Raw genomic sequence first — 71,007 nt, forward strand, 5'->3', positions numbered from 1 at the left:
TGCTAGGTCTGGAAGAGATCCGGGGCTAGGCTAATGTCAAGACTAGCGGGACTCCGGGCTAGCTAGCCTTTAGTTTATAGCCACTGAGCTTCTACTGGTGTTATAGCCCCCAGCACCCTTTAGCAGGGGTGTTGCTATGTCGAGAAGAGATCCGGGGCTAGGCTAATGTCAGAACTAGCGGGACTCAGGGCTAGCTAGCCTTTAGGGTATAGCCACTGAACTTCTATTCGGGGCTATAGCCCCCCAGCACCCTTTAGCAGGGGTGTTGCTAGGTCTGGAAGAGATCCGGGGCTAGGCTAACGTCAGAACAAGCAGGATCAGGGCTAGCTAGCCTTTACATTATAGCCACTGAGCTTCTATCCAGGGCTATAGCCCCCCAGCACCCTTTAGCAGGGGTGTTGCTAGGTCTCAAAAGGATCCGGGGCTAGGCTAATGTCAGGACTAGCGGGACTCAGGGCTAGCTAGCCTTTAGGTTATAGCCACAGAGCTTCTATCCGGGGATATAGCCCCACAACACCCTTTAGCAGGGGCAAGCTAGGTCTCGAAAGGATCCGGGGATGGGCTAATGTCAGGACTAGCGGGACTCAGGGCTAGCTAGCCTTTAGGTTATAGCCATTGAGCTTTTATCTGGGGCTATAGCCCCCCTGCACCCTTTAGCAGGGGTGTTGCTAGGTCTCGAAAGGATCCGGGGCTAGGCTAATGTCAGGACTAGTGGGACTCAGGGCTAGCTAGCCTTTGATTATAGCCACTGAGCTTCTATCCGGGGCTATAGTCACACAACACCCTTTAGCAGGGGTGTTGCAAGGTCTCGAAAGGATCTGTGGCTAGGCTAATGTCAAGACTGGCGGGAGTCATGGCTAGCTAGCCTTTAGGTTATAGCCACTGAGCTTCTATCCGGGGCTATAGCCCCCCTGCACCCTTTAGCAGGGGTGTTGCTAGGTCTCAAAAGGATCCGGGATTAGGCTAATGACAGGACAAGCGGGACTCAGGGCTAGCTAGCCTTTAGGTTTTAGCCACTGAGCATCTATCCGGGGCTATAGCCCCCCCAGCACCCTTTAGCTGGGGTGTTGCTAGGTCTGGAAGAGATCCAGGGCTAGGCTAATGTCAGGACTAGCAGGACTCAGGGCTAGCTAGCCTTTAGGTTATAGCCACTGAGCTTCTAACCGGGGCTATAGCCCTCCCAGCACCCTTTAGCAGGGGTGTTGCTAGGTCTGGAATAGATCCAGGGCTAGGCTAATGTCGGGACTAGCGGGACTCAGAGCTAGCTAGCCTTTAGGTTATAGCCACTGAGCTTCTATCTGGGGCTATAGCCCCCCCAGCACCCTTTACCAGGGGTGTTGCTAGGTCTGGAAGAGATCCGGGGCTAGGCTAATGTCGGGACTAGCGGGACTCAGGGCTATTTATCCTTTAGGTTATAGCTACTGAGCTTCTATCCGGGGCTATAGACCCCCAGCACCCTTTAGTAGAGGCGTTGCTAGGTCTGGAAGAGATCCGGGGCTAGGCTAATGTCAGGACTAGCGGGACACAGGGCTAGCTAGCCTTTAGGTTATAGCCACTGAGCTTCTATCCAGGGCTATAGCCCAACCCCAGCACCCTTTAGCAGGGGTGTTGCTAGGTCTGGAAGAGATCTGGGGCTAGGCTAATGTCAGGACTAGCAGGACTCAGGGCTAGCTAGCCTTTAGGTTATAGCCACTGTGCTTCTATCCGGGGCTATAGCCCCCCAGCACCCTTTAGCAGGGGCGTTGCTAGGCCTGGAAGAGATCCGGGGCTAGGCTAATGTCAAGACTAGCGGGACTCCGGGCTAACTAGCCTTTAGTTTATAGCCACTGAGCTTCTATCCGGTGTTATAGCCCCCCAGCACCCTTTAGCAGGGGTGTTGCTATGTCGAGAAGAGATGCGGGGCTAGGCTAATGTCAGAACTAGCGGGACTCAGGGCTAGCTAGTCTTTAGGGTATAGCCACTGAACTTCTTTTCGGGGCTATAGCCCCCCAGCACCCTTTAGCAGGGGTGTTGCTAGGTCTGGAAGAGATCCGGGGCTAGGCTAACGTCAGAACTAGCAGGATCAGGGCTAGCTAGCCTTTACATTATAGCCACTGAGCTTCTCTCCGGGGCTATGGCCCACCCCAGCACCCTTTAGCAGGGGCGTTGCTAGGTCTCAAAAGGATCCGGGGCTAGGCTAATGTCAGGACTAGCGGGACTCAGGACTAGCTAGCCTTTAGGTTATAGCCACTGAGCTTCTATCCAGGGCTATAGCCCCCCAGCACCCTTTAGCAGGGGTGCTGCTAGGTCTCAAAAGGATCCGGGGCTAGGCTAATGTCAGGACTAGCGGGAGTCAGGGCTAGCTAGCCTTTAGGTTATAGCCACAGAGCTTCTATCCGGGGATATAGCCCCACAACACCCTTTAGCAGGGGCAAGCTAGGTCTCGAAAGGATCCGGGGATGGGCTAATGTCAGGACTAGCGGGACTCAGGGCTAGCTAGCCTTTAGGTTATAGCCAATGAGCTTCTATCCGGGGCTATAGCCCCCCAGCACCCTTTAGCAGGGATGTTGCTAGCTGTCGAAAGGATCCAGGGCTAGGCTAATGTCGGGACTAGCGGGACTCAGAGCTAGCTAGCCTTTAGGTTATAGCCACTGAGCTTCTATCCGGGGCTATAGCCCCCCCAGCACCCTTTACCAGGGGTGTTGCTAGGTCTGGAAGAGATCCAGGGCTAGGCTAATGTCGGGACTAGCGGGACTCAGGGCTATTTATCCTTTAGGTTATAGCTACTGAGCTTCTATCTGGGGCTATAGCCCCCCAGCACCCTTTAGTAGGGGCGTTGCTAGGTCTGGAAAAGATCCGTGGCTAGGCTAATGTCAGGACTAGCGGGACACAGGGCTAGCTAGCCTTTAGGTTATAGCCACTGAGCTTCTATCCAGGGCTATAGCCCAACCCCAGCACCCTTTAGCAGGGGTGTTGCTAGGTGGAAGAGATCTGGGGCTAGGCTAATGTCAGGACTAGCAGGACTCAGGGCTAGCTAGCCTTTAGGTTATAGCCACTGTGCTTCTATCCGGGGCTATAGCTCCCCAGCACCCTTCAGCAACGGCGTTGCTAGGTCTGGAAGAGATCCGGGGCTAGGCTAATGTCAAGACTAGCGGGACTCCGGGCTAGCTAGCCTTTAGTTTATAGCCACTGAGCTTCTACCGGTGTTATAGCCCCCAGCACCCTTTAGCAGGGGTGTTGCTATGTCGAGAAGAGATCCGGGGCTAGGCTAATGTCAGAACTAGCGGGACTCAGGGCTAGCTAGCCTTTAGGGTATAGCCACTGAACTTCTATTCGGGGCTATAGCCCCCCAGCACCCTTCAGCAGGGGTGTTGCTAGGTCTGGAAGAGATCCGGGGCTAGGCTAACGTCAGAACAAGCAGGATCAGGGCTAGCTAGCCTTTACATTATAGCCACTGAGCTTCTCTCCGGGGCTATGGCCCACCCCAGCACCCTTTAGCAGGGGTGTTGCTAGGTCTCAAAAGGATCCGGGGCTAGGCTAATGTCAGGACTAGCGGGACTCAGGACTAGCTAGCCTTTAGGTTATAGCCACTGAGCTTCTATCCAGGGCTATAGCCCCCCAGCACCCTTTAGCAGGGATGTTGCTAGGTCTCAAAAGGATCCGGGGCTAGGCTAATGTCAGGACTAGCGGGACTCAGGGCTAGCTAGCCTTTAGGTTATAGCCACAGAGCTTCTATCCGGGGATATAGCCCCACAACACCCTTTAGCAGGGGCAAGCTAGGTCTCGAAAGGATCCGGGGATGGGCTAATGTCAGGACTAGCGGGACTCAGGGCTAGCTAGCCTTTAGGTTATAGCCAATGAGCTTCTATCCGGGGTTATAGCCCCCCAGCACCCTTTAGCAGGGATGTTGCTAGCTGTCGAAAGGATCTGGGGCTGGGCTAATGTCGGGACTAGCAGGACTCATGGTTAGCTAGCCTTTAGGTTAGAGCCTCTGAGCTTCTATCCGGGGCTATAGCCCCGCAGCACCCTTTAGCAGGGTTGTTGCTAGGTCTCAAAAGGATCCGGGCTAGGCTAATGTCAGGACTAGCGGGACTCAGGGCTAGCTAGACTTTAGGTTACAGCCACTGAGCTTTTATCCGGGGCTATAGCCCCCAGCACCCATTAGCAGCGGTGTTGCTAGGTCTCGAAAGGATCCAGGGCTAGGCTAATGTCAGGACTAGTAGGACTCAGGAATAGCTAGCCTTTAGGTTATAGCCACGGAGCATCTATCCGGGGCTATAGCCCCCTAGCACCCTTTAGCAGGGGTGTTGCTAGGTCTCGAAAGGATCCGGGGCTAGGCTAATGTCAGGACTAGCAGGACTCAGGGCTAGCTAGACTTTAGGTTACAGCCACTGAGCTTTTATCCAGGGCTATAGCCCCCCAGCACCCTTTAACACGGGTGTTGCTAGGTCTCGAAAGGATCCGGGGCTAGGCTAATGTCAGGACTAGTGGGATTCAGGGCTAGCTAGCCTTTGATTATAGCCACCGAGCATCTATCCGGGGCTATAGCCCCCTAGCACCCTTTAGCAGTGGTGTTGCTAGGTCTCGAAAGGATCTGTGGCTAGGCTAATGTCAAGACTGGCGGGAGTCATGGCTAGCTAGCCTTTAGGTAATAGCCACTGAGCTTCTATCTTGGGCTATAGCCCCCCAGAACCCTTTAGCGGTGGTGTTGCTAGGTCTGGAAAGGATCCGGGGCTAGGCTAATGTCAGGACTAGCGGGACTCAGGGATAGCTAGCCTTTAGGTTATAGCCACTGAGCTTCTATCCTAGGCTATGGCCCCCCCAGCACCCTTTAGCAGGGGTGTTGCTAGGTATGGAAACGATCCGGGGCTAGGCTAATGTCAGGATTAGCAGGACTCAGAGCTAGCTAGCCTTTAGGTTATAGCCACTGAGCTTCTATCCAGGGCTATTGCCCCCCAGCACCCTTTAGCAGGGGTGTTGCTGGGTCTCAAAAGGATCCGGGGCTAGGCCAATGTCGGGACTAGCGGGACTCAGGGCTAGCTAGCCTTTAGGTTATAGCCAATGAGCTTCTATCCGGGACTATAGCCCCCCTGCGTCCTTTAGCAGGGGTGTTGCTAGGTCTCGAAAGGATCCGGGATTAGGCTAATGTCAGGACAAGCGGGACTCAGGGCTAGCTAGCCTTTAGGTTATAGCCAATGAGCTTCTATCCTGGGCTATAGCCCCCCATCACCGTTTAGCAGGGGCAAGCTAGGTCTCGAAAGGATCCGGGGATGGGCTAATGTCAGGACTAGCAGGAGTCACGGCTAGCTAGCCTTTAGGTTATAGCCACTGAGCTTCTATCCGGGGCTATAGCCCCCCAGCAACCTTTAGCAGGGGTGTTGCTAGGTCTCAAAAGGATCCGGGGCTAGGCTAATGTCAGGACTAGCGGGACTCAGGCCTAGCTAGCCTTTAGGTGATAGCCAATGAGCTTCTATCCGGGGCTATAGCCCCCCAGCACCCTTTAGCAGGTGTGTTGCTCGGTCTCGAAAGGATCTGGGGCTAGGCTGACGTCAGGACTAGCAGGACTCAGGGCTAGCTAGTCTTTAGGTTATAGCCACTGAGGTTCTATCCGGGACTATATCCCCCCAGCACCCCTTGGTGTCGAAAGGATCCGGGGCTGGGCTAATGTCGGGACTAGCACGACTCATGGCTAGCTAGCCTTTAGGTTAGAGCCTCTGAGCTTCTATCCAGGCTATAGCCCCGCAGCACCCTTTAGCAGGGGTGTTGCTAGGTCTCGAAAAGATCTGGGGCTAGGCTAATGTCAGGACTAGCGGGACTCAGGGCTAGCTAGCCTTTAGGTTATAGCCACTGTGCTTTTATCCGGGGCTATAGCCCCCAGCACCCTTTAGCAGGGGTGTTGCTAGGTCTGGAAGAGATCCGGGGCTAGGCTAATGTCAGAACTAGCGGTACTCAGGGCTATTTATCCTTTAGGTTATAGCTACTGAGCTTCTATCCGGGGCTATAGACCCCCAGCACCCTTTAGTAGAGGCGTTGCTAGGTCTGGAAGAGATCCGGGGCTAGGCTAATGTCAGGACTAGCGGGACACAGGGCTAGCTAGCCTTTAGGATATAGCCACTGAGCTTCTATCCAGGGCTATAGCCCAACCCCAGCACCCTTTAGCAGGGGTGTTGCTAGGTCTGGAAGAGATCTGGGGCTAGGCTAATGTCAGGACTAGCAGGACTCAGGGCTAGCTAGCCTTTAGGTTATAGCCACTGTGCTTCTATCCGGGGCTATAGCCCCCCAGCACCCTTTAGCAGGGGCGTTGCTAGGCCTGGAAGAGATCCGGGGCTAGGCTAATGTCAAGACTAGCGGGACTCCGGGCTAACTAGCCTTTAGTTTATAGCCACTGAGCTTCTATCCGGTGTTATAGCCCCCCAGCACCCTTTAGCAGGGGTGTTGCTATGTCGAGAAGAGATCCGGGGCTAGGCTAATGTCAGAACTAGCGGGACTCAGGGCTAGCTAGTCTTTAGGGTATAGCCACTGAACTTCTTTTCGGGGCTATAGCCCCCCAGCACCCTTTAGCAGGGGTGTTGCTAGGTCTGGAAGAGATCCGGGGCTAGGCTAACGTCAGAACTAGCAGGATCAGGGCTAGCTAGCCTTTACATTATAGCCACTGAGCTTCTCTCCGGGGCTATGGCCCACCCCAGCACCCTTTAGCAGGGGCGTTGCTAGGTCTCAAAAGGATCCGGGGCTAGGCTAATGTCAGGACTAGCGGGACTCAGGACTAGCTAGCCTTTAGGTTATAGCCACTGAGCTTCTATCCAGGGCTATAGCCCCCCAGCACCCTTTAGCAGGGGTGCTGCTAGGTCTCAAAAGGATCCGGGGCTAGGCTAATGTCAGGACTAGCGGGAGTCAGGGCTAGCTAGCCTTTAGGTTATAGCCACAGAGCTTCTATCCGGGGATATAGCCCCACAACACCCTTTAGCAGGGGCAAGCTAGGTCTCGAAAGGATCCGGGGATGGGCTAATGTCAGGACTAGCGGGACTCAGGGCTAGCTAGCCTTTAGGTTATAGCCAATGAGCTTCTATCCGGGGCTATAGCCCCCCAGCACCCTTTAGCAGGGATGTTGCTAGCTGTCGAAAGGATCCAGGGCTAGGCTAATGTCGGGACTAGCGGGACTCAGAGCTAGCTAGCCTTTAGGTTATAGCCACTGAGCTTCTATCCGGGGCTATAGCACCCCCAGCACCCTTTACCAGGGGTGTTGCTAGGTCTGGAAGAGATCCAGGGCTAGGCTAATGTCGGGACTAGCGGGACTCAGGGCTATTTATCCTTTAGGTTATAGCTACTGAGCTTCTATCTGGGGCTATAGCCCCCCAGCACCCTTTAGTAGGGGCGTTGCTAGGTCTGGAAAAGATCCGTGGCTAGGCTAATGTCAGGACTAGCGGGACACAGGGCTAGCTAGCCTTTAGGTTATAGCCACTGAGCTTCTATCCAGGGCTATAGCCCAACCCCAGCACCCTTTAGCAGGGGTGTTGCTAGGTGGAAGAGATCTGGGGCTAGGCTAATGTCAGGACTAGCAGGACTCAGGGCTAGCTAGCCTTTAGGTTATAGCCACTGTGCTTCTATCCGGGGCTATAGCTCCCCAGCACCCTTCAGCAGGGGCGTTGCTAGGTCTGGAAGAGATCCGGGGCTAGGCTAATGTCAAGACTAGCGGGACTCCGGGCTAGCTAGCCTTTAGTTTATAGCCACTGAGCTTCTACCGGTGTTATAGCCCCCAGCACCCTTTAGCAGGGGTGTTGCTATGTCGAGAAGAGATCCGGGGCTAGGCTAATGTCAGAACTAGCGGGACTCAGGGCTAGCTAGCCTTTAGGGTATAGCCACTGAACTTCTATTCGGGGCTATAGCCCCCCAGCACCCTTCAGCAGGGGTGTTGCTAGGTCTGGAAGAGATCCGGGGCTAGGCTAACGTCAGAACAAGCAGGATCAGGGCTAGCTAGCCTTTACATTATAGCCACTGAGCTTCTCTCCGGGGCTGTGGCCCACCCCAGCACCCTTTAGCAGGGGTGTTGCTAGGTCTCAAAAGGATCCGGGGCTAGGCTAATGTCAGGACTAGCGGGACTCAGGACTAGCTAGCCTTTAGGTTATAGCCACTGAGCTTCTATCCAGGGCTATAGCCCCCCAGCACCCTTTAGCAGGGATGTTGCTAGGTCTCAAAAGGATCCGGGGCTAGGCTAATGTCAGGACTAGCGGGACTCAGGGCTAGCTAGCCTTTAGGTTATAGCCACAGAGCTTCTATCCGGGGATATAGCCCCACAACACCCTTTAGCAGGGGCAAGCTAGGTCTCGAAAGGATCCGGGGATGGGCTAATGTCAGGACTAGCGGGACTCAGGGCTAGCTAGCCTTTAGGTTATAGCCAATGAGCTTCTATCCGGGGTTATAGCCCCCCAGCACCCTTTAGCAGGGATGTTGCTAGCTGTCGAAAGGATCTGGGGCTGGGCTAATGTCGGGACTAGCAGGACTCATGGTTAGCTAGCCTTTAGGTTAGAGCCTCTGAGCTTCTATCCGGGGCTATAGCCCCGCAGCACCCTTTAGCAGGGTTGTTGCTAGGTCTCAAAAGGATCCGGGCTAGGCTAATGTCAGGACTAGCGGGACTCAGGGCTAGCTAGACTTTAGGTTACAGCCACTGAGCTTTTATCCGGGGCTATAGCCCCCCAGCACCCATTAGCAGCGGTGTTGCTAGGTCTCGAAAGGATCCAGGGCTAGGCTAATGTCAGGACTAGTGGGACTCAGGAATAGCTAGCCTTTAGGTTATAGCCACGGAGCATCTATCCGGGGCTATAGCCCCCTAGCACCCTTTAGCAGGGGTGTTGCTAGGTCTCGAAAGGATCCGGGGCTAGGCTAATGTCAGGACTAGCAGGACTCAGGGCTAGCTAGACTTTAGGTTACAGCCACTGAGCTTTTATCCAGGGCTATAGCCCCCCAGCACCCTTTAACACGGGTGTTGCTAGGTCTCGAAAGGATCCGGGGCTAGGCTAATGTCAGGACTAGTGGGATTCAGGGCTAGCTAGCCTTTGATTATAGCCACCGAGCATCTATCCGGGGCTATAGCCCCCTAGCACCCTTTAGCAGGGGTGTTGCTAGGTCTCGAAAGGATCTGTGGCTAGGCTAATGTCAAGACTGGCGGGAGTCATGGCTAGCTAGCCTTTAGGTAATAGCCACTGAGCTTCTATCTTGGGCTATAGCCCCCCAGAACCCTTTAGCGGTGGTGTTGCTAGGTCTGGAAAGGATCCGGGGCTAGGCTAATGTCAGGACTAGCGGGACTCAGGGATAGCTAGCCTTTAGGTTATAGCCACTGAGCTTCTATCCTAGGCTATGGCCCCCCCAGCACCCTTTAGCAGGGGTGTTGCTAGGTATGGAAACGATCCGGGGCTAGGCTAATGTCAGGATTAGCAGGACTCAGAGCTAGCTAGCCTTTAGGTTATAGCCACTGAGCTTCTCTCCAGGGCTATTGCCCCCCAGCAACCTTTAGCAGGGGTGTTGCTGGGTCTCAGAAGGATCCGGGGCTAGGCCAATGTCGGGACTAGCGGGACTCAGGGCTAGCTAGCCTTTAGGTTATAGCCAATGAGCTTCTATCCGGGACTATAGCCCCCCTGCGTCCTTTAGCAGGGGTGTTGCTAGGTCTCAAAAGGATCCGGGATTAGGCTAATGTCAGGACAAGCGGGACTCAGGGCTAGCTAGCCTTTAGGTTATAGCCAATGAGCTTCTATCCTGGGCTATAGCCCCCCATCACCGTTTAGCAGGGGCAAGCTAGGTCTCGAAAGGATCCGGGGATGGGCTAATGTCAGGACTAGCAGGAGTCACGGCTAGCTAGCCTTTAGGTTATAGCCACTGAGCTTCTATCCGGGGCTATAGCCCCCCAGCAACCTTTAGCAGGGGTGTTGCTAGGTCTCAAAAGGATCCGGGGCTAGGCTAATGTCAGGACTAGCGGGACTCAGGCCTAGCTAGCCTTTAGGTGATAGCCAATGAGCTTCTATCCGGGGCTATAGCCCCCCAGCACCCTTTAGCAGGTGTGTTGCTCGGTCTCGAAAGGATCTGGGGCTAGGCTGACGTCAGGACTAGCAGGACTCAGGGCTAGCTAGTCTTTAGGTTATAGCCACTGAGGTTCTATCCGGGACTATATCCCCCCAGCACCCCTTGGTGTCGAAAGGATCCGGGGCTGGGCTAATGTCGGGACTAGCACGACTCATGGCTAGCTAGCCTTTAGGTTAGAGCCTCTGAGCTTCTATCCAGGCTATAGCCCCGCAGCACCCTTTAGCAGGGGTGTTGCTAGGTCTCGAAAAGATCTGGGGCTAGGCTAATGTCAGGACTAGCGGGACTCAGGGCTAGCTAGCCTTTAGGTTATAGCCACTGTGCTTTTATCCGGGGCTATAGCCCCCAGCACCCTTTAGCAGGGGTGTTGCTAGGTCTGGAAGAGATCCGGGGCTAGGCTAATGTCAGAACTAGCGGTACTCAGGGCTGGCTAGCCTTTATATTATAGCCACTGAGCTTCTATCCAGGCTATAGCCCCGCAGCACCCTTTAGCAGGGGCGTTGCTAGGTTTCAAAAGGATCTGGGGCTAGGCTAATGTCAGGACTAGCAGGACTCAGGACTAGCTAGCCTTTAGGTTATAGCCACTGAGCTTCTATCCGGGGATATAGCCGCACAGCACCCTTTAGCAGGGGCAAGCTAGGTCTCGAAAGGATCCGGGGATGGGCTAATGTCAGGACTAGCAGGAGTCACGGCTAGCTACCCTTTAGGGTATAGCCAATGAGCTTCTATCCGGGGCTATAGCCCCCCAGCACCCTTTAGCAGGTGTGTTGCTAGGTCTCGAAAGGATCTGGGGCTAGGCTGATGTCAGGACTAGCAGGACTCAGGGCTAGCTAGTCTTTAGGTTATAGCCACTGAGCTTCTATCCGGGGCTATAGCCCCCCAGCACCCTTTAGCAGGGATGTTGCTAGCTGTCGAAAGGATCTGGGGCTTGGCTAATGTCGGGACTAGCAGGACTCAGGGCTAGCTAGCCTTTAGGTTAGAGCCTCTGAGCTTCTATCCGGGGCTATAGCCCCGCAGCACCCTTTAGCAGGGTTGTTGCTAGGTCTCAAAAGGATCCGGGCTAGGCTAATGTCAGGACTAGTGGGACTCAGGGCTAGCTAGACTTTAGGTTACAGCCACTGAGCTTTTATCCGGGGCTATAGCCCCTCAGCACCCTTTAGCAGGGGTGTTGCTAGGTCTCGAAAGGATCCAGGGCTAGGCTAATGGCAGGACAAGTGGGACTCGGGAATAGCTAGACTTTAGTTTATAGCCACGGAGCATCTATCCGGGGCTAGAGCCCCCTAGCACCGTTTAGCAGGGGTGTTGCTAGGTCTCGAAAAGATCCGGGGCTAGGCTAATGTCAGGACTAGCAGGACTCAGGGCTAGCTGGACTTTAGGTTACAGCCACTGAGCTTTTATCCGGGGCTATAGCCCCCCTGCACCCTTTAGCAGGGGTGTTGCTAGGTCTCGAAAGGATCCGGGGCTAGGCTAATGTCAGGACTAGTGGGACTCAGGGCTAGCTAGCCTTTGATTATAGCCACTGAGCTTCTATCCGGGGCTATAGTCACACAACACCCTTTAGCAGGGGTGTTGCTAGGTCTCGAAAGGATCTGTGGCTAGGCTAATGTCAAGACTGGCGGGAGTCATGGCTAGCTAGCCTTTAGGTTATAGCCACTGAGCTTCTATCCTGGGCTATAGCCCCCCAGCACCCTTTAGCAGGGGTGTTGCTAGGTATGGAAACGATCCGGGGCTAGGCTAATGTCAGGATTAGCAGGACTCAGGGCCTGCTAGACTTTAGGTCATAGCCACTGAGCTTCTATCCAGGGCTATTGCCCTCCCAGCACCCTTTAACAGGGGTGTTGCTGGGTCTCGAAAGGATCCGGGGCTAGGCCAATGTCGGGACTAGCGGGACTCAGGGCTAGCTAGCCTTTAGGTTATAGCCACTGAGCTTCTATCCGGGGCTATAGCCCCCCTGCACCCTTTAGCAAGGGTGTTGCTAGGTCTCGAAAGGATCCGGGATTAGGCTAATGTCAGGACAAGCGGGACTCAGGGTTAGCTAGCCTTTAGGTTATAGCCACTGAGCTTCTATCCTGGGCTATAGCCCCCCCAGCACCCTTTAGCAGGGGTGTTGCTAGGTCTGGAAGAGATCCAGGGCTAGACTAATGTCTGGACTAGCAGGACTCAGGGCTAGCTAGCCTTTAGGTTATAGCCACTGAGCTTCTATCCGGTGCTATAGCCCTCCCAGCACCCTTTAGCAGGGGTGTTGCTAGGTCTGGAATAGATCCAGGGCTAGGCTAATGTCGGGACTAGCGGGACTCAGAGCTAGCTAGCCTTTAGGTTATAGCCACTGAGCTTCTATCTGGGGCTATAGCCCCCCAGCACCCTTTAGCAGGGGTGTTGCTAGGTCTCGAAAGGATCCGGGGCTAGGCTAATGTCAGGACTAGCAGGACTCAGGGCTAGCTAGACTTTAGGTTACAGCCACTGATCTTTTATCCGGGGCTATAGCCCCCCAGCACCCTTTAGCAGGGGTGTTGCTAGGTCTCGAAAGGATCCGGGGCTAGGCTAATGTCAGGACTAGTGGGACTCAGGGCTAGCTAGCCTTTGATTATAGCCACTGAGCTTCTATCCGGGGCTATAGTCACACAACACCCTTTAGCAGGGGTGTTGCTAGGTCTCGAAAGGATCTGTGGCTAGGCTAATGTCAAGACTGGCGGGAGTCATGGCTAGCTAGCCTTTAGGTTATAGCCACTGAGCTTCTATCTGGGGCTATAGCCCCCCAGAACACTTTAGCAGTGGTGTTGCTAGGTATGGAAACGATCCGGGGCTAGGCTAATGTCAGGATTAGCAGGACTCAGGGCTAGCTAGCCTTTAGGTTATAGCCACTGAGCTTCTATCCAGGGCTATTGCCCCCCAGCACCCTTTAGCAGGGGTGTTGCTGGGTCTCGAAAGGATCCGGGGCTAGGCCAATGTCGGGACTAGCGGGACTCAGGGCTAGCTAGCCTTTAGGTTATAGCCACTGAGCTTCTATCCTGGGCTATAGCCCCCCCAGCACCCTTTAGCAGGGGTGTTGCTAGGTCTGGAAGAGATCCAGGGCCAGGCTAATGTCGGGACTAGCAGGACTCAGGGCTAGCTAGCCTTTAGGTTATAGCCACTGAGCTTCTATCTGGGGCTATAGCCCTCCCAGCACCCTTTAGCAGGGGTGTTGCTAGGTCTGGAATAGATCCAGGGCTAGGCTAATGTCGGGACTAGCGGGACTCAGAGCTAGCTAGCCTTTAGGTTATAGCCACTGAGCTTCTATCCGGGGCTATAGCCCCCCCAGCACCCTTTACCAGGGGTGTTGCTAGGTCTGGAAGAGATCCGGGGCTAGGCTAATGTCAGGACTAGCGGGACTCAGGGCTATTTATCCTTTAGGTTATAGCTACTGAGCTTCTATCCGGGGATATAGCCCCCAAGCACCCTTTAGCAGGGGTGTTGCTAGGTCTCGAAAGGATCCGGGGATGGGCTAATGTCAGGACTAGCAGGAGTCATGGCTAGCTAGCCTTTAGGTTATAGCCACTGAGCTTCTATCCGGGGCTATAGCCCCCCAGCAACCTTTAGCAGGGGGTGTTGCTAGGTCTCAAAAGGATCCGGGGCTAGGCTAATGTCAGGACTAGCGGGACTCAGGGCTAGCTAGCCTTTAGGTGATAGCCACTGAGCTTCTATCCGGGGCTATAGTCACACAACACCCTTTAGCAGGGGTGTTGCTAGGTCTCGAAAGGATCTGTGGCTAGGCTAATGTCAAGACTGGCGGGAGTCATGGCTAGCTAGCCTTTAGGTTATAGCCACTGAGCTTCTATCTGGGGCTATAGCCCCCCAGAACACTTTAGCAGTGGTGTTGCTAGGTATGGAAACGATCCGGGGCTAGGCTAATGTCAGGATTAGCAGGACTCAGGGCTAGCTAGCCTTTAGGTTATAGCCACTGAGCTTCTATCCAGGGCTATTGCCCCCCAGCACCCTTTAGCAGGGGTGTTGCTGGGTCTCGAAAGGATCCGGGGCTAGGCCAATGTCGGGACTAGCGGGACTCAGGGCTAGCTAGCCTTTAGGTTATAGCCACTGAGCTTCTATCCTGGGCTATAGCCCCCCCAGCACCCTTTAGCAGGGGTGTTGCTAGGTCTGGAAGAGATCCAGGGCCAGGCTAATGTCGGGACTAGCAGGACTCAGGGCTAGCTAGCCTTTAGGTTATAGCCACTGAGCTTCTATCTGGGGCTATAGCCCTCCCAGCACCCTTTAGCAGGGGTGTTGCTAGGTCTGGAATAGATCCAGGGCTAGGCTAATGTCGGGACTAGCGGGACTCAGAGCTAGCTAGCCTTTAGGTTATAGCCACTGAGCTTCTATCCGGGGCTATAGCCCCCCCAGCACCCTTTACCAGGGGTGTTGCTAGGTCTGGAAGAGATCCGGGGCTAGGCTAATGTCAGGACTAGCGGGACTCAGGGCTATTTATCCTTTAGGTTATAGCTACTGAGCTTCTATCCGGGGATATAGCCCCCAAGCACCCTTTAGCAGGGGTGTTGCTAGGTCTCGAAAGGATCCGGGGATGGGCTAATGTCAGGACTAGCAGGAGTCATGGCTAGCTAGCCTTTAGGTTATAGCCACTGAGCTTCTATCCGGGGCTATAGCCCCCCAGCAACCTTTAGCAGGGGGTGTTGCTAGGTCTCAAAAGGATCCGGGGCTAGGCTAATGTCAGGACTAGCGGGACTCAGGGCTAGCTAGCCTTTAGGTGATAGCCAATGAGCTTCTATCCGGGGCTATAGTCCCCCAGCACCCTTTAGCAGGTGTGTTGCTCGGTCTCGAAAGGATCTGGGGCTAGGCTGACGTCAGGACTAGCAGGACTCAGGGCTAGCTAGTGTTTAGGTTATAGCCACTGAGGTTCTATCCGGGGCTATATCCCCCCAGCACCCCTTGGTGTCGAAAGGATCCGGGGCTGGGCTAATGTCGGGACCAGCAGGACTTATGGCTAGCTAGCCTTTAGGTTAGAGCCTCTGAGCTTCTATCCGGGGCTATAGCCCCGCAGCACCCTTTAGCAGGGGTGTTGCTAGGTCTCAAAAAGATCTGGGGCTAGGCTAATGTCAGGACTAGCGGGACTCAGGGCTAGCTAGCCTTTAGGTTATAGCCACTGTGCTTCTATTCGGGGGTTTAGCCCCCCAGCACCCTTTAGCAGGGGTGTTGCTAGGTCTGGAAGAGATCCGGGGCTAGGCTAACGTCAGAACTAGCGGGACACCGGGCTAGCTAGCCTTTACATTATAACCACTGAGCTTCTATCCGGGGCTATAGCCCACCCCAGCACCCTTTAGCAGGGGCGTTCCTAGGTCTCAAAAGGATCTGGGGCTAGGCTAATGTCAGGACTAGCAGGACTAAGGACTAGTTAGCCTTTAGGTTATAGCCACTGAGCTTCTATCCGGGGATATAGCCCCACAGCACCCTTTAGCAGGGGCAAGCTAGGTCTCGAAAGGATCCGGGGATGGGCTAATGTCACGACTAGCAGGAGTCACGGCTAGCTACCCTTTAGGTTATAGCCAATGAGCTTCTATCCGGGGCTATAGCCCCCCAGCACCCTTTAGCAGGTGTGTTGCTAGGTCTCGAAAGGATCTGGGGCTAGGCTGATGTCAGGACTAGCAGGACTCATGGCTAGCTAGCCTTTAGGTTAGAGCCTCTGAGCTTCTATCCAGGGCTATAGCCCCGCAGCACCCTTTTAGCAGGGTTGTTGCTAGGTCTCAAAAGGATCCGGGCTAGGCTAATGTCAGGACTAGCGGGACTCAGGGCTAGCTAGACTTTAGGTTACAGCCACTGAGCTTTTATCCGGGGCTATAGCCCCCCAGCACCCTTTAGCAGGGGTGTTGCTAGGTCTGGAAGAGATCCGGGGCTAGACTAACGTCAGAACTAGCGGGACTCAGGGCTAGCTAGCCTTTACATTATAGCCACTGAGCTTCTATCCGGGGCTATAGCCCACCCCAGCACCCTTTAGCAGGGGCGTTCCTAGGTCTCAAAAGGATCTGGGGCTAGGCTAATGTCAGGACTAGAAGGACTCAGGACTAGCTAGCCTTTAGGTTATAGCCACTGAGCTTCTATCTGGGGATATAGCCCCCCAGCACCCTTTAGCAGGGCCAAGCTAGGTCTCGAAAGGATCCGTGGATGGGCTAATGTCACGACTAGCAGGAGTCACGGCTACCTACCCTTTAGGTTATAGCCAATGAGCTTCTATCCGGGGCTATAGCCCCCCAACACCCTTTAGCAGGGGTGTTGCTAGGTCTCAAAAGGATCCAGGGATAGGCTGTCAGGACTAGCGGGACTCAGGGCTAGCTAGCCTTTAGGTTATAGCCAATGAGCTTCTATCCGGGGCTATAGCCCCCCAGCACCCTTTAGCAGGTGTGTTGCTAGGTCTCGAAGGGATCTGGGGCTAGGCTGATGTCAGGACTAGCAGGACTCAGGGCTAGCTAGCCACTGAGCTTCTATCCGGGGCTATAGCCCCCCAGCACCCTTTAGCAGGGGTGTTGCTAGGTCTCGAAAGGATCTGGGGCTAGGCTGATGTCAGGACTAGCAGGACTCAGGGCTAGCTAGTCTTTAGGTTATAGCCACTGAGCTTCTATCCGGGGCTATAGCCCCCCAGCACCCTTTAGCAGGGATGTTGCTAGCTGTCGAAAGGATCTGGGGCTGGGCTAATGTCGGGACTAGCAGGACTCATGGCTAGCTAGCCTTTAGGATAGAGCCACTGAGCTTCTATCCGGGGCTATAGCCCCGCAGCACCCTTTAGCAAGGTTGTTGCTAGGTCTCAAAAGGATCCGGGCTAGGCTAATGTCAGGACTAGCGGGACTCAGGAATAGCTAGCCTTTAGGTTATAGCCACGGAGCATCTATCCGAGGCTATAGCCCCCTAGCACCCTTTAGCAGGGGTGTTGCTAGGTCTCGAAAAGATCCGGGGCTAGGCTAATGTCAGGACTAATGGGACTCAGGGCTAGCTAGCCTTTGATTATAGCCACTGAGCTTCTATCCTGGGCTATAGCCCCCCCAGCACCCTTTAGCAGGGGTGTTGCTAGGTATGGAAACGATCCGGGGCTAGGCTAATGTCAGGACTAGCAAGACTCAGGGCTAGCTAGCTTTTAGGTTATAGCCACTGAGCTTCTAACCGGGGCTATAGCCCTCCCAGCACCCTTTAGCAGGGGTGTTGCTAGGTCTGGAATAGATCCAGGGCTAGGCTAATGTCGGGACTAGCGGGACTCAGAGCTAGCTAGCCTTTAGGTTATAGCCACTGAGCTTCTATCTGGGGCTATAGCCCCCCCAGCACCCTTTACCAGGGGTGTTGCTAGGTCTGGAAGAGATCCGGGGCTAGGCTAATGTCGGGACTAGCGGGACTCAGGGCTATTTATCGTTTAGGTTATAGCTACTGAGCTTCTATCCGGGGCTATAGACCCCCAGCACCCTTTAGTAGAGGCGTTGCTAGGTCTGGAAGAGATCCGGGGCTAGGCTAATGTCAGGACTAGCGGGACACAGGGCTAGCTAGCCTTTAGGTTATAGCCACTGAGCTTCTATCCAGGGCTATAGCCCAACCCCAGCACCCTTTAGCAGGGGTGTTGCTAGGTCTGGAAGAGATCTGGGGCTAGGCTAATGTCAGGACTAGCAGGACTCAGGGCTGGCTAGCCTTTAGGTTATAGCCACTGTGCTTCTATCCGGGGCTATAGCCCCCCAGCACCCTTTAGCAGGGGCGTTGCTAGGCCTGGAAGAGATCCGGGGCTAGGCTAATGTCAAGACTAGCGGGACTCCGGGCTAACTAGCCTTTAGTTTATAGCCACTGAGCTTCTATCCGGTGTTATAGCCCCCCAGCACCCTTTAGCAGGGGTGTTGCTATGTCGAGAAGAGATCCGGGGCTAGGCTAATGTCAGAACTAGCGGGACTCAGGGCTAGCTAGCCTTTAGGGTATAGCCACTGAACTTCTTTTCGGGGCTATAGCCCCCCAGCACCCTTTAGCAGGGGTGTTGCTAGGTCTGGAAGAGATCCGGGGCTAGGCTAACGTCAGAACTAGCAGGATCAGGGCTAGATAGCCTTTACATTATAGTCACTGAGCTTCTCTCCGGGGCTATGGCCCACCCCAGCACCCTTTAGCAGGGGCGTTGCTAGGTCTCAAAAGGATCCGGGGCTAGGCTAATGTCAGGACTAGCGGGACTCAGGACTAGCTAGCCTTTAGGTTATAGCCACTGAGCTTCTATCCAGGGCTATAGCCCCCCAGCACCCTTTAGCAGGGGTGCTGCTAGGTCTCAAAAGGATCCGGGGCTAGGCTAATGTCAGGACTAGCAGGAGTCAGGGCTAGCTAGCCTTTAGGTTATAGCCACAGAGCTTCTATCCGGGGATATAGCCCCACAACACCCTTTAGCAGGGGCAAGCTAGGTCTCAAAAGGATCCGGGGATGGGCTAATATCAGGACTAGCGGGACTCAGGGCTAGCTAGCCTTTAGGTTATAGCCAATGAGCTTCTATCCGGGGCTATAGCCCCCCAGCACCCTTTAGCAGGGATGTTGCTAGCTGTCGAAAGGATCCAGGGCTAGGCTAATGTCGGGACTAGCGGGACTCAGAGCTAGCTAGCCTTTAGGTTATAGCCACTGAGCTTCTATCCGGGGCTATAGCCCCCCCAGCACCCTTTACCAGGGGTGTTGCTAGGTCTGGAAGAGATCCGGGGCTAGGCTAATGTCGGGACTAGCGGGACTCAGGGCTATTTATCCTTTAGGTTATAGCTACTGAGCTTCTATCTGGGGCTATAGCCCCCCAGCACCCTTTAGTAGGGGCGTTGCTAGGTCTGGAAGAGATCCGTGGCTAGGCTAATGTCAGGACTAGCGGGACACAGGGCTAGCTAGCCTTTAGGTTATAGCCACTGAGCTTCTATCCAGGGCTATAGCCCAACCCCAGCACCCTTTAGCAGGGGTGTTGCTAGGTGGAAGAGATCTGGGGCTAGGCTAATGTCAGGACTAGCAGGACTCAGGGCTAGCTAGCCTTTAGGTTATAGCCACTGTGCTTCTATCCGGGGCTATAGCTCCCCAGCACCCTTCAGCAGGGGCGTTGCTAGGTCTGGAAGAGATCCGGGGCTAGGCTAATGTCAAGACTAGCGGGACTCCGGGCTAGCTAGCCTTTAGTTTATAGCCACTGAGCTTCTACCGGTGTTATAGCCCCCAGCACCCTTTAGCAGGGGTGTTGCTATGTCGAGAAGAGATCCGGGGCTAGGCTAATGTCAGAACTAGCGGGACTCAGGGCTAGCTAGCCTTTAGGGTATAGCCACTGAACTTCTATTCGGGGCTATAGCCCCCCAGCACCCTTTAGCAGGGGTGTTGCTAGGTCTGGAAGAGATCCGGGGCTAGGCTAACGTCAGAACAAGCAGGATCAGGGCTAGCTAGCCTTTACATTATAGCCACTGAGCTTCTCTCCGGGGCTATGGCCCACCCCAGCACCCTTTAGCAGGGGTGTTGCTAGGTCTCAAAAGGATCCGGGGCTAGGCTAATGTCAGGACTAGCGGGACTCAGGACTAGCTAGCCTTTAGGTTATAGCCACTGAGCTTATATCCAGGGCTATAGCCCCCCAGCACCCTTTAGCAGGGGTGTTGCTAGGTCTCAAAAGGATCCGGGGCTAGGCTAATGTCAGGACTAGCGGGACTCAGGGCTAGCTAGCCTTTAGGTTATAGCCACAGAGCTTCTATCCGGGGATATAGCCCCACAACACCCTTTAGCAGGGGCAAGCTAGGTCTCGAAAGGATCCGGGGATGGGCTAATGTCAGGACTAGCGGGACTCAGGGCTAGCTAGCCTTTAGGTTATAGCCAATGAGCTTCTATCCGGGGTTATAGCCCCCCAGCACCCTTTAGCAGGGATGTTGCTAGCTGTCGAAAGGATCTGGGGCTGGGCTAATGTCGGGACTAGCAGGACTCATGGTTAGCTAGCCTTTAGGTTAGAGCCTCTGAGCTTCTATCCGGGGCTATAGCCCCGCAGCACCCTTTAGCAGGGTTGTTGCTAGGTCTCAAAAGGATCCGGGCTAGGCTAATGTCAGGACTAGCGGGACTCAGGGCTAGCTAGACTTTAGGTTACAGCCACTGAGCTTTTATCCGGGGCTATAGCCCCCCAGCACCCATTAGCAGCGGTGTTGCTAGGTCTCGAAAGGATCCAGGGCTAGGCTAATGTCAGGACTAGCAGGACTCAGGGCTAGCTAGACTTTAGGTTACAGCCACTGAGCTTTTATCCAGGGCTATAGCCCCCCAGCACCCTTTAACACGGGTGTTGCTAGGTCTCGAAAGGATCCGGGGCTAGGCTAATGTCAGGACTAGTGGGATTCAGGGCTAGCTAGCCTTTGATTATAGCCACTGAGCTTCTATCCGGGGCTATAGTCACACAACACCCTTTAGCAGGGGTGTTTCTAGGTCTCGAAAGGATCTGTGGCTAGGCTAATGTCAAGACTGGCGGGAGTCATGGCTAGCTAGCCTTTAGGTAATAGCCACTGAGCTTCTATCTTGGGCTATAGCCCCCCAGAACCCTTTAGCGGTGGTGTTGCTAGGTCTGGAAAAGATCCGGGGCTAGGCTAATGTCAGGACTAGCGGGACTCAGGGATAGCTAGCCTTTAGGTTATAGCCACTGAGCTTCTATCCTAGGCTATAGCCCCCCCAGCACCCTTTAGCAGGGGTGTTGCTAGGTATGGAAACGATCCGGGGCTAGGCTAATGTCAGGATTAGCAGGACTCAGAGCTAGCTAGCCTTTAGGTTATAGCCACTGAGCTTCTATCCAGGGCTATTGCCCCCCAGCACCCTTTAGCAGGGGTGTTGCTGGGTCTCAAAAGGATCCGGGGCTAGGCCAATGTCGGGACTAGCGGGACTCAGGGCTAGCTAGCCTTTAGGTTATAGCCAATGAGCTTCTATCCGGGACTATAGCCCCCCTGCGTCCTTTAGCAGGGGTGTTGCTAGGTCTCGAAAGGATCCGGGATTAGGCTAATGTCAGGACAAGCGGGACTTAGGGCTAGCTAGCCTTTAGGTTATAGCCAATGAGCTTCTATCCTGGGCTATAGCCCCCCATCACCGTTTAGCAGGGGCAAGCTAGGTCTCAAAAGGATCCGGGGATGGGCTAATGTCAGGACTAGCAGGAGTCACGGCTAGCTAGCCCTTAGGTTATAGCCACTGAGCTTCTATCCGGGGCTATAGCCCCCCAGCAACCTTTAGCAGGGGTGTTGCTAGGTCTCAAAAAGATCCGGGGCTAGGCTAATGTCAGGACTAGCGGGACTCAGGGCTAGCTAGCCTTTAGGTGATAGCCAATGAGCTTCTATCCGGGGCTATAGCCCCCCAGCACCCTTTAGCAGGTGTGTTGCTCGGTCTCGAAAGGATCTGGGGCTAGGCTGACGTCAGGACTAGCAGGACTCAGGGCTAGCTAGTCTTTAGGTTATAGCCACTGAGGTTCTATCCGGGGCTATATCCCCCCAGCACCCCTTGGTGTCGAAAGGATCCGGGGCTGGTCTAATGTCGGGACTAGCACGACTCATGGCTAGCTAGCCTTTAGGTTAGAGCCTCTGAGCTTCTATCCAGGCTATAGCCCCGCAGCACCCTTTAGCAGGGGTGTTGCTAGGTCTCGAAAAGATCTGGGGCTAGGCTAATGTCAGGACTAGCGGGACTCAGGGCTAGCTAGCCTTTAGGTTATAGCCACTGTGCTTTTATCCGGGGCTATAGCCCCCAGCACCCTTTAGCAGGGGTGTTGCTAGGTCTGGAAGAGATCCGGGGCTAGGCTAATGTCAGAACTAGCGGTACTCAGGGCTGGCTAGCCTTTACATTATAGCCACTGAGCTTCTATCCAGGCTATAGCCCCGCAGCACCCTTTAGCAGGGGCGTTGCTAGGTTTCAAAAGGATCTGGGGCTAGGCTAATGTCAGGACTAGCAGGACTCAGGACTAGCTAGCCTTTAGGTTATAGCCACTGAGCTTCTATCCGGGGATATAGCCGCACAGCACTCTTTAGCAGGGGCAAGCTAGGTCTCGAAAGGATCCGGGGATGGGCTAATGTCAGGACTAGCAGGAGTCACGGCTAGCTACCCTTTAGGTTATAGCCAATGAGCTTCTATCCGGGGCTATAGCCCCCCAGCACCCTTTAGCAGGTGTGTTGCTAGGTCTCGAAAGGATCTGGGGCTAGGCTGATGTCAGGACTAGCAGGACTCAGGGCTAGCTAGTCTTTAGGTTATAGCCACTGAGCTTCTATCCGGGGCTATAGCCCCCCAGCACCCTTTAGCAGGGATGTTGCTAGCTGTCGAAAGGATCTGGGGCTTGGCTAATGTCGGGACTAGCAGGACTCATGGCTAGCTAGCCTTTAGGTTAGAGCCTCTGAGCTTCTATCCGGGGCTATAGCCCCGCAGCACCCTTTAGCAGGGTTGTTGCTAGGTCTCAAAAGGATCCGGGCTAGGCTAATGTCAGGACTAGTGGGACTCAGGGCTAGCTAGACTTTAGGTTACAGCCACTGAGCTTTTATCCGGGGCTATAGCCCCTCAGCACCCTTTAGCAGGGGTGTTGCTAGGTCTCGAAAGGATCCAGGGCTAGGCTAATGGCAGGACAAGTGGGACTCAGGAATAGCTAGACTTTAGTTTATAGCCACGGAGCATCTATCCGGGGCTATAGCCCCCTAGCACCGTTTAGCAGGGGTGTTGCTAGGTCTCGAAAAGATCCGGGGCTAGGCTAATGTCAGGACTAGCAGGACTCAGGGCTAGCTAGACTTTAGGTTACAGCCACTGAGCTTTTATCCGGGGCTATAGCCCCCCTGCACCCTTTAGCAGGGGTGTTGCTAGGTCTCGAAAGGATCCGGGGCTAGGCTAATGTCAGGACTAGTGGGACTCAGGGCTAGCTAGCCTTTGATTATAGCCACTGAGCTTCTATCCGGGGCTATAGTCACACAACACCCTTTAGCAGGGGTGTTGCTAGGTCTCGAAAGGATCTGTGGCTAGGCTAATGTCAAGACTGGCGGGAGTCATGGCTAGCTAGCCTTTAGGTTATAGCCACTGAGCTTCTATACTGGGCTATAGCCCCCCAGCACCCTTTAGCAGGGGTGTTGCTAGGTATGGAAACGATCCGGGGCTAGGCTAATGTCAGGATTAGCAGGACTCAGGGCCTGCTAGACTTTAGGTTATAGCCACTGAGCTTCTATCCAGGGCTATTGCCCCCCAGCACCCTTTAGCAGGGGTGTTGCTGGGTCTCGAAAGGATCCGGGGCTAGGCCAATGTCGGGACTAGCGGGACTCAGGGCTAGCTAGCCTTTAGGTTATAGCCACTGAGCTTCTATCCGGGGCTATAGCCCCCCTGCACCCTTTAGCAGGGGTGTTGCTAGGTCTCGAAAGGATCCGGGATTAGGCTGTCAGAACAAGCGGGACTCAGGGCTAGCTAGCCTTTAGGTTATAGCCACTGAGCTTCTATCCTGGGCTATAGCCCCCCCAGCACCCTTTAGCAGGGGTGTTGCTAGGTCTGGAAGAGATCCAGGGCCTGGCTAATGTCGGGACTAGCAGGACTCAGGGCTAGCTAGCCTTTAGGTTATAGCCACTGAGCTTCTATCTGGGGCTATAGCCCTCCCAGCACCCTTTAGCAGGGGTGTTGCTAGGTCTGGAATAGATCCAGGGCTAGGCTAATGTCGGGACTAGCGGGACTCAGAGCTAGCTAGCCTTTAGGTTATAGCCACTGAGCTTCTATCCGGGGCTATAGCCCCCCCAGCACCCTTTACCAGGGGTGTTGCTAGGTCTGGAAGAGATCCGGGGCTAGGCTAATGTCAGGACTAGCGGGACTCAGGGCTATTTATCCTTTAGGTTATAGCTACTGAGCTTCTATCCGGGGATATAGCCCCCAAGCACCCTTTAGCAGGGGCAAGCTAGGTCTCGAAAGGATCCGGGGATGGGCTAATGTCAGGACTAGCAGGAGTCACGGCTAGCTAGCCTTTAGGTTATAGCCACTGAGCTTCTATCCGGGGCTATAGCCCCCCAGCAACCTTTAGCAGGGGGTGTTGCTAGGTCTCAAAAGGATCCGGGGCTAGGCTAATGTCAGGACTAGCGGGACTCAGGGCTAGCTAGCCTCTAGGTGATAGCCAATGAGCTTCTATCCGGGGCTATAGTCCCCCAGCACCCTTTAGCAGGTGTGTTGCTCGGTCTCGAAAGGATCTGGGGCTAGGCTGACGTCAGGACTAGCAGGACTCAGGGCTAGCTAGTGTTTAGGTTATAGCCACTGAGGTTCTATCCGGGGCTATATCCCCCCAGCACCCCTTGGTGTCGAAAGGATCCGGGGCTGGGCTAATGTCGGGACTAGCAGGACTTATGGCTAGCTAGCCTTTAGGTTAGAGCCTCTGAGCTTCTATCCGGGGCTATAGCCCCGCAGCACCCTTTAGCAGGGGTGTTGCTAGGTCTCAAAAAGATCTGGGGCTAGGCTAATGTCAGGACTAGCGGGACTCAGGGCTAGCTAGCCTTTAGGTTATAGCCACTGTGCTTCTATCCGGAGCTTTAGCCCCCCAGCACCCTTTAGCAGGGGTGTTGCTAGGTCTGGAAGAGATCCGGGGCTAGGCTAACGTCAGAACTAGCGGGACTCCGGGCTAGCTAGCCTTTACATTATAGCCACTGAGCTTCTATCCGGGGCTATAGCCCACCCCAGCACCCTTTAGCAGGGGCGTTCCTAGGTCTCAAAAGGATCTGGGGCTAGGCTAATGTCAGGACTAGCAGGACTAAGGACTAGTTAGCCTTTAGGTTATAGCCACTGAGCTTCTATCCGGGGATATAGCCCCACAACACCCTTTAGCAGGGGCAAGCTAGGTCTCGAAAGGATCCGGGGATGGGCTAATGTCACGACTAGCAGGAGTCACGGCTAGCTACCCTTTAGGTTATAGCCAATGAGCTTCTATCCGGGGCTATAGCCCCCCAGCACCCTTTAGCAGGTGTGTTGCTAGGTCTCGAAAGGATCTGGGGCTAGGCTGATGTCAGGACTAGCAGGACTCATGGCTAGCTAGCCTTTAGGTTACAGCCACTGAGCTTTTATCCGGGGCTATAGCCCCCCAGCACCCTTTAGCAGGGGTGTTGCTAGGTCTCGAAAGGATCTGGGGCTAGGCTGATGTCAGGACTAGCAGGACTCAGGGCTAGCTAGTCTTTAGGATATAGCCACTGAGCTTCTATCCGGGGCTATAGCCACCCAGCACCCTTTAGCAGGGATGTTGCTAGCTGTCGAAAGGATCTGGGGCTGGGCTATTGTCGGGACTAGCAGGACTCATGGCTAGCTAGCCTTTAGGTTAGAGCCTCTGAGCTTCTATCCGGGGCTATAGCCCCGCAGCACCCTTTAGCAAGGTTGTTGCTAGGTCTCAAAAGGATCCGGGCTAGGCTAATGTCAGGACTAGCAGGAGTCACGGCTAGCTACCCTTTAGGTTATAGCCAATGAGCTTCTATCCGGGGCTATAGCCCCCCAGCACCCTTTAGCAGGTGTGTTGCTAGGTCTCGAAAGGATCTGGGGCTAGGCTGATGTCAGGACTAGCAGGACTCATGGCTAGCTAGCCTTTAGGTTACAGCCACTGAGCTTTTATCCGGGGCTATAGCCCCCCAGCACCCTTTAGCAGGGGTGTTGCTAGGTCTCGAAAGGATCTGGGGCTAGGCTGATGTCAGGACTAGCAGGACTCAGGGCTAGCTAGTCTTTAGGATATAGCCACTGAGCTTCTATCCGGGGCTATAGCCACCCAGCACCCTTTAGCAGGGATGTTGCTAGCTGTCGAAAGGATCTGGGGCTGGGCTATTGTCGGGACTAGCAGGACTCATGGCTAGCTAGCCTTTAGGTTAGAGCCTCTGAGCTTCTATCCGGGGCTATAGCCCCGCAGCACCCTTTAGCAAGGTTGTTGCTAGGTCTCAAAAGGATCCGGGCTAGGCTAATGTCAGGACTAGCGGGACTCAGGGCTAGCTAGACTTTAGGTTACAGCCACTGAGCTTTTATCCGGGGCTATAGCCCCCAGCACCCTTTAGCAGGGGTGTTGCTAGGTCTCGAAAGGATCTGGGGCTAGGCTAATGGCAGGACTAGTGGGACTCAGGAATAGCTAGCCTTTAGGTTATAGCCACGGAGCATCTATCCGGGGCTATAGCCCCCTAGCACCCTTTAGCAGGGGTGTTGCTAGGTCTCGAAAAGATCTGGGGCTAGGCTAATGTCAGGACTAGCAGGACTCAGGGCTAGCTAGTGTTTAGGTTATAGCCACTGAGGTTCTATCCGGGGCTATATCCCCCCAGCACCCCTTGGTGTCGAAAGGATCCGGGGCTGGGCTAATGTCGGGACTAGCAGGACTTATGGCTAGCTAGCCTTTAGGTTAGAGCCTCTGAGCTTCTATCCGGGGCTATAGCCCCGCAGCACCCTTTAGCAGGGGTGTTGCTAGGTCTCAAAAAGATCTGGGGCTAGGCTAATGTCAGGACTAGCGGGACTCAGGGCTAGCTAGCCTTTAGGTTATAGCCACTGTGCTTCTATCCGGGGCTTTAGCCCCCCAGCACCCTTTAGCAGGGGTGTTGCTAGGTCTGGAAGAGATCCGGGGCTAGGCTAACGTCAGAACTAGCGGGACTCCGGGCTAGCTAGCCTTTACATTATAGCCACTGAGCTTCTATCCGGGGCTATAGCCCACCCCAGCACCCTTTAGCAGGGGCGTTCCTAGGTCTCAAAAGGATCTGGGGCTAGGCTAATGTCAGGACTAGCAGGACTAAGGACTAGTTAGCCTTTAGGTTATAGCCACTGAGCTTCTATCCGGGGATATAGCCCCACAGCACCCTTTAGCAGGGGCAAGCTAGGTCTCGAAAGGATCCGGGGATGGGCTAATGTCACGACTAGCAGGAGTCACGGCTAGCTACCCTTTAGGTTATAGCCAATGAGCTTCTATCCGGGGCTATAGCCCCCCAGCACCCTTTAGCAGGTGTGTTGCTAGGTCTCGAAAGGATCTGGGGCTAGGCTGATGTCAGGACTAGCAGGACTCATGGCTAGCTAGCCTTTAGGTTAGAGCCTCTGAGCTTCTATCCAGGGCTATAGCCCCGCAGCACCCTTTTAGCAGGGTTGTTGCTAGGTCTCAAAAGGATCCGGGCTAGGCTAATGTCAGGACTAGCGGGACTCAGGGCTAGCTAGACTTTAGGTTACAGCCACTGAGCTTTTATCCGGGGCTATAGCCCCCCAGCACCCTTTAGCAGGGGTGTTGCTAGGTCTCGAAAGGATCTGGGGCTAGGCTGATGTCAGGACTAGCAGGACTCAGGGCTAGCTAGTCTTTAGGATATAGCCACTGAGCTTCTATCCGGGGCTATAGCCCCCCAGCACCCTTTAGCAGGGATGTTGCTAGCTGTCGAAAGGATCTGGGGCTGGGCTATTGTCGGGACTAGCAGGACTCATGGCTAGCTAGCCTTTAGGTTAGAGCCTCTGAGCTTCTATCCGGGGCTATAGCCCCGCAGCACCCTTTAGCAAGGTTGTTGCTAGGTCTCAAAAGGATCCGGGCTAGGCTAATGTCAGGACTAGCGGGACTCATGGCTAGCTAGACTTTAGGTTACAGCCACTGAGCTTTTATCCGGGGCTATAGCCCCCAGCACCCTTTAGCAGGGGTGTTGCTAGGTCTCGAAAGGATCTGGGGCTAGGCTAATGGCAGGACTAGTGGGACTCAGGAATAGCTAGCCTTTAGGTTATAGCCACGGAGCATCTATCCGGGGCTATAGCCCCCTAGCACCCTTTAGCAGGGGTGTTGCTAGGTCTCGAAAAGATCCGGGGCTAGGCTAATGTCAGGACTAGTGGGACTCAGTGCTAGCTAGCCTTTGATTATTGCCACTGAGCTTCTATCCTGGGCTATAGCCCCCCCAGCACCCTTTAGCAGGGGTGTTGCTAGGTATGGAAACAATCTGGGGCTAGGCTAATGTCAGGATTAGCAGGACTCAGGGCTAGCTAGCCTTTAGGTTATAGCCACTGAGCTTCTATCCAGGGCTATTGCCCCCCAGCACCCTTTAGCAGGGGTGTTGCTGGGTCTCGAAAGGATCCGGGGCTAGGCCAATGTCGGGACTAGCGGGACTCAGGGCTAGCTAGCCTTTAGGTTATAGCCACTGAGCTCCTATCCGGGGCTATAGCCCCCCTGCACCCTTTAGCAGGGGTGTTGCTAGGTCTCGAAAGGATCCGGGATTAGGCTAATGTCAGGACAAGCGGGACTCAGGGCTAGCTAGCCTTTAGGTTATAGCCACTGAGCTTCTATCCGGGGCTATAGCCCCCCCAGCACCCTTTAGCAGGGGTGTTGCTAGGTCTGGAAGAGATCCAGGGCTAGGCTAATGTCGGGACTAGCAGGACTCAGGGCTAGCTAGCCTTTAGGTTATAGCCACTGAGCTTCTATCCGGGGCTATAGCCCTCCCAGCACCCTTTAGCAGGGGTGTTGCTAGGTCTGGAATAGATCCAGGGCTAGGCTAATGTCGGGACTAGCGGGACTCAGAGCTAGCTAGCCTTTAGGTTATAGCCACTGAGCTTCTATCCGGGGCTATAGCCCCCCCAGCACCCTTTACCATGGGTGTTGCTAGGTCTGGAAGAGATCCGGGGCTAGGCTAATGTCGGGACTAGCGGGACTCAGGGCTATTTATCCTTTAGGTTATAGCTACTGAGCTTCTATCCGGGGCTATAGCCCCCCAGCACCCTTTAGTAGGGGCGTTGCTAGGTCCGGAAGAGATCCGGGGCTAGGCTAATGTCAGGACTAGCGGGACTCAGGGCTAGCTAGCCTTTAGGTTATAGCCACTGAGCTTCTATCCAGGGCTATAGCCCAACCCCAGCACCCTTTAGCAGGGGTGTTGCTAGGTCTGGAAGAGATCTGGGGCTAGGCTAATGTCAGGACTAGCAGGACTCAGGGCTAGCTAGCCTTTAGGTTATAGCCACTGAGCTTCTATCCAGGGCTATAGCCCAACCCCAGCACCCTTTAGCAGGGGCGTTGCTAGGTCTGGAAGAGATCCGGGGCTAGGCTAATGTCAGGACTAGCGGGACTCCGGGCTAGCTAGCCTTTAGTTTATAGCCACTGAGCTTCTATCCGGTGTTATAGCCCCCCAGCACCCTTTAGCAGGGGTGTTGCTATGTCGAGAAGAGATCCGGGGCTAGGCTAATGTCAGAACTAGCGGGACTCAGGGCTAGCTAGCCTTTAGGGTATAGCCACTGAACTTCTATTCGGGGCTATAGCCCCCCAGCACCCTTTAGCAGGGGTGTTGCTAGGTCTGGAAGAGATCCGGGGCTAGGCTAACGTCAGAACTAGCAGGATCAGGGCTAGCTAGCCTTTACATTAAAGCCACTGAGCTTCTCTCCGGGGCTATGGCCCACCCCAGCACCCTTTAGCAGGGGCGTTGCTAGGTCTCAAAAGGATCCGGGGCTAGGCTAATGTCAGGACTAGCGGGACTCAGGACTAGCTAGCCTTTAGGTTATAGCCACTGAGCTTCTATCCAGGGCTATAGCCCCCCAGCACCCTTTAGCAGGGGTGTTGCTAGGTCTCAAAAGTATCCGGGGCTAGGCTAATGTCAGGACTAGCGGGACTCAGGGCTAGCTAGCCTTTAGGTTATAGCCACAGAGCTTCTATCCGGGGATATAGCCCCACAACACCCTTTAGCAGGGGGAAGCTAGGTCTCGAAAGGATCCGGGGATGGGCTAATGTCAGGACTAGCGGGACTCAGGGCTAGCCAGCCTTTAAGTTATAGCCAATAAGCTTCTATCCGGGGCTGTAGCCCCCCAGCACCCTTTAGCAGGGATGTTGCTAGCTGTCGAAAGGATCTGGGGCTGGGCTAATGTCGGAACTAGCAGGACTCATGGCTAGCTAGCCTTTAGGTTAGAGCCTCTGAGCTTCTATCCGGGGCTATAGCCCCGCAGCACCCTTTAACAGGGTTGTTGCTAGGTCTCAAAAGGATCCGGGCTAGGCTAATGTCAGGACTAGCGGGACTCAGGGCTAGCTAGACTTTAGGTTACAGCCACTGAGCTTTTATCCGGGGCTATAGCCCCCCAGCACCCATTAGCAGCGGTGTTGCTAGGTCTCGAAAGGATCCAGGGCTAGGCTAATGTCAGGACTAGTGGGACTCAGGAATAGCTAGCCTTTAGGTTATAGCCACGGAGCATCTATCCAGGGCTATAGCCCCCTAGCACCCTTTAGCAGGGGTGTTGCTAGGTCTCGAAAGGATCCGGGGCTAGGCTAATGTCAGGACTAGCAGGACTCAGGGCTAGCTAGACTTTAGGTTACAGCCACTGAGCTTTTATCCGGGGCTATAGCCCCCCAGCACCCTTTAGCAGGGGTGTTGCTAGGTCTCGAAAGGATCCGGGGCTAGGCTAATGTCAGGACTAGTGGGACTCAGGGCTAGCTAGCCTTTGATTATAGCCACTGAGCTTCTATCCGGGGCTATAGTCACACAACACCCTTTAGCAGGGGTGTTGCTAGGTCTCAAATGGATCTGTGGCTAGGCTAATGTCAAGACTGGCGGGAGTCATGGCTAGCTAGCCTTTAGGTAATAGCCACTGAGCTTCTATCTTGGGCTATAGCCCCCCAGAACCCTTTAGCGGTGGTGTTGCTAGGTCTGGAAAGGATCCGGCGCTAGGCTAATGTCAGGACTAGCGGGACTCAGGGATAGCTAGCCTTTAGGTTATAGCCACTGAGCTTCTATCCTGGGCTATAGCCCCCCCAGCACCCTTTAGCAGGGGTGTTGCTAGGTATGGAAATGATCCGGGGCTAGGCTAATGTCAGGATTAGCAGGGCTCAGGGCTAGCTAGCCTTTAGGTTATAGCCACTGAGCTTCTATCCAGAGCTATTGCCCCCCAGCACCCTTTAGCAGGGGTGTTGCTAGGTCTGGAAGAGATCCAGGTGCTAGGCTAATTTCGGGACTAGCAGGACTCAGGGCTAGCTAGCCTTTAGGTTATAGCCACTGCGCTTCTATCCGGGGCTATAGCCCTCCCAGCACCCTTTAGCAGGGGTGTTGCTAGGTCTGGAATAGATCCAGGGCTAGGCTAATGTCGGGACTAGCGGGACTCAGAGCTAGCTAGCCTTTAGGTTATAGCCACTGAGCTTCTATCCGGGGCTATAGCCCCCCCCAGCACCCTTTACCATGGGTGTTGCTAGGTCTGGAAGAGATCCGGGGCTAGGCTAATGTCGGGACTAGCGGGACTCAGGGCTATTTATCCTTTAGGTTATAGCTACTGAGCTTCTATCCGGGGCTATAGCCCCCCAGCACCCTTTAGTAGGGGCGTTGATAAGTCCGGAAGAGATCCGGGGCTAGGCTAATGTCAGGACTAGCGGGACTCAGGGCTAGCTAGCCTTTAGGTTATAGCCACTGAGCTTCTATCCAGGGCTATAGCCCAACCCCAGCACCCTTTAGCAGGGGTGTTGCTAGGTCTGGAAGAGATCTGGGGCTAGGCTAATGTCAGGACTAGCAGGACTCAGGGCTAGCTAGCCTTTAGGTTATAGCCACTGAGCTTCTATCCAGGGCTATAGCCCAACCCCAGCACCCTTTAGCAGGGGCGTTGCTAGGTCTGGAAGAGATCCGGGGCTAGGCTAATGTCAAGACTAGCGGGACTCCGGGCTAGCTAGCCTTTAGTTTATAGCCACTGAGCTTCTATCCGGTGTTATAGCCCCCCAGCACCCTTTAGCAGGGGTGTTGCTATGTCGAGAAGAGATCCGGGGCTAGGCTAATGTCAGAACTAGCGGGACTCAGGGCTAGCTAGCCTTTAGGGTATAGCCACTGAACTTCTATTCGGGGCTATAGCCCCCCAGCACCCTTTAGCACGGGTGTTGCTAGGTCTGGAAGAGATCCGGGGATAGGCTAACGTCAGAACTAGCAGGATCAGGGCTAGCTAGCCTTTACATTATAGCCACTGAGCTTCTCTCCGGGGCTATGGCCCACCCCAGCACCCTTTAGCAGGGGCGTTGCTAGGTCTCAAAAGGATCCGGGGCTAGGCTAATGTCAGGACTAGCGGGACTCAGGACTAGCTAGCCTTTAGGTTATAGCCACTGAGCTTCTATCCAGGGCTATAGCCCCCCAGCACCCTTTAGCAGGGGTGTTGCTAGGTCTCAAAAGTATCCGGGGCTAGGCTAATGTCAGGACTAGCGGGACTCAGGGCTAGCTAGCCTTTAGGTTATAGCCACAGAGCTTCTATCCGGGGATATAGCCCCACAACACCCTTTAGCAGGGGGAAGCTAGGTCTCGAAAGGATCCGGGCATGGGCTAATGTCAGGACTAGCGGGACTCAGGGCTAGCCAGCCTTTAAGTTATAGCCAATGAGCTTCTATCTGGGGCTGTAGCCCCCCAGCACCCTTTAGCAGGGATGTTGCTAGCTGTCGAAAGGATCTGGGGCTGGGCTAATGTCGGGACTAGCAGGACTCATGGCTAGCTAGCCTTTAGGTTAGAGCCTCTGAGCTTCTATCCGGGGCTATAGCCCCGCAGCACCCTTTAACAGGGTTGTTGCTAGGTCTCAAAAGGATCCGGGCTAGGCTAATGTCAGGACTAGCGGGACTCAGGGCTAGCTAGACTTTAGGTTACAGCCACTGAGCTTTTATTCTGGGCTATAGCCCCCCAGCACCCATTAGCAGTGGTGTTGCTAGGTCTCGAAAGGATCCAGGGCTAGGCTAATGTCAGGACTAGTGGGACTCAGGAATAGCTAGCCTTTAGGTTATAGCCACGGAGCATCTATCCAGGGCTATAGCCCCCTAGCACCCTTTAGCAGGGGTGTTGCTAGGTCTCGAAAGGATCCGGGGCTAGGCTAATGTCAGGACTAGCAGGACTCAGGGCTAGCTAGACTTTAGGTTACAGCCACTGAGCTTTTATCCGGGGCTATAGCCCCCCAGCACCCTTTAGCAGGGGTGTTGCTAGGTCTCGAAAGGATCCGGGGCTATGCTAATGTCCGGACTAGTGGGACTCAGGGCTAGCTAGCCTTTGATTATAGCCACTGAGCTTCTATCCGGGGCTATAGTCACACAACACCCTTTAGCAGGGGTGTTGCTAGGTCTCAAATGGATCTGTGGCTAGGCTAATGTCAAGACTGGCGGGAGTCATGGCTAGCTAGCCTTTAGGTAATAGCCACTGAGCTTCTATCTTGGGCTATAGCCCCCCAGAACCCTTTAGCGGTGGTGTTGCTAGGTCTGGAAAGGATCCGGCGCTAGGCTAATGTCAGGACTAGCGGGACTCAGGGATAGCTAGCATTTAGGTTATAGCCACTGAGCTTCTATCCTGGGCTATAGCCCCCCCAGCACCCTTTAGCAGGGGTGTTGCTAGGTATGGAAATGATCCGGGGCTAGGCTAATGTCAGGATTAGCAGGGCTCAGGGCTAGCTAGCCTTTAGGTTATAGCCACTGAGCTTCTATCCAGGGCTATTGCCCCCCAGCACCCTTTAGCAGTGCTGTTGCTATGTCTGGAAGAGATCCAGGTGCTAGGCTAATTTCGGGACTAGCAGGACTCAGGGCTAGCTAGCCTTTAGGTTATAGCCACTGCGCTTCTATCCGGGGCTATAGCCCTCCCAGCACCCTTTAGCAGGGGTGTTGCTAGGTCTGGAATAGATCCAGGGCTAGGCTAGTGTCGGGACTAGCGGGACTCAAAGCTAGCTACCCTTTAGGTTATAGCCACTGAGCTTCTATCCGGGGCTATAGCCCCCCCCAGTACCCTTTACCAGGGGTGTTCCTAGGTCTGGAAGAGATCCGGGGCTAGGCTAATGTCGGGACTAGCGGGACTCAGGGCTATTTAGCCTTTAGGTTATAGCTACTGAGCTTCTATCCGGGGCTATAGCCCCCCAGCACCCTTTAGTAGGGACGTTGCTAGGTCTGGAAGAGATCTGGGGCTAGGCTAATGTCAGGACTAGCAGGACTCAGGGCTAGCTAGCCTTTAGGTTATAGCCACTGTGCTTCTATCCGGGGCTATAGCCCCCCAGCACCCTTTAGCAGGGGGTTTTTGCTAGGTCTGGAAGAGATCCGGGGCTAGGCTAATGTCAAGACTAGCGGGACTCAGGGCTAGCTAGCCTTTAGTTTATAGCCACTGATCTTCTATCCGGTGCTATATCCACCCAGGACCCTTTAGCAGGGGTGTTGCTAGGTCTCGAAAGGATCCGGGGCTAGGCTAATGTCAGGACTAGCGGGACTCAGGGCTAGCTAGCCTTTAGGTTATAGCCAACGAGCTTCTATCCTGGGCTATAGCCCACCATCACCCTTTAGAAGGGGCAAGCTAGGTCTCGAAAGGATCCGGGGATGGGCTAATGTCAGAACTAGCCGGACTCAGGGCTAGCTAGCCTTTAGGTTATAGCAAATGAGCTTCTATCCTGGGCTATAGTCCCCCATCACCCTTTAGCAGGGGCAAGCTAGGTCTCAAAAGGATCCGGGGATGGGCTAATGTCAGAACTAGCGGGACTCATGGCTAGCTAGCCTTTACATTATAGCCACAGAGCTTCTATCCGGGGATATAGCCCCCCAGCACCCTTTAGCAGGGGCGAGCTAGGTCTCGAAAGGATCCGGGGATGGGCTAATGTCAGGACTAGCAGGAGTCACGGCTAGCTAGCCTTTAGGTTATAGCCACTGAGCTTCTATCCGGGGCTATAGCCCCCCAGCAACCTTTCACAGGGGTGTTGCTAGGTCTCAAAAGGATCCGGGGCTAGGCTAATGTCAGGACTAGCGGGACTCAGGGCTAGCTAGCCTTTAGGTGATAGCCAATGAGCTTCTATCCGGGGCTATAGCCCCCCAGCACCCTTTAGCAGGTGTGTTGCTCGGTCTCGAAAGGATCTGGGGCTAGGCTGACATCAGGACTAGCAGGACTCAGGGCTAGCTAGTCTTTAGGTTATAGCCACTGAGGTTCTATCCGGGGCTATATCCCCCCAGCACCCCTTGGTGTCGAAAGGATCCGGGTCTGGGCTAATATCGGGACTAGCAGGACTCATGGCTAGCCAGCCTTTAGGTTAGAGCCTCTGAGCTTCTATCCGGGGCTATAGCCCCGCAGCACCCTTTAGCAGGGGTGTTGCTAGGTCTCGAAAAGATCTGGGGCTAGGCTAATGTCAGGACTAGCGGGACTCAGGGCTAGCTAGCCTTTAGGTTATAGCCACTGTGCTTCTATCCGGGGCTATAGCCCCCCAGCACCCTTTAGCAGGGGTGTTGCTAGGTCTGGAAGCGATCCGGGGCTAGGCTAACGTCAGAACTAGCGGGACTCAGGGCTAGCTAGCCTTTACATTATAGCCACTGAGCTTCTATCCGGGGCTATAGCCCACCCCAGCACCCTTTAGCAGGGGCGTTGCTAGGTCTCAAAAGGATCTGGGGCTAGGCTAATGTCAGGACTAGCAGGACTCAGGACTAGCTAGCCTTTAGGTTATAGCCACTGAGCTTCTATCCGGGGATATAGCCGCACAGCACCCTTTAGCAGGGGCAAGCTAGGTCTCGAAAGGATCCGGGGATGGTCTAACGTCAGGACTAGCAGTAGTCACGGCTAGCTACCCTTTAGGTTATAGCCAATGAGCTTCTATCCGGGGCTATAGCCCCCCAACACCATTTTGCAGGGGTGTTGCTAGGTCTCAAAAGGATCCGGGGATAGGCTAATGTCAGGACTAGCGGGACTCAGGGCTAGCTAGCCTTTAGGTTATAGCCAATGAGCTTCTATCTGGGGCTATAGCCCCCCAGCACCCTTTAGCAGGTGTGTTGCTAGGTCTCAAAAGGATCTGGGGCTAGGCTGATGTCAGGACTAGCAGGACTCAGGGCTAGCTAGTCTTTAGGTTATAGCCACTGAGCTTCTATCCGGGGCTATAGCCCCCCAGCACCCTTTAGCAGGGATGTTGATAGCTGTCGAAAGGATCTGGGGCTGGGCTAATGTCGGGACTAGCAGGACTCATGGCTAGCTAGCCTTTAGGTTAGAGCCTCTGAGCTTCTATCCGGGGCTATAGCCCCGCAGCACCCTTTAGCAGGGTTGTTGCTAGGTCTCAAAAGGATCCCGGCTAGGCTAATGTCAGGACTAGCGGGACTCAGGGCTAGCTAGACTTTAGGTTACAGGCACTGAGCTTTTATCCGGGGCTATAGCCCCCCAGCACCCTTAACAGGGGTGTTGCTAGGTCTCAAACGGATCCGGGGCTAGGCTAATGGCAGGACTAGTGGGACTCAGGAATAGCTAGACTTTAGGTTATAGCCACGGAGCATCTATCCGGGGCTATAGCCCCCTAGCACCCTTTAGCAGGGGTGTTGCTAGGTCTCGAAAAGATCCAGGGCTAGGCTAATGTCAGGACTAGCAGGACTCAGGGCTAGCTAGACTTTAGGTTACAGCCACTGAGCTTTTATCCGGGGCTATAGCCCCCCAGCACCCTTTAGCAGGGGTGTTACTAGGTCTCGAAAGGATCCGGGGCTAGGCTAATGTCAGGACTAGTGGGACTCAGGGCTAGCTAGCCTTTGATTATAGCCACTGAGCTTCTATCCGGGGCTATAGTCACACAACACCATTTAGCAGGGGTGTTGCTAGGTCTCGAAAGGATCTGTGGCTAGGCTAATGTCAAGACTGGCGGGAGTCATGGCTAGCTAGCCTTTAGGTTATAGCCACTGAGCTTCTATCCTGGGCTATAGCCCCCCCAGCACCCTTTAGCAGGGGTGTTGCTAGGTATGGAAACGATCCGGGGCTAGGCTAATGTCAGGATTAGCAGGACTCAGGGCTAGCTAGCCTTTAGGTTATAGCCACTGAGCTTCTATCCAGGGCTATTGCCCCCCAGCACCCTTTAGCAGGGTTGTTGCTGGGTCTCGAAAGGATCCGGGGCTAGGCCAATGTCGGGACTAGCGGGAGTCAGGGCTAGCTAGCCTTTAGGTTATAGCCACTGAGCTTCTATCCGGGGCTATAGCCCCCCTGCACCCTTTAGCAGGGGTGTTGCTAGGTCTCGAAAGGATCCGGGATTAGGCTGTCAGGACAAGCGGGACTCAGGGCTAGCTAGCCTTTAGGTTATAGCCACTGAGCTTCTATCCTGGGCTATAGCCCCCCCAGCACCCTTTAGCAGGGGTGTTGCTAGGTCTGGAAGAGATCCAGGGATAGACTAATGTCGGGACTAGCAGGACTCAGGGCTAGCTAGCCTTTAGGTTATAGCCACTGAGCTTCTATCCTGGTCTATAGCCCTCCCAGCACCCTTTAGCAGGGGTGTTGCTAGGTCTGGAATAGATCCAGGGCTAGGCTAATGTCGAGACTAGCGGGACTCAGAGCTAGCTAGCCTTTAGGTTATAGCCACTGAGCTTCTATCCGGGGCTATAGCCCCCCAGCACCCTTTAGTAGGAGTGTTGCTAGGTCTGGAATAGATCCAGGCTAGGCTAAGGTCAGGACTAGCCGGACTCAGGGCTAGCTAGCCTTTAGGTTATAGCCACTGAGCTTCTATCCGGGGCTATAGCCCCCCAGCACCCTTTAACAGGGGTGTTGCTAGGTCTCGAAAGGATCCGGGGCTAGGCTAATGTCGGGACTAGCGGGACTCAGGGCTAGCTATCCTTTAGGTTATAGCCACTGAGCTTCTATCCGGGGCTATAGCCCCCCCCAGCACCCTTTAGCAGGGGTGATGCTAGTTCTGGAAGAGAGCTGGGGCTAGGCTAATGTCAGGAGTAGCGAGAATAAGGGCTAGCTAGCGTTTAGGTTATAGCCACTGAGTTTCCATCCGGGGCTATAGCCCCCCAGCACCCTTTAGCAGGGGTGTTGCTAGGTCTGGAAGAGATCCGGGGCTAGGCAAATGTCAGGACTAGCGGTGTGGAAACAGAGAAATTGATATGAGGCCAGGAAGCCCAAAGGAAACATACCAACACAGGTTACAAAGAACATACAAAGTGCTTTATTCAAAAGCTACAACAATTACCAAAAAGTCAATTGACAAACGGATAGCTATTCGGCCCTCAGAGTAACAGAACAAACTATCAATGGTAGTTTGCCGTGTTAGTGTGAGAGACCGTACATTGGGATACTCAGGTTTTTATACTTTTTATCCAGCTCTGGCCAACCCCCTCGCGGGTTAACCATTCCTAGAACCAGGCCTAGAGTTCGTTGCCAGGTCGATCCCATAATGTATGCATTTCGATCGGTTTCGCTGATACAGTTGTTCATTTACACGTAGGTCAGGGATAGGACAAGGTCTCAGTTCGCGACCCCAATAAGTGGCCTGCAGGCATATTACTTATTCATGTGTGCGGAGGTCACAACGGTCAGAATCCCACTCGAAATGTCATTCGGCCTCCATTTTGATGTTCAGGGTGACTTCCACACTACAAGAGAACCTAAAATGGCGGCTAAATCCAAGATGGCGATTTACACAATACATTAAGGTCAAGACCTTGCCGCGGAATCTATTTACACAATGTTTTTAGACAACTTGGCGTAGGCCAACATACATTCAAACAATGCGATAGGAGGTATAATATTATTTCGATTTCGACAGACCCTCCTTTTGGCCTATGCCAAGTGCTAAACATCATTCCTAATACTTTTGAAAATAACTCCATGTGTTATCATCCATAGATTCCACATCATTGTCTGTAATGTCTATAGCCATAAGGTCGTTCATAAAAACCTCTTGTAACATTAATTCTTTAGATGCTGTATCTGGAGTATATATTTTATGCCCTATTGCGCTCACTGCTTGAGCACAACACCCCCCTATCATTCCACACATACTTGGGAGGCATTGAAAACAGCAACAAAGGAATAACAGAATCCCTAAAATAACCAGAATAACGGAAAGCACCTTCCAACCTCAAGATCGCAAAGAATCCCAGAACCAAGTACTAAGGTTCCAGTCTCCTACAGGGATATGGACTTCAGAACTGAGAGTATGCAAGTTCTGAATTGCTTTAAAAATTGTTGGTGAGGAGTCTGGTACGAAAACACAACAAGCGGACCCCACTAATTTGCATACTCCACCTCGTTCTGCCAAGATGACATCTAATGCCATCCGATTTTGAAGTGCTACCAATCTTATCGCCTTTTGCTCTAAGGTCATATTGTAGAGTATGTCCGTGGTCCGGTTGATCGTTCTCTCCAGTACCCTTGCTAATCCCCTAATGTTCTCTGAGTTTGCTATTTGTCCCCAAAAGGGCACAACTGATTTCGCTATGTCCCCCAACACTTGCCCAGGGGTATCTCCGTTGTCGTCTCGCCGCGGGCGAGCCTTAGAAATCTCTAATGTACTTGCTACAAATACCCCGGGTAACAATATTCCTAAATAACAGGTTCCCTGCCAATCCTTGGGCAACCAGGGAAATGCTAAACTACCACAAACAAAATAAACAGGCCCCCCTACATACAGAGGCCTGTTTTCCCCAGTCAAATTTACGTTTTTACAAGCTTCAAAATCTCCCATTGGCCTAGTGCCATTTCTCTGTACACAGAAGGGAACTGAGTCAGGACTATGATTTATAGAATAAGAAGGAGGTACAGCGTCCTTATTGCCTATCGGAGCCATTTTAAAGGAAATCAGAGTTTGAAAAGGAAGAGTTAGTTTGTCAGACGGCCTAATAGAAGCGACGTTAGGTTTACTTCTATTTGCGAAAAGCGAGCATCCCAGGGGAGTCAATTCACGTTTCTCAAAATCATTCAAATTAGTTCCATTAAAGTTCCCTGAGATGCTATCATTCCATCGGCCAAAGAATAGTGCTCTAAGAGAGGCATAGCAAGCAGTCGTTAAAGGTAGAGGATGTATATACCATCCCAGTCCCTTGTTCCCATGTTGCGGTAAATGCGTACAAATCCAACAATTACTCTTATTAAAAATGGCATGAGTAGCATTCATTACTATCATCAGAGTGTTATTATAATACTTTTGTCTATGTTGGGAGTCTCTAGAGGACAGAGTGTGAAGGTGTACAGAGGGAGCCAAAACAGTTGGTACGATCTCGGTCGGTAATAAAGGTTTCAAAGGATAGATTTCTTCAAAATACCAAAGTCCTACAGCAGCAGTTGCAAAAATAACAATAATCATTATCAAAACACAACAGTACGTTTTCGGGGCCCAGGCACATTGTTCATTGTTCGATTTAGTCACCATCTTATTCACAAGTCCAGTGCGGGGAGCAGCGGTGAAGGTGGCAGGCATCGTAGTTTCTCAATCGACGGCCCCAATGTTCGTTGCTGGCGAAACTACGGTTGCGTGATTTCTTAGTCCTTCCCAACCCTAGCCAGCAGAATCCCTTTTTGTTCAACAAAACTTTCTCATAACAAGACAATTTTCCAATCACTTCCTTTTTTCCAGATGCACGAAACTCGTGCCGTAGTTCTATTTCCTTGGTCGAAGGTTGTACCTGATGGTACCCAAAATTGTGTGGTCCGGAAGCAAAGTATCGTCACTCCCTGAGGGAAGCGACGTGTCTGTGGCGACGGAAGTCGCAGAGCTCGAAACAGTGTTTTCCGGAAGTGATTTTTCAAGAGAGTGCGGAGACGAAATGGATTGTTACCCAAGCTCCTCAGGCTCAGAGAACTTCTCCGACGCACTCACAGCGCTGTTTGCTACTCCAAGATCAGAGACTGTAGCGTCAGCGAGGGGTTCTGCTTCTTCTGTAGCGTGTGGCGTCGGGTGAGGAAGTTTCTTGACATGCGTCGCGTGAATCCAGTTCTTCTTTCCAGCCACCCGCACTGCTGTCCTGGTGACCAACAACACCTGATGGGGTCCCCGCCAGCGAGGCGCGAGGCAGGAAGACCTCTCGTAGGCCTTTACTAAGACCCAACTTCTGGGCTGTATATCGTGTCCTGGGCCCGTGAACCGTACAGGTAAAGCGGAGTAAATCTGGTGATAAATGAAATGCAGATTTTTAGTTAACTGGTTACAGTAGTCTACAAGCAATACATTCTCCACCTCTCTCAGGGCTTTAGGTTTCGGGAGACCCCAAATGTTAGCAGGCCTCCCCATTACTACTTCAAATGGAGAAAGCCCAGTTCTAGTCTGAGGTGTGGTACGCATAGCTAATAACACAATAGGTAAGGCATCTGACCATTTTAGTTTGGTATCAGCACATGTTTTTGCAAGTTTATTCTTTAGAATACCATTGTGTCTTTCCACCAACCCAGCGCTTTGAGGATGTCTAGCTGAATGAAATCGTTTCTCAATATATAGGGCTGCACATATTTGCAAATTACTGCTGCGATAAAGTGAGGACCATTATCCGACCAAATTATCCTCGGCAGCCCAAATCGAGGAAAGAATTCTTTTACCATAATCTTTGCAGTGGTCATGGCGGTAGCATCTTTGATGGGGAAAGCCTCGACCCATTTACTGAAGGCACAAATAATTACAAGAACATATTTTAGATTATTACATCGCTCCATCTCAATAAAATCAAAGTGAATAACCTCAAAGGGGACAGAAGGGGGCCCAAAACTTCCCCTTGGAGTCACTGTCCCCTTACCCACATTGTGCTGCAGGCAGATCATACAGTTCTGGACGTGCCTCTTTGCAGTGTCCAGAATCTCGTCATTCACCCAAACTTGTTCTAACATTTTCGTAATCTGCTGGGCACACACATGCGTAGGACCGTGTGCCATCGTAACCATTGCCAATACATAAGAATCAGGAAGCAACCATTTCCCTTCGGATGTATCCACCCAACACCCTTCGTCATCCAGTTTCCCCATTCCTTCAGCCCACCTTTTAGATTCTTCTATTGTGGCATCAGTTTGAATATCTGGCACAGACCCAATACCTTCATCCATTATGCAAGCATCTCTCATTTCCCTCGAGGCATACATGTCCGTGCTAAGGTCTGTGGCCGTTTGTCTGGCTATCAAATCCGCAAAAGCGTTCCCTTTGCCCACATCATCTATGACCTTGCGATGTGCTGCACATGTCATGATCGCTAACTGTTTAGGGAGTGAGAGTGCCGAAAGTAATTGCACTATCAAGGGGCCATGCTGGATCTTGGTCCCATGTGAGGTCAGGAACTCTCTTTCTGACCAAAGCTTTCCAAAGTTGTGAGCCACCCCAAATGCGTACTGACTATCAGTATATATATTGACTCTATGCCCTTGGGAAAGTTCACAAGCTCGGGTCAACGCTATAATCTCTGCGGCCTGCACAGAGTTATGCGAATTTTTCTTAGTTTCGCCAACTTTGCTCAATGTAGTAACTGCATAAGCAGCTGTAGATGTACCATTCGAAAGTTTGAAGCAGGAGCCATCGCAAAACAGCTCCCCTTCTGCATTATCCAAAGGAGTATCTATGAGATCTATCCTGCCCTTCGTTTCTTGTTCAGTGGTATACAGGCAGTCATGTAATTCTTCGTCACCGCAAACAGTATTTTGCGGGAAAGGTAAGAGTTCAGCCGGATTAAGAACACAACAACTCTTAATTTGAATATGCGGGGCAAACAGAATTAGTTCATACCTTGTTAACCAAGCAGAGGTGAGGTGTTGCGTTTGGGTTTTGTTCAATAGAATATCAACAGAGTGAGGTACCATCAAAATCAAATCATGGCCTAGGACCATTCCCTCACTCTGTTTTACAGACGCGGCAGCAGCAGCGACAGCGCGCAAACATCTTGGCAAAGCGCATGCATCAGGATCAAGGGTGGAGGAGTAGTAGCCGTATGGCCTATTCTTCCCTCCGTGTTCCTGTGTTAACACAGCCAAAGCACATCCATCACATTCATGCACAAACAACACAAAGGCCTTGTCATAATTTGGAGTACCCAGAACCGGTGCCGAACATAGCGCGGTTTTGAGAAGCTCAAATGATCGTTGATGTTCCGATTCCCATGGCAGTGGCAGAGAAATGCCCTTCTTCGTCAAAGCCAACATCGGTTTTATCACTAGTGCGAAATTCGGGATCCACAACCTACAGCAAGAAGCCATACCTATCAGGGCTCTGACTTCCTTCTGTGTATTTGGAACAGACATGCCAGAAATGTGTTTTATTCTTTCAGGTGTCAATCTTCTCCCCTCCTTTGACAGGAGGTAGCCTAGATAGGCAACCTCCTGACAACAATATTGAAATTTTTTAAGCGAAGCTTTGTGAGCATTTTTAGCTAGATGAACAAGCAACAGTATAGTGCCTTCTTTACAGGCATTCTCAGAATCTGCAGCCAAAAGCAAATCGTCAACATATTGAAGCAGCGTGCAAGTAGGTGGCAATTCAAGGGTGTCGAGCTGTTCTTTCAAAGCTCTACTATAAATACTGGGACTTTCAGTATTCCCTTGAGGTGCCCTTGTAAATGTAAATGAGCGTCCCCCCAAGGTGAACACAAACAGATATCTGCTGTCTTTATGTATAGGAATACTAAAGAAGGCGTTTTTTAGATCCACAACACTGAAGTGCGTAGCCGTAGCAGGGATCATTGTCAATATCGTCGTCACATCAGGCACAATAGGAAATTGTGGGGCGACCACTCGGTTAATAGCACGAAGATCAATTATAAACCGGTATGGAATTGCATTGTCGCCTTTCTTATATACGGGTTAGATCGGACAGTTACACAAACTACCTGTAATCTCCTCGATCACCCCACGATGTACAAAATCGGAGACAATGCATTTCAAAGCGCGTTCGCCTTCGACTGATATTTTATACTGCGGGATGCGTGGCAGTTTCACCCCATGTTTCAGAACTATTTTAACGGGCTCAATCTGTAACACTCCGACATCATTGTCGTCCACCGCCCACAAACATTCCGGGACAATGCTGAACTCGGGAGGTAAAGGTCGAATCAAGAACTGAGAATTAGGAAGTTGCTGTGGTGAAACCGTTAGCCGTACTCCATCCGAAGAACAATGAATTACTGCGTTCAATTTCTTTAACAAATTCAACCCCAGCAAATTCTCTCCACAGTTCGAAGTGAGAAGAAAAGGACAATGGTCCGTGAAGGGACCCAAAGAAACGGATACCGGTGCAGAAACCGGACAGACAATTGGTACACCAGAAAACCCTACGGAAACATTTGTTTGCCCTGACAGTGGGATGTTTGGAACCCGAGAATGATCAATGGAGCACTTCTGTGCTCCACTGTCAATCAAAAACTGGTGTTTCCTATTCCCTACTAATAATTCAACGTAGGGGCCTTTCTGATTAACGGGAATAGGTGAAGGTTCCAAACCCTGCTTCGGGCAATCCTAATGAAATAGAGCCTCGTCAGAAGGAAGCTCTTCAGAAAGGTAGGCAGCAGAAGGGTGATCAAATATGTTTCTCGAGTCCATACTCGAGGTCTGATTTTCCCGTGAAAAAGGTTGCTGAGAATCTTGTAAAAGCTGACCTCTGTCAGGGCCCCCTGCTCCAGGGCGGCCCCTAGGTCATCTACCCATACCCCCAAACGCACTGTTTGACCTCTGGCGAAGGACAGGGCACTGTGCTCGCCAATGACCTTCCTGGCGGCAATAAGCACATTGATTAATATTCACAGGACTCAAAGGAGAATTTCCTTTTGGAACGTACTGACCTCTAGTCTGTGTCGTACCTCCTCTGGGGTTTCTAACAATTTGCTGCAATAATACTTTGGTTTTCAAATCTCCCTTTCTCTTTTCAATTTTCTCCTTCTCATTATTAACACGGTTCTCATAATACTGAGCCATGTGCAAAACCTCAGATTGAGATTTTGCCTGCCAAGCGCTCTCAGAGGACATAATCTGTGACTGGATGTCCGGCAACAATCCACGTACAAATGTGTCCACGAACAACCTCTTCCTCTACTCTGTACCTAAATCCTGTCCACTGAAGTCAGAAAATACCTGTTCGAATCTATTAAAAAATTCAGTGGCGCCTTCAGTTTTCCCTTGGACACAGGCCGTAAGCTTGTCCCAAATAATCCTTTTCTCTGGAATTATAGTTTTTAGTTTCGTAACAATCCTATCAGGTAAAGTAAGTATTACCTGTGGTGGTTTCTCGCCAGCTGGTCTTTCTCCATCAATTCTAATCATATTTGCCCACGTATCTCCCAGCCCCGGCACATTGTCTATTGTCCGAACCTGTTTCCATACATCTACGGGTAGGAGTACAGGGAATAACAAGTCAATGTCACTCAAGGTGAACACAGAGGACTGTAAAACGGACTCTATTTTTTTGTAAAACCCCGTCGGGTTTTTCCTAATATCGGGAACTGATTGTCTAATTGTGTTCACTTCCTGTCGTGAAAACGGGACGTGAACAAATTGCGATTCATAATGTGCAGGGATATCCACAGCGGGGGCACCAGTCCCAGCGTTGGCGGGGATCTCAACTTTTGGGACAAAGGTCGGAGGAACCTCTCTCATAGGCAACTGAGATATAGGTACCTCCGGCCGCTTACTAAGCAATAGAGCCAGGTCGAGCGCTAAGGCAGCTGTAGAAGTATCGGGCGAAAAAGCCCTTTTACAAATCCCCAATAATTCTATGGGGCAACTAACCCTCTTCCTTACACATTCCTCTTGCAGGTGCTGTACCATCACCTGAATTACCTTTCTTTGCATTTCTACTGTATACTGACTATACGTGTCATACACTTCGTCTGGCGGTATCGATGAATCTGAGATCCATCGAACCGCATCTTTAGTACAAATTTGTACTTCCTCAGGTGTCGCTCTACGGCACGGGAGGAACCGTGTCTGTACATATATTCTATCATCTTCGTCGTCCTCATCTCGCGACCTTTCGAAGTTTTTCCTAAACTCAAACAATTTTTCAACATGTCCATATACTTTCTGCTCCGTGTCCCTCGAGAGTGCCAAAGCATTCAGATCTCTCACCCCTTGCGGAAGATCCGAATTTTGCAATCTACCCCACATCACACACAAATGAGTCCCCAGTCCTTCGATAAAAACATTTTTCTCGGGAAAACTATTCAAATTAGATAATGTGGAAAAAACATTAACTTGATCACCTTTCTCCATGCAATGCTTAGCCCATGCAAACAATTCCTGTTTCTTATCTGCAGAAACAGTACTACGGGTCACAATCTTTGATCCTGCACCTGGATCGACTTCATTCAATACGGGGCCACTCGGGAGCGGAGGTATAGGTAAATTTAAAAGAGGTGCAACTATCGGTGCAGAGGGAAGGGGCGGTGCGATAGGCGGAGGAACAACAACCAAAGGACTAGGAACAATAGGTTGTATAGGGGGAACAGGAGTGACAACAGGAGCGACAACAGGAACGGGCAGGGCGCCCAAAATAGGAGCATACGGAGGTGGCGCTGCGGCATCGGGCCTGCGTTCATTTAATAACTTCTCAATAAATTCCTCAGAAACATGGAAATCTTTAGAGGGGTACATTTTTTGGATTCCGAGTGAAAAGGCTCTATCCATATTTTTAACTGATTCTGACCGCTTTTCTTTATTATATAATAATGCTTTTCCGGCGTTTGTTTTATGACGACGTGCATGTTTATCCCTACTTTTAAGCTGCTGTAATGTTTCTTTCTTCCAATTCTGTAGCACGTCAAAGGCTGCTGGTCTAGCCTTTTTCTTTAACAAAATCGATTCTAAGTATTCAATACGGGGGATCTCAAAACTCCCGTTGATTGGCCACTGAAATTCGGAGGCATGTCTGATCTGTCTGTGCCAAATATCATTAAATAGTATACTTCCAATGCCATACTTACAGTACATAGTACACGCCGGTGACCCCTCCTGTGGTGCGGGGCGGCTAAATTCCAAGGATTGTCGATCGCTGCGGAACAGAGCCCTAAAGCAGCTAGACAATTTCCCAGGCATTTCACAAAAAATTGGTGTTACCTGGTTCAATAATTGTGTCTGCAGATACAATACGCCAAATTCAAATTGTCAGGGTTAAATTAAGAGCCGGGTCACGACTACACCTGACCAAACCTAAGGAGGACCGTACGGTTTACCAAAGAACCTACCTAACGAATTTTACCTTGTGTTTGGTGGTTTCGGCAAATCTGCCCGCCTCAAAATTGGACCCTCGTCAAGATGCCGTGTCAGACCACACGACTATCGTCCAAGGATCGGATCGTGCAGCGCTGCCGAGGTATCGCGTCTCGATCGGTCGGGCCCACAGAATCACACCGTCCGATCCCGGTTCGATAGTCTGCGTCAACCTTCAATGATCCGGCATCAATCTTGAGGGTCCCTATTCGGGCGCCAACTGTGGAAACAGAGAAATTGATATGAGGCCGTGAAGCCCAAAGGAAACATACCAACACAGGTTACAAAGAACATACAAAGTGCTTTATTCAAAAGCTACAACAATTACCAAAAAGTCAATTGACAAACGGATAGCTATTCGGCCCTCAGAGTAACAGAACGAATTATCAACGGTAGTTCGCCGTGTTAGTGTGAGAGACCGTACATTGGGATACTCAGGTTTTTATACTTTTTATCCAGCTCTGGCCAACCCCCTCGCGGGTTAACCATTCCTAGAACCAGGCCTAGAGTTCGTTGCCAGGTCGATCCCATAATGTATGCATTTCGATCAGTTTCGCTGATACAGTTGTTCATTTACACATAGGTCAGGGATAGGACAAGGTCTCAGTTCGCGACCGCAACAAGTGGCCTGCAGGCATATTACTTATTCATGTGTGCGGAGGTCACAACGGCCAGAATCCCACTCGAAATGTCATTCGGCCTCCATTTTGATGTTCAGGGGGACTTCCACACTACAAGAGAACCTAAAATGGCAGCTAAATCCAAGATGGCGATTTACACAATACATTAAGGTCAAGACCTGGCCGCGGAATCTATTTACACAATGTTTTTAGACAAATTGGCGTAGGCCTACATACATTCAAACAATGCGATAGGAGGTATAATATTATTTCGATTTCGACAGAGGGACTCAGGCCTAGCTAGCCTTTAGGTTATAGCCACTGAGCTTCTATCCGGGGCTATAGCCCTCCAAGCACCCTTAAACAGGGGCGTTGCTAGGTCTGGAAGAGATCCGGGGCTAGGCTAATGTCTGGACTAGCAGGACTCAGGGCTAGCTAGCCTTTAGGTTATAGCCACTGAGCTTCTATCCGGGGCTATAGCCCCACCAGCACACTTAGCAGGGGTGTTGCTAGGTCTCGAAAGGATCCGGGGCTAGGCTAATGTCAGGACTAGCGGGACTCAGGGCTACCTAGCCTTTAGGTTATAGCCACTGAGCTTCTATCCGGGGCTATAGCCCCCCAGCACCCTTTAGCAGGGGTGTTGCTAGGTTTCGAAAGGATCCGGGGCTAGGCTAATGTTGGGACTAGCGGGACTCAGGGCTAGCTACCCTTTAGGTTATAGCCACTGAGTTTCTATCCGGGGCTATAGCCCCTCAGCACCCTTTAGCAGGGGTGTTGCTAGGTCTGGAAGAGATCCGGGGCTAGGCAAATGTCAGGACTAGCGGGACTCAGGCATAGCTAGCCTTTAGGTTATAGCCACTGAGCTTCTATCCGGGGATATAGCCCCCCAGCACCCTTTAGCAGGGGCGTTACTAGGTCTGGAAGAGATCCAGGGCTAGGCTAATGTCAGGACTAGCGGGACTCAGGGCTAGCTAGCCTTTAGGTTATAGCCACTGAGCTTCTATCCGGGGCTATAGCCCTCCAAGCACCCTTTAGAAGGGGCGTTGCTAGGTCTGGAAGAGATCCGGGGCTAGGCTAATGTCAGGAATAGTGGGAGTCAGGGCTAGCTAGCCTTTAGGTTATAGCCACTGAGCTTCTATCCAGGGCTATAGCCCTCCCAGCACCCTTTAGAAGGGGCGTTGCTAGGTCTGAAAGAGATCCGGGGCTAGACTAATGTGAGGACTAGCGGGACTCAGGGCTAGCTAGCCTATAGGTTACAGCCTCTGAGCTTCTAACCGGTGCTATAGCCCCGCAACACCCTTTAGCAGGGGTGTTGCTAGGTCTCGAAAGGGTCCAGGGCTAGGCTAATGTCAGGATAGCGGGACTCAGGGCTAGCTAGCCTTTAGGTTATAGCAACTGAGCTTCTATCCGGGGCTATAGACTCCCCAGCACCCTTTAGCAGGGGGGTTGCTAGGTCTGGAAGACATCCACCGCTAGGCTAATGTCAGGACTAGCGGAACTCAGGTCTAGCTATCCTTTAGGTTATAGCCACTGAGCTTCTATCGAGGCTATAGCCCCCCCCAGCACCCTTTAGCAGGGGTGTTGCTAGGTCTGGAATAGATCCTTGGTTAGGCTAATGTCAGGACTAGCTGGACTCAGGGGTAGCTAGCCTTTAGGTTGTAGCCACTGAGCTTCTATCTGGGGCTATAGCCCCCAGCACCCTTTAGCAGGGGTTTTGCTAGGTCTCAAAAGGATCCGGGGCTAGGCTAATGTCGGGACTAGCGGAACTCAGGTCTAGCTATCCTTTAGGTTATAGCCACTGAGCTTCTATCCGGGGATATAGCCCCCCAGCACCCTTTAGCAGGGGCGTTACTAGGTCTGGAAGAGATCCAGGGCTAGGCTAATGTCAGGACTAGCGGGACTCAGGGCTAGCTAGCCTTTAGGTTATAGCCACTGAGCTTCTATCCGGGGCTATAGCCCTCCAAGCACCCTTAAACAGGGGCGTTGCTAGGTCTGAAAGAGATCCGGGTCTAGGCTAATGTCAGGACTAGCGGGACTCAGGGCTAGCTAGCCTTTAGGTTATAGCCACTGAGCTTCTATCCGGGGCTGTAGCCCCCCAGCACCCTTTAGCAGTTGCGTTGCTTGTTCTGGAAAAGATCCGGGGCTAGGCTAATGTCAAGACTAGCAGTACTCAGGGCTAGCTAGCATTTAGGTTATAGCCACTGAGCTTCTATCCGGGGCTATAGCACCCAGCACCCTTTAGCAGGGGTGTTGCTAGGTCTGGAAGAGATCCGGGGCTAGGCTAATGTCAGGAATAGTGGGAGTCAGGGCTAGCTAGCCTTTAGGTTATAGCCACTGAGCTTCTATCCAGGGCTATAGCCCTCCCAGCACCCTTTAGAAGGGGCGTTGCTTTGTCTGAAAGAGATCCGGGGCTAGACTAATGTGAGGACTAGCGGGACTCAGGGCTAGCTAGCCTATAGGTTACAGCCACTGAGCTTCTAACCGGTGCTATAGCCCCGCAGCACCCTTTAGCAGGGGTGTTGCTAGGTCTCGAAAGGGTCCAGGGCTAGGCTGTCAGGATAGCGGGACTCAGGGCTAGCTAGCCTTTAGGTTATAGCAACTGAGCTTCTATCCGGGGCTATAGACTCCCCAGCACCCTTTAGCAGGGGGGTTGCTAGGTCTGGAAGACATCCACCGCTAGGCTAATGTCAGGACTAGCGGAACTCAGGTCTAGCTATCCTTTAGGTTATAGCCACTGAGCTTCTATCGGGGCTATAGCCCCCCCAGCACCCTTTAGCAGGGGTGTTGCTAGGTCTGGAATAGATCCTCGGTTAGGCTAATGTCAGGACTAGCTGGACTCAGGGGTAGCTAGCCTTTAGGTTGTAGCCACTGAGCTTCTATCTGGGGCTATAGCCCCCAGCACCCTTTAGCAGATGGTTTTGCTAGGTCTCAAAAGGATCCGGGGCTAGGCTAATGTCGGGACTAGCGGGACTCAGGGCTTGCTATCCTTTAGGTTAAAGCCACTGAGATTCCATTCGGGGCTATAGCCCACCCAGCACCCTTTCGCAGGGGTGTTGCTAGGTCTGGAAGAGATCCGGGTCTAGGTTAATGTCAGGACTAGCGGGACTCAGGCCTAGCTAGCCTTTAGGTTATAGCCACTGAGCTTCTATCCGGGGCTATAGCACCCCCAGCACCCTTTAGCAGGGGCGTTGCTAGGTCTCGAAAGGATCCAGGGCTAGGCAAATGTCGGGACTAGCGGGACTCAGGGCTAGCTATCCTTTAGGTTATAGCCACTGAGCTTCTATCCGGGGCTATAGCCCCCCCCAGCACCCTTTAGCAGGGGTGTTTCTAGGTCTGGAAGAGATCCGGGGCTAGGCTAATGTCGTGACTAGCAGGACTCAGGGCTAGCTCGCCTTTAGGTTATAGCCACTGAGCTTCTATCTGGGGCTATAGCCCCCCACACCCTTTAGCAGGGGTGTTGCTAGGTCTGAAAGAGATCCGGGGCTACACTAATGTCAGGACTAGCGGGACTCAGGGCTAGCTAGCCTTTATGTTGTAGCCACTGAGCTTCTATCCGGGGCTATAGCCCCCGAGCACCCTTTAGCAGGGGCGTTGCTAGGTCTGGAAGATATCGGGAGCTAGGCTAATGTCAGGACTAGCGGGACTCAGAGCTAGCTAGCCTTTAGGTTACAGCCACTGAGCTTCTATCCGGGGCTATAGCCCGCCAGCACCCTTTAGCAGGGGCATTGCTAGGTCGGGAAAAGATCCGGGGCTAGGCTAATGTCAAAACTAGCGGGACTCAGGGCTAGCTAGCCTTTAGGTTATAGCCACTGAGCTTCTATCGGGGGCTATAGCCCCCAGCACCCTTTAGCAGGGGCGTTGCTTGGTCTGAAAGAGATCCGGGCCTAGGCTAATGTGAGGACTAGTGGGACTCAGGGCTAGCTAGCCTTTAGGTTATAGCCACTGAGCTTCTATCCGGGGCTATAGCCCCCCAGCCCCCTTTAGCAGGGGGGTTGCTAGGTCTCGAAAGGATCTGGGGCAAGGCTAATGTTAGGACTAGCGGGACTCAGGGCTAGCTAGCCTTTAGGTTATAGCCACTGAGCTTCTATCCGGAGCTATAGTCCCCCCCAGCACCCTTTAGCAGGGGTGTTGCTAGGTCTGGAAGACATCCAGGGCTAGGCTAATGTCGGGACTAGCGGGACTCAGGGCTAGCTAGCCTTTAGGTTATAGCCACTGAGCTTCTATCCGGGGCTATAGCCCCCCAGCACCTTTTAGCAGGAGTGTTGCTAGGTCTGGAATAGATCCAGGCTAGGCTAATGTCGGGACTAGCTAGACTCAGGGCTACCTAGCCTTTAGGTTATAGCCACTGATCTTCTATCCGGGGCTATAGCCCCCCAGCAGCCCCCCCGCACCCTTTAGCAGGAGTGTTGCTAGGTCTGGAATAGATCCAGGCTAGGCTAAGGTCGGGACTAGCTGGACTCAGAGCTAGCTAGCCTTTAGGTTATAGCCACTGAGCTTCTATCCGGGGCTATAGCCCCCCAGCACCCTTTAACAGGGGTGTTGCTAGGTCTCGAAAGTATCCGGGGCTAGGCTAATGTCGGGACTAGCGGGACTCAGGGCTAGCTATCCTTTAGGTTATAGCCACTGAGCTTCTATCCGGGGCTATAGCCCCCCCCCAGCACCCTTTAGCAGGGGTGTTGCTATATCCTGAAGAGATCCAGGTCTAGGCTAATGTCAGGACTAGCGGGACTCAGGGCTAGCTAGCCTTCAGGTTATAGCCACTGATCTTCTATTCGGGGCTATAGCCCCCCCAGCACCCTTTAGTACGGACGTTGCTAGCTCTGAAAGCGATCCGGGGCTATGCTAATGTCAGGACTAGCGGGACTCAGGGCTAGCTAGCCTTTAGGTTGTAGCCACTGAGCTTCTATCTGGGGCTATTGCCCTCCAGCACCCTTTAGCAGGGGCGTTGCTAAGTCTGGAAGAGATCCAGGGCTATGCTAATGTCAGGACTATCGGGACTCAGGGCTAGCTAGCCTTTAGGTTATAGCCACTGAGCTTCTATCTGTGGCTATATCCCCGCAGCCCCCCAGCACCCTTTTGCTAGGTCTCGAAAAGATCCGGGGCTAGGCTAATGTCCGGACTAGCGGGACTCAGGGCTAGCTATCCTTTAGGTTAAAGCCACTGAGTTTCTATTCGGGGCTATAGCCCCCCCAGCACCCTTTAGCAGGGGTGTTGCTAGGTCTGGAAGAGATCCAGGGCTAGGCTAATGTCAGGACTAGTGGGACTCATGTCTAGCTAGCCTTTATGTTATAGCCACTGAGCTTCTATCCGGGGCTACAGCCCCCCAGCACCCTTTAGCTGGGACGTTGCTAGGTCTGTAAGAGATCCGGGGCTAGGCTCATGTCAGGCTAGTGGGACTTGTGGCTAGCTAGCCTTTACTTTATAGCCATTGAGCTTTTACCCGGGGCTGTAGCCCCCCCCAGCACCCTTTAGCAGGGGCGTTGTTAGTTCTGAAAGAAATCCGGGGCTAGGCTAATGTCATGACTAGCAGTACTCAGGGCTAGCTAGCCTTTAGGTTATAGCCACTGAGCTTCTATCGGGAGCTATAGCCCCCAGCACCCTTTAGCAGGGGTGTTGCTAGGTCTCGAAAGGATCCAGGGCTAGGCTAATGTCGGGACTAGTGGGACTCAGGGCTAGCTATCCTTTAGGTTATAGCCACTGAGCTTCTATCTGGGGCTATAACCCCCCCAGCACCCTTTAGCAGGGGTGTTGCTAGGTCTCGAAAGGACCCGGGGCTAGGCTAATGTCGGGACTATTGGGACTCAGGGCTAGCTATCCTTTAGGCTATAGCCACTGAGCTTCTATCCGGTGCTATTGCCCCCACAGCACCCTTTAGCAGGGGTGTTGCTAGTTCAGGAAGAGATCCAGCGCTAGGCTAATGTCAGGACTAGCGGGACTCAGGCCTAGCTAGCCTTTAGGTTATAGCCACTGAGCTTCTATCTGGGGATATAGACCCCCAGCACCCTTTAGCAGGGGCGTTGCTAGGTCTGAAAGAGATCCGGGGCTAAGCTAATGTCAGGACTAGCGGGACTCAGGGATAGCTAGCCTTGTGTTATAGCCACTGAGCTTTTATCCAGGGCTATAGCCCCCCAGCCTCCCAGCACCCTTTAGCAGGGGTGTTGCTAGGTCTCGAAAGTATCCGGGGCTAGGCTAATGTCAGGATTAGCGGGACTCAGGGCTAGCTAGCCTTTAGGTTATAGCCACTGAGCTTCTATCTGGGGCTATAGTCCCCCCGCCCCAGCACCCTTTAGCAGGGGTGTTGCTATGTCTGGAAGACATCCAATGCTAGGCTAATGTCGGGACTAGCGGGACTCAGGGCTAGCTAGCCTTTAGGTTATAGCCACTGAGCTTCTATCTGGGGCTGTAGCCCGCCAGCACCCTTTAGAAGGGGCGTTGCTAGGTCTGGAAGAGATCTGGGGCTAGGCTAATGTCAGGACTAGCAGGAATCAGGGCTATCTAGTCTTTAGGTTATAGCCACTGAGCTTCTATCCGGGACGATAGCCCCCCAGCACCCTTTGGCAGGGGCATTGCTAGGTCTGGAAGCGATCCGGGGCTAGGCTAATGTCAGGACTAGTGGGACTCAGGGCTAGCTAGCCTTTAGGTTATAGCCACTGAGCTTCTATCCGGGGCTATAGCCCCCCAGCACCCTTTAGCAGGGGCGTTGCTAGGTCTGGAAGATATCTGGGGCTAGGCTAATGTCAGGAATAGCAGGACTCACGGCTAGCTAGCCTTTAGGTTATAGCCACTGAGCTTCTATCCGGGGCTATAGTCCCCCGGCACCCTTTAGCAGGGGCATTGCTGGGTCTGGAAGAGATCTAGAGATCTGGGGCTAGGCTAATGTCAGGAATAGCGAGACTCAGGGATAGCTAGCCTTTAGGTTATAGCCACTGAGCTTCTATCCGGGGCTATAGCCCCCCTACCACCCTTTAGCAGGGGCGTTGCTAGGTCTGGAAGTGATGCAGGGCTAGGCTAATGTCAAGACTAGCGGGATTCAGGGCTAGCTAGCTTTTAGGTTATAGCCACTGAGCTTCTATCCGGGGCTATAGCCCCCCAGCACCCTGTAGCAGGGGTGTTGCTAGGTCTGGAAGAGATCCGGGGCTAGGCTAACATCACAACTAGCGGAACTCAGGACTAGCTAGCCTTTTGGTTATAGCCACTGAGCTTCTATCCGGGGCTATAGCCCCCCAGCACCCTTTAGCAGGAGTGTTGCTAGGTCTGGAAGACATCCAGGGCTAGGCTAATGTCGGGACTAGCGGGACTCAGGGCTAGCTAGCCTTTAGGTTATATCCACTGAGCTTCTATCCGGAGCTATAGTCCCCCCCAGCACCCTTTAGCAGGGGTCTTGCTAGGTCTGGAAGACAACCAGGGCTAGGCTAATGTCGGGACTAGCGGGACTCAGGGCTAGCTAGCCTTTAGGTTATAGCCACTGAGCTTCTATCCGGGGCTATAGCCCCCCAGCACCCTTTAGCAGGGGTGTTGCTAGGTCTGGAAGACATCCAGGGCTAGGCTAATGTCGGGACTAGCGGGACTCAGGGCTAGCTAGCCTTTAGGTTATAGCCACTGAGCTTCTATCCGGGGCTATAGCCCCCCAGCACCCTTTAGCAGGAGTGTTGCTAGGTCTGGAATAGATCCAGGCTAGGCTAAGGTCGGGACTAGCTGGACTCAGGGCTAGCTAGCCTTTAGGTTATAGCCACTGAGCTTCTATCCGGGGCTATAGCCCCCCAGCACCCTTTAACAGGGGTGTTGCTAGGTCTCGAAAGGATCCAGGGCTAGGCTAATGTCGGGACTAGCGGGACTCAGGGCTAGCTATCCTTTAGGTTATAGCACTGAGCTTCTATCTGGGGCTATAGCCCCCCCAGCACCCTTTAGCAGGGGTGTTGCTAGTTCTGGAAGAGAGCTGTAGCTAGGCTAATGTCAGGAGTAGCGGACCTCAGGCCTAGCTAGCCTTTAGGTTATAGCCACTGAGCTTCTATCCGGGGCTATATCCCCCCAGCACCCTTTAGCAGGGGTGTTGCTATGTCTGGAAGAGATCCAGGTCTAGGCTAATGTCATGACTAGCGGGACTCAGGGCTAGCTAGCCTTTAGGTTATAGCCACTGAGCTTCTATTCGGGGCTATAGCCCCCCAGCACCCTTTAGCAGGGGCGTTGCTAGGTCTGGAAGAGATCCGGAGCCATGCTAATGTCAGGACAAGCGGGACTCAGGGCTAGCTAGCCTTTAAGTTATAGCCACTGAGCTTCTATCTGGGGCTATATCCCCCCAGCCCCCCAGCACCCTTTTGCTAGGCCTCGAAAGGATCCGGGGCTAGGCTAATGTCGAGACTAGCGGGACTCAGGGCTAGCTAGCCTTTAGGTTACAGCCACTGAGCTTCTATCTGGGGCTATAGCCCCCCAGCACCCTTTAGCAGGGGTGTTGCTAGGTCTCGAAAAGATCCGGGGCTAGGCTAATGTCCGGAGTAGCGGGACACAGGGCTAGCTATCCTTTAGATTAAAGCCACTGAGCTTCTATTCGGGGCTATAGCCCCCCAGCACCCTTTAGCAGGGGTGTTGCTAGGTCTGGAAGAGATCCAGGGCTAGGCTAATGTCAGGACTAGTGGGACTCAGGTCTAGCTAGCCTTTAGGTTATAGCCACTGAGCTTCTATCCGGGGCTATAGCCCCCCAGCACCCTTTAGCTGGGGCGTTGCTAGGTCTGGAAGAGATCCGGGGCTAGGCTAATGTCAGGACTAGTGGGACTTGTGGCTAGCTAGCCTTTACTTTATAGCCATTGAGCTTCTATCTGGGGCTGTAGCCCCCCCAGCACCCTTTAGCAGGGGCGTTGCTAGTTCTGAAAGAAATCCGGGGCTAGGCTAATGTCAGGACTAGCGGGACTCAGGGCTAGCTAGCCTTTAGGTTATAGCCACTGAGCTTCTATCTGGGGCTATAGCCCCCAGCACCCTTTAGCAGGGGTGTTGCTAGGTCTCGAAAGGATCCAGGGCTAGGCTAATGTCGGAACTAGTGGGACTCAGGGCTAGCTATCCTTTATGTTATAGCCACTGAGCTTCTATCTGGGGCTATAACCCCCCCAGCACCCTTTAGCAGGGGTGTTGCTAGGTCTCGAAAGGATCTGGGGCTAGGCTAATGTCAGGACTATTGGGACTCAGGGCTAGCTATCCTTTAGGCTATAGCCACTGAGCTTCTATCCAGTGCTATTGCCCCCCAGCACCATTTACCAGGGGTGCTACTAGTTCTGGAAGAGATCCGGGGCTGGGCTAATGTCAGGACTAGCGGGACTCAGGCCTAGCTAGCCTTTAGGTTATAGCCGTTGAGCTTATATCCGGGGCTATAGCCCCCCAGCACCCTTTAGCATTGGCGTTGCTAGGTCTGGAAGAGATCCGGGGCTAGGGTAATGTCAGGACTAGTGGGACTCAGGGCTAGCTAGCCTTTAGGTTATAGCCACTGAGCTTCTATCCGGAGCTATAGCCCCCCAGCACCCTTTAGCAGGGGTGTTGCTAGATCTCGAAAGGATCTGGGGCTAGGCTAATGTCAGGACTAGCGGGACTCAGGGATCGCTAGCCTTGTGTTATAGCCACTGAGCTTTTATCCAGGGCTATAGCCCCCAGCCTCCCAGCACCCTTTAGCAGGGGTGTTGCTAGGTCTCGAAAGTATCCGGGGCTAGGCTAATGTCAGGACTAGCGGGACTCAGGGCTAGCTCGCCTTTAGGTTATAGCCACTGAGCTTCTATCTGGGGCTATAGCCCCCCCCCCAGCACCCTTTAGCAGGGGTGTTGCTATGTCTGGAAGACATCCAATGCTAGGCTAATGTCGGGACTAGCAGGACTCAGGGCTAGCTAGCCTTTAGGTTATAGCCACTGAGCTTCTATCTGGGGCTGTAGCCCCCCAGCACCCTTTAGAAGGGGTGTTGCTAGGTCTGGAAGAGATATGGGGCTAGGCTAATGTCCGGACTAGTGGGACTCAGGGCTAGCTAGCCTTTAGGTTATAGCCATTGAGCTTCTATCCGGGGCTATATCCCCCCAGCACCCTTTAGCAGGGGTGTTGCTAGGTCTGGAAGATATCTGGGGCTAGGCTGTCAGGACTAGCAGGACTCACGGCTAGCTAGCCTTTAGGTTATAGCCACTGAGCTTCTATCCGGGGCTATAGCCCCCCAGCACCCTTTAGCAGGGGCATTGCTAGGTCTGGAAGAGATCTAGAGATCTGGGGCTAGGCTAATGTCAGGACTAGCGAGATTCAGGGATAGCTAGCCTTTAGGTTATAGCCACTGAGCTTCTATCCGGGGCTATAGCCCCCCAGCACCCTTTAGCAGGGGTGTTGCTAGGTCTGGAAGAGATCCGGAGCTAGGCTAACATCACAACTAGCGGACCTCAGGGCTAGCTAGCCTTTAGGTTATAGCCACTGAACTTCTATCCGGGGCTATAGCCCCCCAGCACCCTTTAACAGGGGTGTTGCTAGGTCTCGAAAGGATCCGGGGCTAGGCTAATGTCGGGACTAGCGGGACTCAGGGCTAGCTATCCTTTAGGTTATAGCACTGAGCTTCTATCCGGGGCTATAGCCCCCCCAGCACCCTTTAGCAGGGGTGTTGCTAGTTCTGGAAGAGAGCTGGGGCTAGGCCAATGTCAGGAGTAGCGGGACTCAGGCCTAGCTAGCCTTTAGGTTATAGCCACTGAGCTTCTATCCGGGGCTATATCCCCCCAGCACCCTTTAGCAGGGGTGTTGCTATGTCTGGAAGAGATCCAGGTCTAGGCTAATGTCAGGACTAGCGGGACTCAGGGCTAGCTAGCCTTTAGGTTATAGCCACTGAGCTTCTATTTGGGGCTATAGCCCCCCCAGCACCCTTTAGCAGGGACGTTGCTATGTCTGAAAGAGATCCGGGGCTATGCTAATGTCAGGACTAGCAGGACTCAGGGCTAGGTAGCCTTTAGGTTGTAGCCACTGAGCTTCTATCCGGGGCTATTGCCCCCCAGCACCCTTTAGCAGGGGCGTTGCTAGGTCTGGAAGAGATCCGGAGCTATGCTAATGTCAGGACAAGCGGGACTCAGGGCTAGCTAGCCTTTAGGTTATAGCCACTGAGCTTCTATCTGGGGCTATATCCCCCCAGCCCCCCAGCACCCTTTTGCTAGGCCTCGAAAGGATCCGGGGCTAGGCTAATGTCGAGACTAGCGGGACTCAGGGCTAGCTAGCCTTTAGGTTACAGCCACTGAGCTTCTATCTGGGGCTATAGCCCCCCAGCACCCTTTAGCAGGGGTGTTGCTAGGTCTTGAAAAGATCCGGGGCTAGGCTAATGTACGGAGTAGCGGGACACAGGGCTAGCTATCCTTTAGATTAAAGCCACTGAGCTTCTATTCGGGGCTATAGCCCCCCAGCACCCTTTAGCAGGGGTGTTGCTAGGTCTGGAAGAGATCCAGGGCTAGGCTAATGTCAGGACTAGTGGGACTCAGGTCCAGCTAGCCTTTAGGTTATAGCCACTGAGCTTCTATCCGGGGCTATAGCCCCCCAGCACCCTTTAGCTGGGGCGTTGCTAGGTCTGGAAGAGATCCGGGGCTAGGCTAATGTCAGGACTAGTGGGACTTGTGGCTAGCTAGCCTTTACTTTATAGCCATTGAGCTTCTATCTGGGGCTGTAGCCCCCCCCAGCACCCTTTAGCAGGGGCGTTGCTAGTTCTGAAAGAAATCCGGGGCTAGGCTAATGTCAGGACTAGCGGGACTCAGGGCTAGCTAGCCTTTAGGTTATAGCCACTGAGCTTCTATCTGGGGCTATAGCCCCCAGCACCCTTTAGCAGGGGTGTTGCTAGGTCTCGAAAGGATCCAGGGCTAGACTAATGTCGGAACTAGTGGGACTCAGGGCTAGCTATCCTTTATGTTATAGCCACTGAGCTTCTATCTGGGGCTATAACCCCCCCAGCACCCTTTAGCAGGGGTGTTGCTAGGTCTCGAAAGGACCCGGGGCTAGGTTAATGTCGGGACTATTGGGACTCAGGGCTAGCTATCCTTTAGGCTATAGCCACTGAGCTTCTATCCAGTGCTATTGCCCCCCCAGCACCATTTACCAGGGGTGCTGCTAGTTCTGGAAGAGATCCGGGGCTGGGCTAATGTCAGGACTAGCGGGACTCAGGCCTAGCTAGCCTTTAGATTATAGCCGTTGAGCTTATATCCGGGGCTATAGCCCCCCAGCACCCTTTAGCATTGGCGTTGCTAGGTCTGGAAGAGATCCGGGGCTAGGCTAATGTCAGGACTAGTGGGACTCAGGGCTAGCTAGCCTTTAGGTTATAGCCACTGAGCTTCTATCCGGAGCTATAGCCCCCCAGCACCCTTTAGCAGGGGTGTTGCTAGATCTCGAAAGGATTTGGGGCTAGGCTAATGTCAGGACTAGCGGGACTCAGGGATCGCTAGCCTTGTGTTATAGCCACTGAGCTTTTATCCAGGGCTATAGCCCCCCAGCCTCCCAGCACCCTTTAGCAGGGGTGTTGCTAGGTCTGGAAGAGATCCGGGGCTAGGCTGTCAGGACTAGAGGGACTCAGGGCTATTTATCCTTTAGGTTATAGCCACTGAGCTTCTATCCGGGGCTATAGCCCCCCAGCACCCTTTAGCAGGGGTGTTGCTATGTCTGGAAGACATCCAATGCTAGGCTAATGTCGGGACTAGCGGGACTCAGGGCTAGCTAGCCTTTAGGTTATAGCCACTGAGCTTCTATCTGGGGCTGTAGCCCCCCAGCACCCTTTAGCAGGGGTGTTGCTAGGTCTGGAAGAGATATGGGGCTAGGCTAATGTCGGGACTAGCACGACTCATGGCTAGCTAGCCTTTAGGTTATAGCCACTGAGCTTCTATCCGGGGCTATAGCCCCCCCATCACCCTTTAGCAGGGGCATTGCTAGGTCTGGAAGAGATCTAGAGATCTGGGGCTAGGCTAATGTCAGGACTAGCGAGACTCAGGGCTAGCTAGCCTTTAGGTTATAGCCACTGAGCTTCTATCCGGGGCTATGGCCCCCCAGCACCCTTCAGCAGGGGCGTTGCTAGGTCTGGAAGAGATGCAGGGCTAGGCTAATGTCAAGACTAGCGGGACTCAGGGCTAGCTGGCTTTTAGGTTATAGCCACTGAGCTTCTATCCGGGGCTATAGCCCCCCAGCACCCTTTAGCAGGGGTGTTGCTGGGTCTCAAAAGGATCCGGGGCTAGGCCAATGTCAGGACTAGTGGGACTCAGGGCTAGCTAGCCTTTAGGTTATAGCCAATGAGCTTCTATCCGGGACTATAGCCCCCCTGCGTCCTTTAGCAGGGGTGTTGCTAGGTCTCGAAAGGATCCGGGATTAGGCTAACATCACAACTAGCGGACCTCAGGGCTAGCTAGCCTTTAGGTTATAGCCAATGAGCTTCTATCCGGGGCTATAGCCCCCCAGCACCCTTTAGAAGGGGTGTTGCTAGGTCTGGAAGAGATATGGGGCTAGGCTAATGTCTGGACTAGTGGGACTCAGGGCTAGCTAGCCTTTAGGTTATAGCCATTGAGCTTCTATCCGGGGCTATAGCCCCCCAGCACCCTTTAGCAGGGGTGTTGCTAGATCTCGAAAGGATCTGGGGCTAGGCTAATGTCAGGACTAGTGGGACTCAGGGCTAGCTAGCCTTTAGGTTATAGCCACTGAGCTTCTATCCGGGGCTATAGCCCCCCAGCACCCTTTAGCAGGGGTGTTGCTAGATCTCGAAAGGATCCGGGGCTAGGCTAATGTCAGGACTAGCGGGACTCAGGGATAGCTAGCCTTTAGGTTATAGCCACTGAGCTTCTATCCGGGGCTATAGCCCCCCAGCACCCTTTAGCAGGGGTGTTGCTAGATCTCGAAAGGATCCGGGGCTAGGCTGATGTCAGGACTAGTGGGACTCAGGGCTAGCTAGCCTTTAGGTTATAGCCACTGAGCTTCTATCCAGGGCTAAAACCAAAAATTCTGGTATTGAGTGCGTTAGGGAGTGCACGTCCCTGCGAACTGCAGTAATGCCACGTGTGTGTGTGGACAGTGGGGGGCGGTTGGGGGGATAGTACATCCTATGACAGGCAACGGATGGAAACCCACACTTACAAAAACGTTTCGCACGATAAATGTGCACTTCTAAAAATGAAAAGAAAATAAATCTTGCAGTTGGGCCCAGTGGCAGCGTTGGGGGTGCATGGTTGACCTCCTAGAGCCACTTTCCGATCTCAATACGGATGGGTGATGAAATCAGTGGCAACGCACTCGTCTTGAGAGCAACGCCAGAGCAACACAGGTTCGAATCCCGGGTTCGCGCTCAGAAACCTCACCGATATTAAGCGCTAAAAAAGACCGATTCTCGTAATACAACCTTGGCAGCCACTCAGTAGTAAAACGGTACTGAATGAAGCACACTTGCACTTTTATTCACTTGCAGATTCACGGTTATTTTGTACATAAACGTTGACAACCATGAGATGCAGGTTTAAATAACACGCCCATTATGCTTTACGGCAGCACGCGACAGTACACTTCCAATGCACCAGCAGAACTAAAGCGGGCTGCTAATCCACCACCGTGCAGCTCCTCAGCTCCAACCTGCAGGCTTCCATGCGCTAGTGGAAGTCAGCTTTTCATTCCCCGAGCGAAACTGTGTGCACATCACCGAGTTTGAGAACTGCTACCTGTCGCCCTTCTGGGCTTCCATGGCGGTTTCTAAAACCTGCATCCCATTGGTGCCGCGTAGCCACTGACAGCTGGATTTGGACATTCTGTATACTGGCCCTCGCCACGGCGTGCGAGCTTCGGGTACCTCTTTCACTGGGATCACATCCTAGTGGCGTTTCTGTACCATTTGAAATGGAAAGCTGTGGAGGTGTGTTGTTTGTTAAAGTGAACGCTTCCTGTGCCCCTTCTCAGCTCTTCAAGCACCATGATAGCCTATGCCACCATAGTTCCTGCAAGTGCTGGGACATTCTGGCATAGTCCTGGCACATTGCTGGGACATTCTGGCATAGTCCTGGCACAGTGCTGGGATATTCTGGCATAGTCCTGGCACAGTGCTGGGGCGTTCTGGCATAATCCTGGCACAGTGATGGGACATTCTGGCATAGTCCTGGCACAGTGCTGGGACATTCTGGCCTAGTCCTGGCACAGTGCTGGGACATTCTGGCATAGTCCTGGCACAGTGCTGGGACATTCTGGCACTCTGACAGGATGTTCTGCCATGGATCTGGCGCAGCACAGGGGTATTAAGTCACAATGACACACCTGACAATGGTCTGCAAAGTGTCGCCCAGGGAAGGAGTAGCCTCCATCAGAAAGGGGAAGGAGGAGGAACTATTGGGTATTGAGTGCCAAAGTATGGATACACTAGTGTTCGCGGCTAAGGAATGTGTACCTCTATGGCGAGGGACGGGTGCAGAGGACAGTGAGCATTTAGGAATAACAACCTAGACATCAAAAGGGCGTGGGTGAGCGTGGGAGTGATGCAAAATGCAGCCCAGCATTGGGAATATGAGACATGAGGATTTTGGTACTGACGTTGGCGTCACTCGGTAATGCATTCTACGTCTTTAACACTTCTTTTGAACTGTTCTGTTTGTAACTAAAATCACAAAAGTCACCTGCATCAGAGGAGGTCGGCACAGCAGATTCCTCTGCCTCTGAGTCCCTCGCTCCACCACGAGGCTGCTGGAGCAGCTGTGAGCTACAGCACGCTACGGCACGTCAGTTAGGCCCATTTGGGCTTGACATGAGACCAGGAGGCGCTTTTTCAACGAGCGAAGCGCTAGATACACATTTTCAAAGTTTAGCTGTTTTTTGGCTGACAGCATCCCTGTGTGCTTGCAAATCCTACGACTGTGTGTTCTTGCCTCCTTACTGAGTTGGGCCTTAACCACTCCAAAATGGTGGCCCTCAGTCAAACATCGGAGTGCACCCAGCTGGATGATGTGCACTGATTAACTGCTGATTCCTATTTTGAGTCAATCACGTAGCCGGCAGGCGAACACCGTCCCCCTTTTACTAAGGCCCACTTCTAAGGCCCCTGTCTGTGCCTGTCTACGCCTTGGAGGGTTCGGAGGGCCCCCTGCCCACATCATCACCTGCTCCATTCACCCTCCTCACCATCATGGAACTGTACACTAGCCTGCAGCCAGCCATGTCACAAACGTGTACCCCATCTGCAGCCTTTTTCTCTTCAGACTACATATGAGTTATGTCTTGAACTAGCCTATGCTTTCCATTGACTCACAATTTCTCTACCTAGCTCAGCCTAAGCTAACCTCTGTGGCATCTGCCTATGCCTCATTCCCCACTTCATCCCTTTACTGATTGTGTGCCTTTGTGAATTATTTCAAATGTAGGTGTTTTTTTCTCTATCTCCACACCCCCATATTGCATTGCATTGTGTGTCTCTGTGAATATTTCATATCTAGGTTTGTTTCCCATCTCCACACCCCCATTTTGAATTGCATTGTGTGCCTCTGTGAATATTTCAAATCTAGGTCTGTTCTTTCCCAAAGTCTAACAAAACACAGGAGTACACTTGCACACCCGTTTTCAAAAATGTAGTTGCATGAGAGGTAAGTATGATTCAATTAAATGTTTTAACAGAGTTTGAGGTGCAGGGGAGAGAAACTCAGCCTTGGTATCTAGGCTGGAATATACTAGAGAACAGAGAAATCCAAATTATGGAAAACTACGTCCCCTGCCCACTGTCAATCAGGCGATAAGCCTAAGGAATATTATAATGTATTTGTTTTAGTCCAAGAGACTATTTGACATAAGGTATTTCATAAACAAAACATGTGTAGAAGCACTTTAAAGCAAAGTGCATTCACAAAAATTCATTAGATGACTCCTTTTGTTTAGAGAAAGAGAGGTCTTCTCCTTTTTATTATTTTCAAGACGGCCCAACGCGTTTCGAGATTCATATTCTCTTCATCAGGGGCATAAATTCCAAAACAATTTTTCACATTGATCTATAGAAACAGAAATTAAGCCAATTACTAATGTTTTCAAATGTTATGAAGAAAAAGGATAATAAATTTGAACAATTTTTGAAAAAAGAACTTATGCAGATGGTCACATTATCACAAGTGTCACACAGAACCTGCTGTTGCTAATGTGAAACATATTCAACCTAGTATGTATATTTCTTGTGGGTAGCTTTCTTCTTTCCACCACTCCACAGTTATTTAGAAGTAAAAACTTTTTGCAAGATAGGGAACCTCTGGACTTAAAATCCGGTTGGTTGAAAGGATACCATGTATTCAGTCATTGCAGTGCCTATAAGGAGTATTTGAAGGAGAGAAAACAAAAATCAAACTCACCCTTCTTCTGAGTGGGAAATGGAGAAGGGGATTTCTCAAAGGGTGCGCTAATAAACTTCAAAGTTTAAGTAGCATAACATGTTGTGCTGCTGTCGTCATGTTAAGTATAAAAAGGTCACTGGCTGCATACACCTAAGGGAAAGTGAAAGAATCAGTGTACCAAAGTGTCTAGGGGTAAAGCAGCTGCCCAGTAATAAAATGCCCAACTTACTTAGAAAGAAAAACAGATGTAAAAGGTGTTGCAATCCACGGCAGTGATGCGGTCCGGAAGCGCAGTTTTCCGACCACATCCATCGCGGACCATTTATATATGGCGAAATGCACGAAGTGACGTCACTCGCGCATGCGCGAGCGGCGTCATAGTGTGTGACGTCATTCACGCACGCGTGAGCAGCGTAGTGTAAGTAAAGCCACAGGAAGTGGATTATAGATGTAAACTGTCGCAGTCCATTATGAAGGTGTCCTGACGTCATAAGCGTCTGTGTAGGTAGCGTCACGCGGAATAATGTCATATCCCTGCATGAAAAATAACAAAATAAAGTATAACCATAGGAGAGTTATACAGTGAATGAAGTCTATAAGAAGTCGGATTGTTTACCCTTGTCAGTGGCATGTCGTTACTCAAGCGCCTGCATATTAGGTGAAATAGATAATCGTGTGCTGCGACACGATGAGGTCGTGCACAGCCTTGGAAATGGATTGATTGGTCCTTGGTTAACGTTGTCTAAATGGTAAAGGACATTTTATGGTGTGCAAACAACTTTATGTCTGGGAAGAATAAACTAATGTGCTGTCAATTTCAACCGGCTACGGTAAAGCGCCGAATTAGCCAAGTAGGTACTTAGGCAGATGTTTGTAAGAGTGAATAGAATCGAAAGATGTTGGTAAAGGGTAATAATTATAGCTAATGAACATAAGTTAGGTAGTGAGATAATAAGATTACTCTGGCTAAAACCAATCAGGAAAAGCAAAAAAAAAATGTGGGTACTTAAATGTACAACACAGAAGCATAAAAACAATTTGAATATTGTGTGAAGTGATAACTTAAATGTGCTTGAGGCTAAGCTCCAAATAATATACATACAAAATCAGTGTCTCCAAGCCAAAAAGGCGAGTTAAAAGGCAAATAGGCATTGCTATGACCAGAAGTGATCCATCCTTAGACAAGAACAGTAATTTGCGTGTCAAAGGAGAACATATGTACAATCAAATCATCCTGTTAAAAAATGTGTCTACCCCAAGGGGATGAGTGTACAGTCTACTGTCAGCTTTTTTTGAAAAAGATTTATTGAATGTTAGTACATTTTTACCTTTTACATAATAGTTCACATGATGCTAGATAGTAGATGTTAACCAAATTTGTGTATTGCTCTGTGACTATAAAAATGGACCCAAGTAATAGTCCTCATTAAGGCCCAATGGGGTTATTGCGTCAAGTCTGTTAATCCAAAACAGTTCTCTCTGGGACAATAGTTTGGGTAAGTTCCCTCCCCTACTGAATGGGCGCAGGACTTCCAAAATTACTAATCGCATTTGAGAAACATTGTGTCTCATGTCACGAAAATGTCTGAAAATGGGTGATTTGATATTTTGTGTCCTGATACATGATTTATGTTCTGTCCATCTGTCTTTGGCCCGTCTGTTGGTTTTGCCGACATAATATTTGCCGTAGGGGCAGCGTATAGCGTAAATTATATTTTGTGTGTCGCATGTTGCGAAATTTTTCAGCATAATCTTTTTCCCAGTATGTGGGTGGCGGATATGGTCACCTTTGATCAGGTTGTTGCAATGCTGACAATGTAGGCAGGCAAAGGTGCCAGATTTAGGTTTACTTAAAGTCCTCTGGGTTGTTGGTTTGTTTCTTTCCGCTCTTATCGATTGGTCTCTGAAATTCTTTCCTCGTTTATACGCCATCATTGGTGGATCTGGAAATAACTGGGATAAGGCTTCATCAGATTTAATTAGGTCCCTATTTTTATGTATGATTCTTTTAATTTGAAAGCTTTGGCTCGAGTACTTGAGTGAATGTATCAGATTCCGTTCTTCTCATTTGTGTGTGCCCTGTAGGAGTACACTTCTGTCCTGTGTCTCAGTACGTGCAATAGCTTTATTGATAGTCCCTGGAGGAAATCCTCTCTCTAGAAACCTTTTCTTCATGGTATTGTATTCCTCCTGTAGTGTGTCTGTTTCAGAGGTGATTCTTTTGAGTCGTAACAGTTGACTGTACGGTAGGTTATCTTTTAGATGTTCAGGGTGGTGACTTGCATGGTGTAAACAACAGTTCACATCTGTGGGTTTTCGGAAGATTTTTGTTTTCATATGTGTGCCAGTGTATTCCACCGTGACATCAAGGAAGTTCACCAAGGGTTTACCAATCTCCATTGTGAAGCCAATTCTTGAATTACAAGTGTTTAGATAATTCAAAAATTCCAGTAGTTCTAATTCTGTGCCTCTCCAAATTCCAAATATATCATTGATATATCTTAACCAGATTTTTATTTTGTTCTGCCAAGTTGGGTTGTCGAGTATGTGTGTTTTTTCAAAGTGGTACATGAAAATATTGGCATAGGATGGGGCCACTGAGGACCCCATCGAGGTACTTGAAATCTGGAGATAATATTGTCTGTTGTATCGAAAGTAGTTGTTGTAAAGTATGATGTGTAATAGTTCCAGCGCAAAAACTTTTGGGATGTTCACATATCTGTGTGTCAGTAGGAACCATTCCATTGCCTCTATGCCTTCTGAATGTGGGATGGAAGTATATAGGCTGTTTACATCCATTGTAAAGAGTAGTACATTTTCTTCAGCCAACTGTAGTGATTATAGACTTCTCAAGAAGTGGGTAGTGTCCTTAAGATAGGTACTGATGGATTGTACTAATGGTTGAAGAGCAGTGTCTAGGTAGATAGCTAGCGGTTGAAAAATGCTATCTGTCCCTGCAACAATGGGGCGGAATGGTGGATCATTTAGATGTACTACGCCCCTGTACCCCTCACCAGAAACCTTTAAAAGGCGGAGCCCTGCTTCACCTGGCTATGCTAAATGCCCGCTCTGCAATAAAACACTCTGCCGACATGTGCCTCCTTCTTGAAGACACAGACCTTGACATTCTCGTTCTTACCGAGACATGGTTCAAGGCCAACTCACTACTTTTGACTCCCTTCTCCCAGATGGCTACGAGATCATCTCCAAGCCACGCCCCAACCGAGATGGCAGTGGGGTTGCCCTGATCTTCCCTTAGTGGGTCCTTTCTTCCCTCATACCCACCCAGGCATAGATTTCCTTCGAGCGCCTGGTCTGCAAGCTGGTCACCTCTCCTACTTCCTCCCTGACAATTGCCAGTATCTGCAGGACGCCTGGCTCTATCCCCCTGTTCCTCTCAGAATGGGCAGATTTCTCATCCTCTCTTCTGTCATCTACCTCTAAACTCCTTCTACTTGGTGATTTCAACATCCACCTTGACTCCTCAATCACGGCTACCACTCTCTTCTGTTACCTTTGCACCTCGCTCTCCCTCTTCATTCTCCCCTCTGGTCCTACCCACTCCGCTGGACACACTCTCAATGCCTTCATTCACACTGATCTTCTCCTCTCCCCCCCTCTTGTCACCCCTCTCGCCTGGTCAGACCACTCCCTCCTATCATCTCACTTGGGCCCTCTGGATCCCCTTACCTCAGCTGCTGCCTTCGCATCTACCTTCATCCCCCCTTCCTCTCCCACTGCAGAAACCATCTCTGATGCTGCTCTTAGCCATCTCTACTTCGCCATCACCAACTCTGTCGATATTCTTGCCCCAGTCATGAGGATTCACCTGAAACATGCCACCAAGCGGAACCTCTGGTATGACTCTGATCTTGAAGACCTTAAGCACAAGTGCAGAGCTGCAAAGCGGAAGTGGCAGACCTCAAGCTCATCCTCCGACAAACTAGCCTGTCGCCTTCTCCAAAGGCAATACCGTCTCTCCATTCACTCCAAGAAGAGAGCCCACATCAGGCATGTATCGCTGGTGGATCCAGCAACACTGCTGAACTATTTAAAACCTGCAAGAAACTAGCCCATCCTTAGGCAGTCCTCACCACACCTCTCGCCTCTCAGGCCCTCTGCACTGCACCGGCCACCTATTTCACTGCTAAAACTCAAGAGATCCTGAGCACTCTCTCCTCCTCCGTTTCCCCCCTCCATTACTCCTGCCACCCGTGGCCTCCCATACTCCCTCTGCCTTTCTCTCCTCCTTCTCTCGTATCACATCAGATGAGGTCTCTAGTGTTGTCCACTCTATGAGAGTCTTCTCCAAACAGGTCCCCCCTGTTCTTCCAGAACTATTAAGGACAACATCGACACCCTTGCCCCTGCACTGACTGATTTCTGCACTCACTCTCTTGCTACTGGGTCCTTCTCATCTTCCCTGAAGCACTCCCTTTTGTGCCCCCTTATGTCCGGCTAACTATAGCCCCATCTCTATCACCCCCTTCCTTGAGAAACTCTTGGAGAAATAGATACTGAGCTGGCTGGTTGCCTACATGACCATCAATCTGGATTCCGAGCATCCAGGGGCACGGAAACTGCTCTCCTCAACATCCGTGAAGAATTGCTTTCAACTCCCCAGCTGTACTCATTCTATAAGATTTCTCCTCTGCATTTGACACGGTCAACCACTCCAACCTCATAAAACGGCCCCATTATACCCTCTGTTTCTCGGACCGGGCACTGGATTGGCTGACCTCCTTCCTCACCAACCGTCTCTCCCAGGTGATCTCAGGCTCTTTCTCCTCTCCCACCTCTATCTCTACCTGTTGCATCCCCCAGGGCTCCAACCTCTCACCCTGGCTCTTTAACGTCTATCTCGCCCCACTTGTTCACCTTATTTCTACTTTCTCCCCCCACTTCCAGGGTTATGCAGATGACACTCAACTCTTCTTCAAACTTCCCTCTGACCCTCTTGCTACTTCCTCTACCATTCCAGACTGCCTTTCTGCTCTCCATCCCTGGTGTGCTTCTAACAACCTCTGCCTCAATGCCAGCAAGACAGAGAGCCTTCCTATTGAGATTCCTGCTCCTACCTTCCTCCCCCCTCTCTGGCCACCCTCTATGGGTGCCCCCGCCCATCCTTCTACTGAAGCCAGAAAACTCTGAGTCATCTTTGCCTCCTCTCTTTCTTTACTGCCTCACATCATGGAGCATTTCCAACTTCACCTCCTCAGAGACATACTTTCTTTCCTCACCTTTCCCCAGAAGCTCCATGTCTCTAGAGCTCTGGTACTCTCTAGGCTGAACTACTGCAAAAGCCTCTTCCTTCATCTACTCTCTTCCTCTCTCTGCTCCCTCCAGCTTATCCAGGATAGGGCTGCGAGACTTATCGGCCTCAAGCCCAGGGACTGTATCTCTCCAGCCCTAAAATCTCTCCACTGGCTCCTAGTTGCTGCAAGGATCAAATTCAAATCCAACTGCTTCATCCATAAGGCTGTCTGAGGCCAGGGACCACGCTATCAACAATCTGCCCTCACCATATACTCTCCCTCCAGGTCCCTACGTTCCTTTGGCTCCAACTCTAAACACTTTTTTAAGCAGCAAGCTGGAGGCTGATCTCTTCCCTCTGCTGGCTCACTCCTCTTGAACAGCCTTCCCCTCCCTCTCCATCTTGAGCCGGATCTCCTCAAATTCCGCAACCGCCTCAAGACCTTCCTCTTCATCTCCTCCTTCCCCCTCCTGTGCTAAACCCCTCAGTCACTGAGATTGGTGGCTTTGGCACTTATGTGTCCTCCTGGGTCATGGTCGTCCTACCAATCGCCTGCAGCCCCTCAGGCACGACCGCTGGGCAGTGCTCCTCACAGGATTGCCCTTACCGGCTGGTGACCATTCCATCCATGCAACTTCTGCCTAGCACTTTACCGGTACCCGGCAGCTTACTCCATGGCACTCGCCCCCCGGAATCCCCTTAGCACTTAACCCCCTGTCCTCCCCCTCTCTCTCTGCACTTGCACGATTCAATGCTTACAAGGCCTGGTAGGACCACCTCTATCCTGTGGGCGCGTTGAAACACAATGGGCCTCATTACGGGTCTGGCGGTATCCGTGCCGGTAAAACCGGCAGGTAGCTGCCGGACCCGTTGTTCTGGAGGAGAAGAATCCACTGACGGGCCCATAGATCAGTGCTCATCCTCTAAAACCAGTAAAACAAGATAGCTGCACCATGTGAGTACAGGGGGTGCAGGATTCACTTCCTCCAGCATGACTCAATAATGAGGACTCAGTAGTTTGGCAAAGGGAA

The sequence above is a fragment of the Ambystoma mexicanum genome, chromosome 4q (assembly GCF_040938575.1).
Source record: "Ambystoma mexicanum isolate Mex_15411 chromosome 4q, UKY_AmexF1_1, whole genome shotgun sequence".
NCBI lineage: Eukaryota > Metazoa > Chordata > Amphibia > Caudata > Ambystomatidae > Ambystoma > Ambystoma mexicanum.